The sequence below is a fragment of the Scyliorhinus canicula genome, chromosome 11, assembly GCF_902713615.1.
Source record: "Scyliorhinus canicula chromosome 11, sScyCan1.1, whole genome shotgun sequence".
Taxonomy (NCBI): domain Eukaryota; kingdom Metazoa; phylum Chordata; class Chondrichthyes; order Carcharhiniformes; family Scyliorhinidae; genus Scyliorhinus; species Scyliorhinus canicula.
The window spans coordinates 27,630,092-27,702,180 of record NC_052156.1 but is presented as its reverse complement, the minus strand read 5'-3'; the positions used below and the strand labels follow the sequence as shown (position 1 = coordinate 27,702,180).

The 72,089-nt window shown below is 46.8% G+C and overlaps 1 protein-coding gene across 1 annotated transcript; it reads right to left on the bottom strand.

The window, feature by feature from the left end:
• Window positions 1-30,607: 30,607 nt before the first annotated feature.
• LOC119973957 (5-aminolevulinate synthase, nonspecific, mitochondrial-like) lies at window positions 30,608-49,019 on the bottom strand. Its single transcript, XM_038812648.1, has 11 exons — window positions 48,888-49,019; window positions 41,730-41,944; window positions 40,572-40,772; window positions 40,013-40,159; window positions 39,666-39,888; window positions 39,085-39,269; window positions 38,192-38,371; window positions 36,427-36,591; window positions 33,047-33,315; window positions 31,684-31,846; window positions 30,608-30,923 (listed from the first exon to the last, which is right to left on the bottom strand). Exons 2-11 carry the CDS (start codon window positions 41,929-41,931, stop codon window positions 30,763-30,765), a joined length of 1,896 nt encoding a protein of 631 aa, XP_038668576.1. The 5' UTR covers window positions 41,932-41,944; window positions 48,888-49,019; the 3' UTR covers window positions 30,608-30,762.
• Between the last annotated feature and the right edge of the window lie 23,070 nt (window positions 49,020-72,089).

The window sequence follows — 72,089 nt, the reverse complement described above, 5'->3', positions numbered from 1 at the left end:
GCCATTTTAAAAATGCCGTTTTTTGGGAGGTTAGAGGCATTCGACCCGGCTATTGAGGACTGGTCCCAGTATGTGGAGACAATGTGTTACTTCTTCCGGGCAAATGATATACTGACGGACGAAAGGAGACGGCTTATCCTGCTGTCGGCGTGCGGACCCTCAGCTTTCGCCATTATATGTAGTCTGACTTATCCCGATGCGCCAGACACGAAAACTTTCCAAGAAGTAACGGAATTGGTGAAAGAGCACTACGACCCAAAACCACCCCTCATTTTGCGTAGGTACAGATTCTACACAGCGAAGCGGGAAGACAGGGAGTCAGTCACAAATTTCTTGACCCGCCTGAGAAGGCAGGTGGAAAAATGTGAGTTCGGCCCGACGCTAAATGAAATGCTTCGGGACCGGTTAGTGTGTGGTATAAACGACCTCACAATACAGAAACGCCTGTTGGCAGAAACGGAGCTAGACTGCAGGCAGGCATTACAGCTTGCACTGTCCCTAGAAAAGGCAGCAAGTGGGGCGCAGGAACTACAGGGCACGCCAATGGAGGTAGATACCTGTGAGAGGGACTACCACAACGGGTCCTGCTACCAGATAGCCGCTCTCAGGAAAAACCTGAGGGAAAAAGGAAAACCCCAGAACTGCCCCCAAGTCTGCCAGGACTAACTGGAGACAGAGGGAAGTACCGGCTGAGGCTCCCCCAACAGAGAAGGACCATTTCTGGCACCAGACAGAGTGGGGTAACAACGACAGAAACCCTAGAAGGAGGTGGCAAAAGAGGAATAGCAAGTGGGGACGCAGGGAAGTACACAACCTAGACGCCCCATCCTCCTCCGAAGGGGATCAATTATTTAATACTACAACGAAGAAAGCAGAACCCATTAGGATTACCCCACGGGTGAACGGGCGGCCGACAATAATGGAAATAGACACGGGTGCGGCTGTATCACTAATGGGAGTGGCAGCATTTAGAAAAATCAAAGATGGACTCCAGCCACTAACCCTAACAAAAACATCGACGAAACTTAAAACCTACACGGGGGAACCCCTGGAAGTTCTAGGCACGACTCATGTACCTGTGGAATATGAGAAACAATTGCTCAGATTACCGTTGACGATAGTAGAGGGCTCCGGACCGAGCTTAATTGGACAAAACTGGCTGAAAGACCTAAAATTAGATTGGATGAAAATTTTCCAGAGTGGAAGCGGGCAGTTGAGTGGAGTACTCCAAAAATACCCGGAGGTCTTCCAGGAAGGTTTGGGGGAAATCATAGGCGCCAAAGCAACTTTGCACGTGGACCCAGAAGCCCTTCCGAAATTTTGTAAGGCCAGGCCGGTACCTTTTGCATTAAGGAAGAAAGTAGATGACGAAATAGAAAGGTTACGGCGCGACGGCATTATCAGACCAGTACAGTTCTCGGAATGGGCAGCGCCGGTGGTACCAATTTTGAAGCCAGACGGCTCGATACGCCTCTGTGGAGATTTCAAACAGACAGTAAACAAATACGCACTGCTGGACAAATACCCAATCCTGAAAATAGACGACCTATATGCCAAATTGGCAGATGGGCTTTTGTTCATGAAACTAGACATGAGCCACGCCTACCTACAGTTAAAACTGGACAAGGGCTCCCAGAAGTTCACTACGATCAACACCCTGAAGGGCCTTTTTCGTTATACTAGGCTACCTTTCGAAGTGTCATCAGCCTGCGCTATATTCCAGCGTACGATGGAAAATATTCTGCAGGGACTACCGCAGGTGGCGATTTATTTGGACGATGTCTTAATCACGGGTAGGACAAACAGGGAACACTTAGGGAACCTGGAGGAAGTGCTCAGGCATTTCGCAAAGGCAGGCGTATGGCTAAAAAGGGAAAAATGTGTTTTTCTGGCCCCACAAGTGACGTACCTGGGATATAAAGTAGACGAGTCAGGCTTACACCCATTAGAAGACCAAGTAAGGGCAATAAAAGAAGCCCCAGCTCCCACCACGGTCCAGGAGTTACGATCATTTCTAGGGTTGGTAACCTATTATGTAACATTTATTGAAAATAGGGCGTCCATCCTAGAACCCCTTCACCAGCTACTAAAAAAGGGGCAAGAATGGAAATAGTCCACCCGCCAAAACCGAGCATTTAGGGACATTAAGGAACAGCTGTCATCCGAAAATGGCCTAGAGCATTATGACCCAAGGAAGGAGTTGGTGGTCACTTGTGATGTATCCCCCTACGGGGTAGGAGCCGTCTTAGCCCATAGAGGAAGGAATGGGGAAGAACGGCCAATAGCCTATGCTTCGAGGACCTTGGCGACGGCTGAGAGGAAGTACGCCCAAATGGAGAAGGAAGGACCGGCGGTGATATTCGCAGTAAAAAAATTTCACCAGTATCTGTACGGGAGAAAATTCACCATAGTGACGGACCATAAGCCGTTATTAGGGTTATTAAAAGAAGACAAGGCAATACCCCCGATTGCATCAGCTAGAATCCAAAGCTGGGCGTTGCAACTGGCGGCGTATAGATACGTTCTGGAGCACAGACCGGGAACGCGAGTAGCACATGCAGATGCTTTGAGCAGACTTCCCCTCCCGGACACTCCGCCGCAAATACCAAAAGTAGAGGAGGCAGTAATGACTCTAAATTTTTTGGACACCCTACCAATAGACGCACAACATATTCGGTTGTGGACGCAAAAAGACCCAGCTTTAGCCAAGATGAAACATTTACTGCTAACAGGGGAACTGGAAAGACCAGTGGAGCCCCCGATGCACCCACACTGGAGCAGAAGGGACCAAATAACCGTAGCAGACGGTATCCTATTATGGGGAGCCTGGGCAATCGTCCCAGCTCAGGGCCGTCAGGCAATCTTAACCGAGTTACATCACGGACACCCAGGGGTGTCTAAAATGAAGATGCTAGCTCGAAGCTACGTTTGGTGGCCAGGTTTGGACACAGACATAGCAGCCTTGGTTCATCGGTGCCAGGAGTGCCAACAGGGGCAAAGAGTGCCACCAGCAGCGCCATTACACTCGTGGGAATGGCCAGGCCGACCGTGGACCTGCCTGCATATTGACCACGCCGGCCCTTTCATGGGCTCAATGTTTTTGGTGATAGTGGACGCCCATTCCAAATGGTTGGACGTCCACCGGGTAAACACGGCAAGCACAGCATCGACAATTGAAAAGCTCAGGGCCTCGTTTGCAACACATGGACGTCCGGAGGTATTGGTGTCGGACAACGGAACGGCATTCACAAGTGGGGAATTTGGAAAATTCCTGAAGGAAAACGGAGTCCGTCACATCAAAACGGCCCCTTACCATCCAGCGACCAATGGCCTGGCAGAGAGAGCGGTCCAGACACTTAAAGCGGGACTCAAGAAGCAGCCGGCAGCGTCAATAGACACAAAGCTCTCCCGCTGGCTGTTTGATTACAGGACCACACCGCATTCCACAACGGGCATACCGCCAGCTGAACTTTTAATGGGAAGGCGGCTGCGAATGAGGCTGAGTCTCCTTTTCCCAAATTTAACGGGGAAAGTGGAGAAACAACAGGAGGCCCAACGGAGGGAGCATGATAATAGTCGGCAGCAGAGACATTTCCAGGTGGGGGCACCGGTTTGGGTCAAGAATTATGGGAATGGACCAACGTGGGTCAAAGGCACGGTAGAGTCCCAAACAGGGCCCATATCCTATGAGGTTTCAATAGGAGGTAAGGTGCTGAAGAAACACCTAGACCAAATAAGGGCAGCGGAACCACACCTGGAGGCAGGCGAAGCAGGACCGCCTCAAGCTGGGATAGCCCAGACGGAAAGGATACCCACATTCCAGCCCCGAGCAATTTCTCCAGACCCCGTCATCCAGTCATCGGAGTCGGAGATGGACACACTCGACGAGGCCGCCGCGACACCTCTCCCCAAGGAGGAGGAAGAACTTCCAAGGAGGTCATCAAGGAAAAGACGGGCACCTATAAGGTACACCCCGCCCACTTTGGAGAAAGACCCGGCGGACGACACAGAGGTGACAGACCCAGACATGAGGAGCAGGAAGAAGCTCAGAGGAATGCCAGCTGGCAGGAATTCCTCGGACCTTGGGGGGGAGGGGTGTAATGAACTCCAATTATCTTTATTGGTTGACCAATTGAAGTATGAGCTCCCTCAATGATAGCTCATTGAGGGGGCCCATATAATCACCTGTGTAGGCTTTGTGAGCCAGTCTTAAGTTGACTGGACTGCTAGCAGCACTGTTTGTTGCTGCTCCTGTAATATCATTATTGTAAATAAATATTGGTGTGGTGATGGAACTCCTGCCTCCCGTGGATTACTACAGTGGGATTCGGTAACCATGGATGACAAGGGAAATTGTAAACTTTGTCTAAAAACAGACAAAGCTCTTGAGGAGTACAATGAAAGTAGAAAGGAACTAAAACGTGGATTTAGGAGGACTAAAAGGGGCCAGAAATTGTCTTTAGCAAACATGGGCAAGGGGATTCCCAAGGCTTTTTATGCATATATTAGTTGCAAGCGAGTAGCAAGAGAGAGAACATCCACTCAAGCACAATGGAGGGAAGTTATGCATGGAACCACAAGAAGTGGGTGAAATCCTTAATGAGTACTTTGCATTGGTATTCACCAGGGAGAAAGTCATGACAGATGTTGATGTTAGGGACAGGTCTGTGAATGCTCTCGAGAAAGTCAATATATCAAAGGAGGAAATGTTGGGCTGGATTCTCCGCAGCGCCATGCCACATTTCTGTCCCGATCCTCCAGCGGGATTCTCCGTTACGCCGGCCGGTCAATGGGGTTTCCCATTGTGGGGCAGCCCCACGCCATCGGGAAACCCCCAGGCACCAGCAAAACGGAGAATCACGCCGGCGGAGAATCACGCCCGTTGAGCATCCGAAATTGCATTAAGGGAGACAAGTTCCCAGGGCTGGATGGCATCTATCCCAGGTTACTGCAGGAGGCAAGGGGAGAAATAGCTGGGGTCTTAACAGATATCATCACATCCTCTTTGGCCACAGGCAAGGTTCCAGAGGACTGGAAAATGTTTAAGAAAGGAAGCAAGGATAATCCAGCAAACTATAGGCTGGTGAGCCTGACATCAGTGGTGGGGAAGCTTTTGGAAAAGATACTGAGGGACAGGATATATGCACCTTTGGAGGAAAATGGGTTAGTTAGTGACAGGCTGCATGGTTTTCTACGAGGAAGGTCACATCTCACCAACTTGATTGAGTTTTTTGAAGAGGTGACAAAGGAAATTAATGAGGGAAGGGTTGTGAGCGTAGCTTATATGGACTTTAGACAAGGTCCCATATGGTAGTCTGGTACAAAAACTAAAATTACATGGGATTTTGGGTGGGCTGGCTAAGTGGAGACAGAACTGTCTTGGTCATAAAAAACAGAGAGTAGCAGTGGATGGGTGTTTTTCAGAATGGAGATCTGTAGCTAGTGGTGTTCTGCAGCGATCAGTACTGGGACTTCTGTTATTTGTAGTATATATAAATAATTTGGAGGAAAATGTGGTGGTCTGATTAGTAAGTTTGCAGATTAGCGGAGTTGCTGATAGTGCTGAGAATACAACAGGTACAGATAGATTGGAGTCTTGGGCGTAGAAATGGAAGATGGAGTTTAATCCGGACAAGTGCAGGGGATGCATTATGGAGGATCAAATCTAGGTATGAATTATACTGTAAATGGTACAACCCTTAGGAACATTAACATGCAGAGGGATCTGGGCATGTAGGTCCACAGTTCCCTAAAAGTGGCAACATGGGTGGCCAAGGCGATTAAGAAGGCATATGGCATGCTTCAGCAGCCAGGGCATTGAGTACAGGAGTTGGGAAATCATGCTGCAGCTGTTAGGCTGCATTTGGAGTATTGTGTGCAGTTCTAGCCACCACATTATCAGGAGGATGTGGAAGCTTTGGAGAGAGTGCAAACAAGGTTCACCAGGATATTGTCTGGTCTCGAGGGTGTTGGCTATGAGGAGATGTTGAATAAATTAGGATTGTATTCACTGGAAAGACGGAGGTTGAGGGGGGACCTGATAGGGGTCTACAAAATTTTGAGAGGCACAGAGTGGGTGGATAGTCAAAGGCTTTTTCCAAGGGTGCAGTGTCAATTACAAGGGGGCACAGGTCCAAGATGAGAGGGGGAAAGTTTAAAGGAGATGTTCGGGATAGGTTTTTAACACAGAAAGTGGTGGGTGCCTGAACACACTGCCAGAGGATCTGCTGGAAGCAGGCACATTAGCAGCAATTAAGAGGCATCTGGATGGGTCCATGAATAGGGAGGAAATAGGTGGATGTGGACCGAGTTAGGGCAGAAGGTCTTTTTTCTAGTTAGGACATCATGATCGGCACAGGCTTGAAGGGCCAAAGGGTCTGTTCCTGTGCTGTACTTTTCTTTGTTCTTTGAACGCAATATAAAATAAGTAAAATGTGGTTTAATAAATATCAGCTCAATGGTAGCACTCTCTCTCATGTGCCAAAAGCTGTAAATTCAAGTCCCACTCCACAAAATCTAAGCTGACCCTTCAGTGCAGTGCAGACAGAGTGCTGCCCTGTCAGGAGTGTCAATTTTTAGATCTATCATTAACTGAAGCCCTGTCCCCTCACTTTAACTTTGCTCTTGATCCTGTTCTCACGATAGTCCTAACTTCAAGGTTAAGGTTTAACTTGTGGCAACTGATTGCCTAGCCTTGCCGTTTCAAGCATCAAATTAGCAAACAAAAACTCGGGCAGGGTTGGGAGGATTTTTTAAAGCAGGACATGGAATTTATTGCCTGAGTGGTGGAAGCAGATTCAAAAGCAATTTCACCAAATCGGATATATACTTGAAGAACATTTTTCAGGGTTATGGGGAAAGAGAAAAGGAGTGGGAGTAATCAGCCTATGCAACTTAGTAAGCCTGGTCTTTGAAAAGAGACAGAGAAAGATGAGGATTCAACATCCTGCTCAGGCAATTATAAATGAAAACAGATAGCATGTTCTGCCCTCCAGCAACAACTGTCAGAGAATAGGTGTGTGTGATGTGTTGGCAATAAACGTATCTGTTGATAAGCAGATGTAGCGGCAGAGGAACGTGGGGCTGCTAATTCAAATCCTTGAAGGTGGCAGGGTAACTTTAGTGGGCTATTAAGAAAGTGTAAGGGATACTTGATTTTGTACGTAGGTGCATTGAATCAAAATCAAAGTAATCATACTAAATCTTTACATGTCAATTTGGCTGTAACATTGTTACACTCCCCCAATCTTCACCCCAAAGTCAGTCATGGGCAATCTACCTAACTGCAAATCCTTGGACTCTAAGGGGCAATTTAGCACGGCCAATCCACCTACCTGCACATCTTTGGACTGTGGGAGGAACACCCAGAGGAAACCCACACAGTCATGCGGAGAACACACAATTCCACACAGTCACCCAAGGCTGGAATCAAACCCTTGTCTGTGTGGGTTTCCTCCGGGTACTCCAATTTCTCTCCATAGTCCAAAAATGTGCAGGTTAGGTGGATTAGCAATGCTAAATCGCCCCTTAGAATCACAAAGATGTGAAGGTTGAGTGGAGCTATGGGGCTTGGGGGATAATTTGGGGGAGTGTGCCTCGGCAGGGTGCTCGTTCAGAGGGTCGGTGCAGGCTCAATGGGCCAAATAGCCTCCTTCTGCGCTGCAGCAATTCTATGATTCTATAACATCATGAATACTGTCTTCAATTTTGGTCACTTTGACACAAGGGGACTATCCAATGATGGAGACAGTGCGCAGAAGAATCATGAGGCTGATTGCCAATGTTCAAGGATACAGAAACGCTGGGCCAAACTTAAACTGTTTAACCTTCAAAGGAGGCAACAGAGACCTTCACGGAATCTCATGGTGTCAAAAACCATCAGATAAGATAAATCAGAACAGCCATTCAAGATGAACCTTGACAGTAGGATTAGGGAATCTAAATTCAAACTGATAACCGTAGCTTCAGGATTAATGCTAAGAGGTTCTTTTCCACACAAGGTATAAACAACAGTGGATATTGAACAGCACTGGCAAAACCCATAAAACATTTGGATGCTGTGATGTAATGATTCTCCTCATCTGCGCCCATCTTGTGATTTTTTTGAAACCATTTTGACGGGCAGCCAAAAAAAACAATCACCAACCATCAAAATTAGTAATGCCAATTAGTAATTAGTTGTGAATAATACATTTTCGAGCAGCAACGACATCCATCCTCTTCTCAGTTTCAAATGAACATATAACTTCCCGTTATTCCAAGAAAATGAGGAAGTTATGAAACCGTCCCAGCAATTGCACCATCCATCAGGCAAAACACTCTCATTGGAATGCTCTCTCTGTTAGTCATGCAAGAAACATGGCACTAAGGCAGGGCAGTTCAATTTGACTGACTCCCCGGAAGGTGGCACAGTGGACAATGTATTCTTGGAAAAGGAAAGCCAAGTTAATATGCAAATCAACCAGCAAATTCAAAGAATTAAGAGATAAGGCATGAGTTGCAAATCTCCAGAAATTGCTCACTGATATGCTTCACCATTTGCTTCACACAAGTGGCATCTCCCCCTTAGCCTTGTGTTATTTTTTAAGATCTTGTTAGATTTTTACATTAATTGTCCATTAAGCTCACGACAGAGTAAGTGCCTTCACGTTGTTGTGATAATCTCAAAGGTAGGGCGGCAAGGTGGCGCAGTGGTTAGCACTGCTGCCTATGGCACTGAGGACCCGTTTGCGATCCCGGCCCCAGGTCACTGTCCATGTGGAGTTTGCACATTCTCCCCGTGTCTCCGTGGGTCTCACCCCCGCAACCCAAAGATGTGCAGGGTAGATGGATTGGCCACACTAAATGGCCCCTTAATTGGGGAAACAAAAATTATTGGGTACTCTAGATTTTTTTAATTATCTCAAAAGGTACAAATCATGCCTCTGAGCCATGAGGTGCTGGGTACAAGTCCCACTCCAAGGCTTGCACACAAAAATCAAGGTTGGAAATCCAGTGCAGCGCTGAGGGAATGCTGCACTGCCACAGGTGTTGTTTCTCAGGTGAGACATTCAATTGAGACCCTTCCTGCTTTTTGGTGAACTCTTGAAACCATTTTGAAGAAGTCCTTGAGAGTTAAGCCAGGGACATAGCCTCAGTCAACATCATAAAAACGGATTGTCTAGTTATTATTACGTCATTTTTTTGTGGGAACTTGCTGAGCACAAATTAGCTGCTGTGTTTCCAATATTACATCAGTTACTTCGCTTCTAAAACTTCATCGGCTCACACTGACAGCAAAATGCTTTTGAGTTGATGGGTGCTGGAATATATCTAAATAATAAACAAAGTCCCTGAGATTTTTTTTTCATAGAATTTAGAGTGCAGAAGGAGGCCATTCGGCCCACCGAGTCTGCACCGGCTCTTGGAAAGAGCACCCTATCCAAGACCACACCCATAACCCAGTAACCCCACCCAACACTAAGGTCAGTTTTGGACACGATGGGCAACCAGGGGCTGGTTTAGCTCACTGAGCTAAATCGCTGGCTTTGAAAGCAGACCAAGCAGGCCAGCAGCACGGTTCGATTCACGTACCAGCCTCCCCGGACAGGCGCCGGAATATGGCGACTAGGGGCTTTTCACAGTAACTTCATTGAAGCCTACTCGTGACAATAAGCGATTTTCATTTTTCATTTCAATTTAGCAAGGCCAATCCACCTAACCTGCACATCTTTGGACTGTAGGAAGAAACCTGAGCACCGGAGGAAACCCACACACACACGGGGAGAATGTGCAAACTCCGCACAGACAGTGACCCAAGCCAGGAATCAAACCTGGGATCCTGGAGCTGTGAAGCAGTTGTGCTAACCACTATGCTACCGTGCTAACCACTATGCTACCATGAGATAGCTGGCACCAGCAAGATTTATAACAATATTCACCAGTTGCATCAAAGATGCACTATTATTGCAATGGCCCAGAATGTGCTGGCATGGATCTCACATCCTTGCCCTGTTAGTTAGGCTTTTTCGGTGCATTCTTTGGCTCAAAGATGTTTTGCCCAAAAAGTTATTGGACGTGTGAGCTGTTAATGGCACAGTGAAGCCAACAGGGCTTGGGGGTGCATCCATGGTGAACAATTGGACAAACAGTATGAGCATGATTCAATGGAAATGAAAAAGTCCCGCATCGGGCCCGTTTAGCGGGGTGTTCCCAGCGCTTGCAACACCGAGAATGACCCTGCTATCAAAGAGGACTCTGCTTCATTTTTGGGCCTCGGCAATGATCGCCCCACCAAGGCTAATTTCCTGCAGTAACAAGGTCAGTATGTCAGTGAGGAAGAGATTGGGGCCCCAGGTTTAAATATCAGGACCTCCCACTGTGGCCTCCAGACTCCCCCAATGCCCCAACGTACCAATCAGAGGGTCCTTGAGACCCCACACCCTACCTAATAAGGGCAGAGCATGACCAGGTCCAATCCCCAGCATGGGCAAGGTGCCACCTGAGCACTTCCAACCTGGCACTCTGGCAGTACCCCTGCCAGCTTGGCAGTGCCACCTGGGCACCATGGATCCATTGAGGGCAGAATCAAGATTGTGACGCCAACAAGACCTTCTTAGATCTCACGTGGTCTAAAGAGGGAAATAAATATTGGATGAAACGAGAGAGTGAAATGAAGACAGGTAAGAAAAGTATGAAAAACATTTAAGTTTGACTATTTAAAAATCTCCAACAATTTGCAATGTGAAGGTTGAGTATATTCAAGACAGAGGCTGATGGATGTTTGGCTAAGAAAATCAAAAGATAAGGGGATAGTGCAGGTTGGTGGTGTCAAGGTGAAAGGTGAACCACGACCTTGTTGAATAACAGAGCAAGATAGAAGGACCAAGTGGTCTACTTCTGATCCTATTTCATATGTTCCTGTGAATATGAATGAAACTTTACATATAGTTGCTTATTTTCTGGACAAGAAAGGTCAGTTGGTAATACTTAACAATGATCATACTGCTAAAAATGTACTTATGCTGTTAATTGCCTGACTTAGCTTTCAGTGGTGAGTTCAGTGGGCAATTAATATGCAAATGCTGCAACTTCATGGAAATTCTGGTGAGGATGAGGGCGTGGTGTCATTTTCGAGAACAGAAGAATAGTGCATATCATCAAGTAACTTGTTCACAACAGATCAATCATCCTTGTCACGAGTTGCCAGGAGCTATGGCATGCTGATGGTAAAGGCCGAGCTGCCCAAATCCCAAAAGAAAACTTGAAACAGCTGCCATAATGTTTTTGCAATTTGTGTATTATGAGGAGGTTTATTGAAGTCAGGAAGTAAATCTCAGACCAATTGTGATGATGATTTTATATTAAAGTTAAACATTTATTAAAATAAGCAAATGAAAAAAAAACTTTAAAATACCTTTACACAGTTAACAGTACTTTTTAAACATTTCCAAAATTATCTTGGCTTAAAATAAGTTCAGAACTAACCCCTCCTTCCCCATTTTGATGTCAACAGTCCTCATAGATTTCCTCATCTCTAAAATTCCAGTAGTTTTGCCACACACAGTCCTGTTGCTCTCGGGTTTCTCTGGAGGGTGCCAGAAAACTGGTTCTCACAGGTCTGGCTTTCACCACGATGATCTTTGAGATCTCACCAGCCACTGCACACACAGTCTTCAATGTTTTCTTAAAGCTATTTTTGTACTTTGATTTAACACGCTGTTGTTTCCTAAAATCATTCAGCAGCTCCCTGTTCCCAGGATTGATCAACCCCTTTTTTTACATTTTAGGCTATTATATTTTAGAAGTAATTTTACACTATTTGGCCTCATTTATTTACAATCTTCCAATTATATATATTTATTTTGAAATATGACTTCAAACCACTTATTTCTTTGCTAATGTAAATTCTTATTGATGTTCTCCTGGCACCCTCTGTTAATTACCATATCAAATCACTTGCCTTAACACTCCTTATTGATGAACGGCCTTTGCAGTCTTTCTGTCTTTCATTCACACGCTTGCTTTCCAGGATGAAAATATGACAGTGATAATGCAAAATATTAAAAATAATTTTCCTAGCTTTGTCAAGGGGAGGCAGCTCACAACGAACATCAGCGGGTGCTGAATGTGATAATGAGCCCCGCCCCTCCCCCGGGGAGAGAATACCAGAGGTGATCATCTCCCTGGACGCAGAAAAGGCCTCTGACAGAGTCGAATGGAGCTACCTCCTCGAGGTACTGGAACGGTTTGGGCTAGGAGCAGGATTCACCGCCTGGGTGAGGATCCTGTACAACAATCCCAAAGCGAGCGTCCAAACTAATACCACCAGCTCTGAGTACTTCCAGCTATAGAGAGGAACAAGCCACCCCCTGTCCCCACACTTGTTCGCGCCAGCGATCGAACCCCTGCCGATTGCCCTGCGGGATGCAAAAAGCTGGAAGGGAATCCGGAGAGGAGACCGAGAGCACAGAATCTCACTCTATGCAGATGACCTGCTCCTCTATGTCTCAAAGCCACAGGAGGGACTGAAGGCAATACTGCAAATACTGAAATAGTTTGGAACATTCTCGGGCTACAAACTTAACCTGGGCAAAAGCGAGACATTCCCAGTGAACCCAAAAGGGGGAGGGACAGAGCTGAAGGGGCTCCCGTTCAAAATGGCCCAGAACAGATTCCGTTACCTGGGGACCCAGATAGCCAGAGACTGGACACAGATCCACAAGTGGAACCTGACCAGCCTGGTGGAGGAAGTAAGAAGAGACCTTCAACGGTGGGGCTCACTTCCACTCTCTCTGTCGGGAAGAGTGCAGATGATCAAGATAAATGTACTACCGAGGTTCCTCTTTCTGTTCAGATCCATTCCGATCTTCATCCCCAAGGCCTTTTTCCAAAACATAGACAGGCTAATCATGGCGTTTGTGTGTGTGTGTGTGTGTGTGTGTGGGGGGGGGGGGGGGGGGGGGGGGGGGGGGGGACGCAGATTGGGTACAAATGGAGGAGGGATCCTGTAAAGGAACAACCCTCTGGGCCCTGGCCACAGCAGCACTCCCATCCTCCTCAACAAACGAGTCCAATGGTAGCGGCCACGCTGAGGGCATGGACCCAGTTGAGACAGCACTTTGGGATAACCAAAATGTCCCTTATGACCCCCATCAACGGCAAACACAGATTCCCCCCAACCATGCTAAATACCACCTTCAAAAGATGGAGGCGGGACGGGGGCACACTGACGGTCGGGGACTTCTACGTAGGGCGCAGACTGGTGACACTGGACGAACTGACGAGGAAGTGGAAACTAGCAAGAGGACAGGAATTGAGGCACCTCCAAATAAAGCACTTCCTCTGCAAAGAGACAGTAGGGTACCCCAGGCTCCAGAAAGCACACTACTAGAGGACCTGATAGGCACAAGCAGTGGGAAGTGGGGGCTATGTGGGAAAATATACGGACAGCTACTGGACAGTGCCTGAACACCACTGGATGGGACCAGATATAAATGGGAGGACGAACTGGGGACAGAGGTAGGATGGGGACTCTGGAGTGAAGCACTGAGCAGGGTGAACTCCACCTCCTCCTGCGCAAGGCTAAGCCTAATGCAGCTCAAAGTGGTGCACAGAGCGCACCTGACCAGAACCCGAATGAGCAGGTTCTTCCCGGAGGTGGAGGACAAATGTGAACGGTGCCAGAGGGGCCCGGCCAACCACACCCACATGTTTTGGGCTTGCCCCAAGCTTGCTAGATTCTGGACAGCGTTCTCCGAGGCAATGTCCAGGGGTGTGGGATTGAGGGTGAAGCCATGCCCAATAGTGACAATCTTCGGGGTATCGGAGCAGCCAGAGTTACACATGGGGAAGGGGGCCGACGCCCTCGCTTCCCTAATCGCACGGCGGAGAATCCTGCTCGGCTGCCGATCAGCAGCACCACCCACAGCTGCAGACTGGTTTGCTGACCTCTCAGAATTTCTCGACCTGGAGAAGAGTAAGTACGCCATCCGAGGGTCAGAGGAAGGCTTCCTGGATACTTGGGGACAGTTCGTCGGCCTGTTCCAAAACCTGTTCGGGGCCAGCAACGAGGAGTAAGTCAGAGAAAAAAAAAAGATGATGAAGAACCAAAGGACTGCGCATCCCGGTGGGGGTTGGGGGGTGGGGAGAAAAATGCGGAAACCACAGGAGATGAGGAAGGATGCTGAAACCAATGGGGGGGGGAGGAGGAAGGGGGGATATCATACACCAATCCAGAGGGCAGCAAAATGTACGTACAGTTAGTCAAATGAAGGACAAAACAAACCTCTCTGTAAAATAAAGCAAATTAGCACGGGCAAGAAAAATGTTATGTATATAAGTAACAACTGTTTATAAATATGAGAAAAGCCAATAAAAAGATTTTCAAAAAAAAAAATAATAATTTTCCTGACACAAGTAATTTGTTCATTATTAACGGCATGGGTCATTCATACACCTTTTATTTTCAGCGAACTCCGGGTCATCATGGATGACCTACATGATTTACTGCAGGAACCACCATGGTTACTTACACATACTTTTACAGCCTCTGCGACCTTACCTGTTTAGTGGGATGAGAGCAGCAACGTCATGGGAAGTCCATCGCATCCAAGCCACGTACAACTCTAACTTTGAAGCATATTACCATTCCTTTTCTGTGACCCAAATTCTTTACATAATCCTATTAGCGGACACCATCAGCACAAGGTAAGTAAGACGAGGCCAGGCCACGCTTGGTTGCACTCTCATCTCCAAACCAAAAGGCTGCGGACTCAAATCACAATGCAATCAAATGGACATGTGATGAACATATAATCTTGGCTGACACACCAGTACAGCACTGAGAGAATCCTGTACTAAGATATGCAGTTTTTTGGATGAGAAGTTAAACTGAAGTCTCTTTTGCCCTTTTGAATGGATGTAAAATATCCCCTGACGGAACTTTGAAAAAAGACCTGGGAGGTTCACCTGAGTGTCCTGCATTTTTATCCCTCAATCAATACCTGGTTACCTCACTGTTGTTTGTGCCGCTTGCTGTGCGTAAATTGGCTGCTGCATTTCCTATATCCCAAGCGTGACTATATTTCAAACTCACCTAATTGGTTTTAAAGTGGTTTGGTCCATTTTGAGGTCAACAAAAGCAATATATAAACAATGTATTGATAGAGAGGGAATCAAAAGATGCGGAGGGGGAGAAGTGGATCAGTGGTAGAGATCAGCAATAAGCTTACTGAATGGTGGAGCAGACTCGATAGATCTGTCTTGCTCCTCTTCCTTATGTTCTACCATCCACCACCACAGTCTCAGAACAACTCGAGAAGGGTAATGAATGCAGCACCATCAGTGTGAGATACACCCCAAGTACAAATGAAATCAAAGAGTGAGATAATGGCCCTAAAAGATTTGGATTGCAATGGTTCAACAAGAAGGCCCACCACCACCTTCTCAAGGGGTGGGTGATAAATGTTGGCCTAGTTGGAGACACCCTCAACCTAATAATAAATGTCCTCAGGTCATAACTCAAGCAATTAAGGTAGGATCACACTGAAGGTCCCATCAATAACCCCACTGAAGTATATGGATTTGGTATGGGTGCACCTTATTTGCAAATGACAGACAGGCAAATCTTCCCACTCACCTGCCCCTTGTGGCATGAAAATTAACACTTGAGGGGCATAGGTAGACAGGAAGAAACATTTCCCCATGGTGGAGGAATCAATGACCAGTGGGTGTAGATTTAATGGACCGGAGAGTAAAAAAATTTCAACCAGAAAGTGGTGGGAGTCTGGAATTTGCTGCCAACATTTAAGAAGTATTGAGATGTGCACCTGCCTGGCCAAGGCATACAAGGCAAAACACTGGAAAATGGATTAGAATACTTAGGTGGTTGTTTTTGACTGGCGCAGACACAGTAGGCCGAAGAGCCTTTGCTGTGTTGTAGACCTCTATGATTCAATGTCAATCACCGGGGAGTATTGTCCAACACTTCACTGCAACCTCAGCCACATACCTGAGACAATTTATTTAATAAAAATACATATTTGGCCTTTCTTCTTCGGTGGCAGAGAACAAACCACTGGGGGTCATATGGATTCTGGTTTGCTTCAGTTCACCCAATGTACCAGCCCTCAGAGGTTGGATGGATCAAGACTAGGCCAAGTAAGTGGGCCAAGCTAGGAAATCCCAGACTGTGGCTCTACACTTGCTGATGACATTTGCTTTGCAAAGTCAGGGCTGTCTTTAGCATGTTGAAAGCTTCCAGAAACAGCGAAGACGGGCAAAATTGAATCCCTGCCATTTCTTCAGAATATTCTGTGATCACCTACGACATTGGTCGTCAGAAGCAGGAGAATTTTTTCATCCATTCATACTTTCAATTAGCACACCTAAAACAGATTTTAAATCCAAACACTGATTGCAATGTTATTGATAGTACATGAAGGATCTCTTATCACCTATTCATTGAATATGATGGAATAGCGGGAGAATGAGTGAGGTGAATAGATACACATATTCTATTTTTAAAAAACCTTGTGTCAAAATTATTTTCTGTGGAAAATCATTTTAAAAAAGAATCCCTGAATGTGACCAAGAACTTCAGCACAATTCCTCTAGATCTGAGGGTGTGTTGAATGAGAGTGAAGAAGCAAAACATGCCTTTAACTTCATGTCACAGCAGGTAGAGCTGCTGGTAAAGTCATAACAAAGCCAGAAAAAAGAACATCCGAGAAACTACTAGCTACGTCAGCTAAAGCAGGCAGAGACATAGCACATTTTCCAGCTTTTAGAAATATGGGAGGTGCACCACCTTTGGAATTCTGGAAAATGTTTCCTCTCTATATCCCCAAAGTCCCTAACTGCCTCCCTGCTTAGATCAGTAACACAGCGCAGGCAGAACAAGGTCCCACTAGGATTTTGCTGTCTGCCGCATTTGCTGATCTAAGCCATGGCAACAATTTGGGATGTGAGATAAGAGTGGGAAAAAAAATGCCATGATATCCAACATAGGGTTACTTCTGGAATTCCTTCAACAATTCCTTCTGGAAATTGTAAATTTGGTTATCAGGCAAGAATTCACCATTTATTTTTCAGTAACTGCCTTTCTAGTTATTCTATCCAATTGCTCTACTATTTCACCTGCATCCTTTTATTCCCACCATTCCACTTGGTTTAATTATTTTATGAAAATACCAATTAGGAGCAGGAGTAGGCTACTTGGCCCCTCAACCCTGCTCCACCATTCAAGAAGATCATGGCTGATCAATTTGTCACCTCACCTCCACGTTCTTGCCTGTCCCAGATAACCTTTCACCCTTGTTAATCAAGAATCTATCCAGCTCTGCCTTAGAAATATTCAAAGATCCTGCTTCCACTGCCTTTTGAGTGACCCCTTGGGCGCGATTCTCCGCCCCCCACGACGGATCGGAGAATAGCGGGAGGGCCTTCCCGACATTTTTCCTCCCGACCTCCCGCTATTCCCCCCCCCCCCCCCCCCCCCCCCCCCACTGCCGCCCCACGACACGAATCGCTGCTCGCCGTTTTTTTACGGCGAGCAGCGATTCTTTCCTATCCGATGGGCCAATTTCCCAGGCCTTTACGGCCGTTTTCACGAATTTAAACACACCTGCTATCACAGTTCGTGAAAACGGCCGCAAAGTGCCGTTCTGCACAACCATGCCACCGATTGGCACGGCCACACCACGACCGTGCCAAGGGTGGCATGGGCCCGCGATCGGTGGGTACCGATCGCGGGCAGCGGGTCCGATTCCCGCGCACTCTTTGTCCCTCCGCCGCCCCGCAGGATCAGTCCGCGGGGCGGCTGAGGGGCATGACGGACCGCGCATGCGCGGGTTTGACGCATATGCGGGTTTTGACGTCATCGTGCGCGTCAGCCGCTGTGAGCCTTGGCGGCCGGGCTTAGCGAACGTTCGCTAAGCCCACACTGCCGTTCTTCCCGGGGCCGCAATGCTAGCCCCGACCAGGGGGGTGAATCGGGTCCCGGGAGGGGGCGCGGAGGCTGCCGTGAAACACGGCCGGTTTCACGGCAGCCTTTACGACTCTCCGCATTTGCGGAGAATCGCGCCCCTTATTTTTAAAGTGACCTCTAGTCCCACATTCTCTGACAAGAGGAAACATTTATTTTTTACATTCACTAATTGAAATGAGTACTGGGCCAGTGTTTATTGCCCAGCCTTGATTACCCTTGAATAGGTGGTGGTGAGACACTTTCTTGAATCATTGCAGTCCATCTGTTGTAGGTATCAACAGTGCTATTAGGAGGAAGTTCCAGATTTTGAACCAGTGACATTGAAGGAATAGTGAAATAGTTGCAAGTCAGGGGCAGGTGCTGATGTTCCCATGCATTTAATGCCCTGATCTAGTTAGTGGAGGTTGCAGGTCTGGGAGGTACTGGCAAAGGAGACGTAGCAAATTTCTGCAATTAACTTCATAAATATGTCACAGTTGGAGGGGTGACTGTTTTAAGGTGGTAGATAGGGTGACAATCACGCTGGCTGCTTTGTCTTCAGTGGTATCAAGCTTTTGAGTATTGTAGGAACTGCACTCATCGGGCAAGTGGGGAGTATTCCATCACATTCCTGGTTTCTGTGTTGTAGATGGCTAACAGGCTTTGAGGTGACAAGAGGCATGTTACATGTTGCTGAATTCCTAGCTTCTGCTTGGCTATGCTAAATTGTCCCTTATGCCTAAATATCTGCAGGTTAGGTTAATGGCTTATTGGGATCAGGTGGGGGAAGAGATGTTGGGTGGAGTGCACTTTCAGAGGGTTGGTGCAGGTTCAGCGGGCTGAATGGCCTCCTTCTGCCCTGTAAGGATGCTATGTTTCTGACTTGTTCTTGTTGCCACAGTATTTATATGGGTTGTCCAACTAGGTTTCTGGTCAATGGTAGTCTCTAGGTGGTCAAGGATTCATCAGTAGTTACCATTGCTGCCTGACGGCGCCGAGGACCAGGGTTCGATTCTGGCCCCGGGTCACTGTCCGTGTGGAATTTGCACATTCTCCCCTCGTCTGCGTGGGACTAATCCCCACAATCCAAAGATAAGCAGGCTAGGTGGACTGGCCACTCTTTTGAGGTCCACCAAAAAAATAGAAGGAAACAAACTTAGGAACAAAGCAAGAAAGGGTCACTCCTGTTAGGGGCACTGCCCGAACATAAGAAAGATCAACGGAAACTTAAAAACATCAAATAAGAGTGCAATTAAAGGGGTCAATAAAGCACCTCAACCCCTGTGGTGCCCATCGGGCACAGAGGCCTCAATGGTGCCCGTGGACACCGCATGCTCCCTTTCTAGGGACACATGGCCGTGAATATAGCTGCGGCAGAGAGGCAGACAATCTTGCCGGACGACCCCCTCGTTCGCCCACTGCCTGGACCTATAAATGGTGCACTTCGCCAGGCCCAGGAGCAGGTTCACAAGGAGGTCCTCCGCCTTCCCTGCCCCTCTCCTCACCGAGTGCCTGTAGATCAGAAGCGCGGTGCTGAAGTGCAAACAAAACTCCAGCAAAAGATTGGTTAGAAAACTAAAAAGGGAGTGCAGCCTAATACATGTAACATAGATATAGTCCATGGACTCCACAAGCCGCAAAAATGGCAGGCATGAACCGGTGTTTGTACAGCAATGTTGCATGCAACATCCTCCACCCCAGGTCCCCAAGATAGGTGGACTGGCCATGCTAAATTGCCCCTTAATTGGAAAAGAATAATTGGATATTCTAAATTTTAAAAAAGGATTCATCAGTCGTTATACCAACATCATCAGTGGTAATACCAACAACAAGAGGAGCTGGTTAGACTCTCACATTGGAGACGGTCATTCTCACAAATGTTACTTGCCATCTATTAGCCTATGCCTGAAAAGTGTCCAAGTCTTACTGCATGCAGGTACAGACTGCTTCACTCTCTATCGGATGAGTTGCAGACTGGCCAGACTAACAATCAGCAAACATCCCAATTTCTGACTTTATAATAAAGGGAATATCATTGAAGCATCTGAAGATACTTGGGTCTGAGTCAGTATCCTGACAAACTCCTGCAGCAATTTCTTGGGGCTGTGATGAGGTTAAGAATGCAAGTTATTTATCAGTGCATAGGAGAAATGAAGATCCAATTAAACAAAAATGCCACGCTAGGGTAATATTGGAGAACAGGGGTCTGAAGAAAAGTAAGTGGATAAATGCTGGAGTTGTGGTGCACAAATAGAGATTTGTTGCAATTGTTTGGCATTATCCAGCTATTTCTTTCAGAAAGTGAGTGATAGGTACAATTTCCAAGCCATTGCACCAAGAATACATATACAGACCCAAACATATTCAAGGTAACATCCAGCATTAAAATATTAGAAAGTGTCAGTGGCATTTCTTTGAAATGGCACTCCAAACACTTGGTATAGAATTCCCAAGGTTTCCTGCCAGAACCCTGTTGGAAACAATGCAAAAACATTTTAAGTGTTTCTGGAGTTTTTGCTGAATGCATGGAAAGGCATTGAGCGAGAGAGAGAGGGAGAGAGAGACCACCATTTAGACTTCTGGTTCCGGCTCAGTTGACTGGACTGTTGCTTTGCGATGCAGGCCAACAGCATGGGTTCAATCCCTGTACCGGCTGAGGTTATTCACGAAGGCCCTGCCTGCTCAACCTTACCCCTCGCCTGGTGTGGTTTTCCTCAGGTTAAATTTGCACCAGTCAGCTCTCTCCCTCAAAAGGAGGAAAGCAGCTTATGGTCACCTGGGACTATGGTGACTTTATCTGCCAGTTTATTTCCTGTTGGGAAAATCTACTGAGTCATTGTGATTATGCAGGCATTACATCGGAGACATTTTATGCCCAGCCCACATCTTACAAACAGCAAAGAGCTCCAATGGCTGGAGGAGAAATGGCTGCTAGGATACCAGAATATGCTGCCTATTGTAAACAGGCATACCGTTTACCATTCCAGCCAGCAGCAGCAGCACCAATACAGCAAGTAGTGCAGTGGAGTATCACCCTGGTTTTTGCAGCAAGTCAGGAGACAAGTGCAGATATGAAAACATGCCACTAAATGAGCCAAGCTAAAACATGAAGAAACATATTACTAGATTTTTGTTTGACACTGGAGATTTTCTCAATGTTTTTTGGAAAATCTCCTCAGGATGAGACTTTGCTGCCTTTAGATTGCAAAGTGGTAGCTCCTATCTTGGATTATGAAGGGCAAATTTGTGCTCAAACTTTAGCGTCTACCTTATGCATTAGAATATGTTTCCTTCAGCTTTAAAATGTCCAAAGCAGGTGCACTCACACTGCACCTTTTCAGGCCCACTTGGAGGACCAAACTCTGAGGCAGTATAGTTTTGAGAGAAAAATGTGGAATGGAAGTATGAACTCAACAAGTGAGCAAAGAATGTGGATGAAGACACCTCGTACTCTAAAGCAATGCCCTGAGAGCACGTAGATATAGTCATTAAAAACTGGCAAACAGCACTGTGGTTTCATAACTAAGCAGCATATTTTGGCTAAGATCAAGTGTAGTATCTGTTCTGCCTTTTGGCTCAGATTTGGTATGTCTCTCTTGTGGGGACCATGAATTGGATTCAATTTGAATCGGAATTGTTTTTTTGGAGCAGGCAAGGAGCTGGGTTAGGGCTTCACCCCTGACCATGCTCTGAGCCCTGGCTTTGTAACTCAGAAAAAGTAAAAGAGCCACATCAGTTGAGTAAATAAAGCCACATACTGTGACCCACAACCTCCCCCCCCCCCCCCCCCCCCCCTTATAAAAGCCATTGCCAGCTGATTTCTATTAGGGCACACAGGGAGAGGGGGGAGAAAAATGAGAGGGAGACGTTGGTGGAAGAAATGGTAAGGGTGGACAGGAGGTACGCGGAAGTCCCGGAAGAAGGGCTTTTGAGGAAGCGTCGTAGTCTCCAAGCAGAGTTTGACATACTGACCACCCGGAAAGCGGAGGCACAGTGGAGGAGGGCGCAGGGGGCGGTATATGAGTACGGGGAGAAGGCAAATCGGATCCTGGCCCACCAGCTCCGGAAGCGGGAGGCGGCGAGGGAGATAGGGGGAGTTAAAGACAGAGGAGGGAGTCTGGTGCGGAGTGCAAGGGGCATTAATGGGGTGTTCAGGACCTTTTATGAGGAGTTGTACCGGTCAGTGCCCCCTGGGGAGGAGGGTGGGATGGACCGCTTCTTGGACAAGCTTGAGTTCCCGAGAGTGGGGGAGGAGCGGGCGGAGGGTCTGGGAGCCCCAATCGAGTTGGAGGAGCTGATCAAGGCGATGGGGAGTATGCAGTCAGGGAAGGCATTGGGGCCTGACGGGTTCCCGGTGAATTTTACAAGAAGTTTTCAGACCTGTTGGGCCGGCTGTTATTGCGGACCCTGAATGAGGCAAGGGAGGGGGGGGGCTTGCCCCCGACAATGTCCAGAGCATTAATTTCTTTGATCTTGAAGCGGGATAAGGACCCCCTCCAGTGTGGATCTTACAGGCCGATCTCGCTCCTCAATGTGGACGCGAAGCTGCTGGTCAAGATACTGGCCAGGAGGGTGGAGGATGTGGTCCCGCAGGTCATTCACGAGGACCAAATGAGTTTTGTGAAGGGGAGGCAGCTGAATGTCAATGTGCGGCGGCTTCTCAATGTCATAATGATGTTGGCGGTGGACGGGGAGGGGGAGGTAGTAGCATCGATGGATGCGGAGGAAGCTTTTAACAGGGTGGAGTGGTGCTACCTGTGGGAGGTGTTGAGGAGGTTTGGGTTTGGTGAGGGATTCATTAGGTGGGTGAGGCTGTTGTATAATGCTCCGGTGGCGAGCATGGTGACGAATGGGAGGAGGTCGGAGGACTTTCGGTTGTCCCGGGGGACGAGGCAGGGGTGCCCCTTGTCTCCCCTGCTCTTCGCGTTGGCGATCGAACCCCTGGCCATGGCACTGAGGGAATCGAGGAACTGAAGGGGGATTGTGCCCGGGGGGGGGGGGGGGGGGGGGGAGGAGCACCGGCTGTTGCTGTACGTGGACGATTTACTGCTGCATATTGCAGATCCGGCGGGGGGGATGCCAGAGGTGATGAGGATCCTGGGGGAGTTCGGAGACTTCTCTGGCTATAAGCTCAATGTGGGGAAGAGTGAGTTGTTTGTGGTGCATATGGGGGACCAGGAGAAAGAGATAGGGGAGCTCCCGCTGAAAAGGGCAGAGAGGAGCTTCAGATATTTGGGAGCCCAGATAGCCAGGAGCTGGGGGGCCCTGCATCGGTTAAATTTCACAAGGCTGGTGGAGCAGATGGAGGAGGAGTTCAGGAGGTGGGATGTGTTGCCACTCTCCCTAGCGGGCAGGGTCCAGTCGGTTAAGATGACGGTGCTCCCGAGGTTTTTGTTTCTCTTCCAGTGTTTCCCCATTATGATTCCAAAGGCTTTCTTTAGGAGGGTTAACAGGAGCATTACGGGGTTTGTGTGGGCGCAGAAGACCCCGAGGGTGAGGAGGGTATTCTTGGAGCGAGGCAGGGAGGTGGGTGCATTGGCGCTGCCCAACCTGTGTGGGTATTACTGGGCTGTGAACATGGCAATGATTCGTAGGTGGATGATGGAGGGGGAGGGAGCCGCATGGAAGAGGATGTAGGCGGCGACCTGTGTGGGCACGAGTTTAGAGGCGCTGGTGACGGCCCCGTTGCCGCTCCCCCCGGCAAGGTACTCTCCGAGTCCGGTAGTGGTGGCTACCCTCAAAATCTGGGGTCAGTGGAGCAGGCATATGGGGGGGGGGGGGGGGGGGGGGGGGAGTGAAGGCCTCGGTTTGGTCCCCGATATGGGGGAACCACCGGTTTGTACCAGGGAGGATAGATGGAGAGTTTTTGAGTTGGCACAGGGCAGGTATCAGGCGGATGGGGGACCTCTTCCTAGATGGGAAGTTTGCGACCTTAGAGGAGTTGGAGGGGAAGTGGGGTCTACCCCCAGGGAATTCCTTTAGGTACATGCAGATTAGGGAGTTTGTTAGGCAGCAGGTAGCGGAGTTTCCGCTATTGCCGGCAGGACAGGGTGCTCTCGGGGACGTGGGTCGGTGAGGGTAGGATCTCTGCAATTTATCAGGTGATGCAGGAGGGGGAGAAGGCCTCGGTGGAGGAGCTGAAAGCGAAGTGGGAGGAGGAGTTGGGGGAGGAGATTGACGAGGGGACGTGGGCGGACGCCCTGGAGAGGGTGAATTCCTCCTCTTCTTGCGCACGGCTTAGTCTAATCCAGCTAAAGGTGCTGCATAGGGCACATATGATTGGGACCAGGCTGAGCCGGTTCTTTGGGGGTGAGGACAGGTGTGGCAGGTGTTCGGGGAGCCCAGCGAATCACACCCACATGTTCTGGGCGTGTCTAGCATTGGAGGGTTTCTGGAAGGGGGTGGCGGGGACCTTGTCCAGGGTGGTTGGCTTCAGGGTGGAACCGGGCTGGGGGCGCGCTATTTGTGGGGTAGCTTCGGAGCCGGGAGTGCAGGAGGCGAGAGAGGCCGGTATTCTGGCCTTTGCGTCCCTAGTAGCCCGGCGAAGGATCCTTTTGCAGTGGAGGGACGCGAAGCCCCAGAGCCCGGAATCCTGGATTAACGACATGGCCGGGTTCATTAATCTGGAGAGGGTCAAGTTTGCCCTGAGGGGGTCGGTGCAAGGGTTCTTCCGGCGGTGGCAGCCTTTTCTTGATTTCCTGGCAGAGCATTAGAGGGTGGTCAACTTCAGCAGAAACGCGGGGGGGTGGGGGGGGGGGGGGCTATGGGTTCGTTATGGGGGCTTGTTCTTATGGTTCTATGTTTTTTACTCTTTCTTGTTGTTAATTTATTGTTTTTATATGGGGGGGGGGGGGTTATTGTTTTTCTTTTTTTGTTGTTGGATAAAATTTGTTGTTGGAAAATTTGAATAAAAATTATTTTAAAAAAAAATAAAAGCCATTGTCTGGATACATGGGATGGGAAATTGCAAGTGGAAGAAAGGTTTAGTACAATAGAACTGCTGCCACTGGAACAGAGGATATCAGATTTGTTGGTTTTGATACAGGTGATTGCCTCTCTTTGGGGAGGCAAGACAAGGAACCATTAATTCAATTATGTACTTAAAAGCAAGGTGGTATGGTATATTGCCTCTCTGGTGCAAGGGTCAAAGATGTCTCGGAGAGGCTGCAGGGCATTCTGGGGGGGGGGGGGGGTGCGGGGAGGGTGAGCAGCCAGCTGTCGTCATGCACATAGGCACCAACGATATAGGTAAAATACGGGACAAGGTCCTACAAGCTGAATTCAGGGAGTTAGGAGTTAAACTAAAAAGTATGACCTCAAAAGGTAGTGATCTCAGGATTGCTACCTGTGCCACGAGCTAGTCAGAGTAGGAATGTCAGGATAGATAGGATGAATGCGTGGCTCAAGAGATGGTGCAAGAGGGAGGGATTCAAATTCGTGGGGCATTGGAACCATTTCTGGGGGAGGTGGGACCAGTACAAACTGGACGTTCTGCACCTGGGCAGGACTGGAACCGATGTCCGAGGAGGGAGTTTGCTCGAGCTGTTGGGGAGGGTTTAAACTAATGTAGCAGGGAGATGGGAACCAATGGAGGAAGTCGGAAGGTAGTAAAACAGGGACAGAAACAAAAGTCAGTAAGGGGGAAAGTGTAAGGCAGAGAAGCCATAGTCAAAAATCAAAAAGGGCGACAGTACAAGGTACCGTATCTGAGGGGAGCTCAGTGAATAGGCCCAGTAATACTAAAAGGAATAAAACAGGAAGTAAAAACGTAAATGGTAAGCGATGCGGCAGGTTGTTACATGAAGATATTGGTTCAACGACAAGGAAAATTAGGAGAAAAGTTATCAGGAAATATAACTTAGGAGAGGTTACTGATCGAGGTGTTAGGATTCAAAACAGATGTATAAAAGCCAACATAAGTGTACTTTACCTGAATGCTCGTAGTATTCGGAATAAGGTAAATGAGTTGATGGCGCAAATCATCGTGAATGACTATGATTTAGTGGCCATTACTGAAACATGGTTAAAGGATGGTCAAGACTGGGAGTTAAATATCTGAGGGTACCAAACTATTCAGAAGGACAGAGTGGATGGTAAGGGAGGTGGTGGAGCTCTGTTATTTAAGGATGACATCCGGGCAATAGTAAGGGATGACATCGGTGCTATGGATGATAAGGTTGAATCCATTTGGGTGGAAATCAGGAATAGGAAGGCGAAAAAGTCACTGATAGGAGTAGTCTATATGCCACCAAATAGTAACATTATGGTGGGGCAGGCAATAAACAAATAAACTGATGCATGTAGAAGTGGCACAGCAGTTATTATGGGGGATTTTAATCTACGTCGATTGGTTTAACCGGGTCGGTCAAGGCAGCCTTGAGGAGTTTATAGAATGTATCCGCGATAGAACAGTATGTAATGGAACCTACGAGGGAACAAGCGGTACTAGATCTGGTCCTGTGTAATGAGACAGGATTGATTAATGATCTCATAGTTAGGGATCCTCTCGGAAGGAGCGATCACAATATGGTGAAATTTAAAATACAGATGGAGTGTGAGAAGGTAAAATCAAACACTAGTGTTTTGTGCTTAAACAAAGGAGATTACAATGGGATGAGAGAAGAGCTAGCTAAGGTAGACTGGGAGCAAAGACTTTATGGTGAAATAGTTGAGGAACAGTGGAGAACCTTCCAAGCGATTTTTCACAGTGCTCAGCAAAGGTTTATACCAACAAAAAGGAAGGACGGTAGATTGAGGGAAAATCGACCATGGATATCTAAGGAAACGAGGGAGAGTATCAAATTGAAGGAAAAAGCATACAAAGTGGCAAAGATTAGTGGGAGACGAGAGGACTGGGAAATCTTTAGGGGGAAACAGAAAGCTACTAAAAAAGCTATAAAGAGTAAGATAGATTATAAGAGTAAACGTGCTCAGAATATAAAAACAGATAGTAAAAGTTTCTACAAATATATAAAACCAAAAAAGTGGCTACGGTAAATATTGGTCCTTTAGAGGATGAGAAGGGAGACTTAATAATGGGAGATGAGGAAATGGCTGAGGAACTGAACAAATTTTTTGGGTCAGTCTTCACAGTGGAAGACACAAATAACATGCCAGTGACTGATAGAAATGAGGCTATGACAGGTGAGGACCTTGAGATGATTGCTATCACTAAGGAGGCAGTGATGGGCAAGCTAATGGGGCTAAAAGTAGTCAAGTCTCCTGGCCCTGATGGAATGCATCCCAGAGTGCTAAAAGAGATGGCTAGGGAAATTGCAAATGCACTAGTGATAATTTACCTAAATTCACTAGACTCTGGGGTAGTCCCGGCAGGTTGGAAATTGGTAAACGTGACACCACTGTTTAAAAAAGGAGGTAGGGAGAAAGCGGGTAATTATAGGCCAGTGAGCTTAACTTCGGTAGTAGGGAAGATGCTGGAATCGATCATCAAGGAAGAAATAGTGAGGCATCTGGATGGAAATTGTCCCATTGGGCAGACGTAGCACGAGTTCATAAAGGGCAGGTCGTGCCTAACTAATTTAGTGGAATTTTTTGAGGACATTACCAGTGCGGTAGATAATGGGGAGCCAATGGATGTGGTATATCTGGATTTCCAGAAAGCCTTTGACAAGGTGCCACACAAAATGTTGCTGCATAAGATAAAGATGCATGGCATTAAGTGTAAAGTAGTGGATAGTGGATTGGTTAATTAATAGAAAGCAAAGAGTGGGGATTAATGGGTGTTTCTCTGGTTGGCAATCAGTAGCTAGTGGTGTCCCTCAGGGATCAGTGTTGGGCCCACAATTGTTCACAATTTACATAGATGATTTGGAGTTGGGGACCAAGGGCAATGTGTCCAAATTTGCAGACGACACCAAGGTGAGTGGTAAAGCAAAAAGTGCAGAGGATACCGGAAGTCTGCAGAGGGATTTGGATAGGTTAAGTGAATGGGCTAGGGTCTGGCAGATGGAATACAATGTTGACAAATGTGAGGTTATCCACAGCAAAAGGGATTATTTAAATGATAAAATATTAAAACATGCTGCTGGGTGTGCTAGTGCATGAGTCACAAAAAATTGGTTTACATGTGCAACAGGTGATTAAGGCAAATGGAGTTATGTCCTTCATTGCGAGAGGGATGGAGTTTAAGACGAGGGAGGTTATGCTGCAATTGTATAAGGTGTTAGTGAGGCCACACCTGGAGTATTGTGTTCAGTTTTGGTCTCCTTACCCGAGCAAGGACGTACTGGCGCTGGAGGGTGTGCAGAGGAGATTCACTAGGTTAATCCCAGATCTGAAGGGTTGGATTACGAGGAGAGGTTGAGTAGACTAGGACTGTACTCGTTGGAATTTAGAAGGATGAGGGGGGGGATCTTATAGAAACATATAAAATTATGAAGGGAATAGATGGGATAGATGTGGGCAGGTTGTTTCCACTGGCGGGTGAAAGCTGAACTAGGGGGCATAGCCTCAAAATAAGGGGAAGTAGATTGAGGACGGAGTTTAGGAGGAACCTCTTCACCCAAAGGGTTGTGAATCTATCGAATTCCTTGCCCAGTGAAGCAGTTGAGGCTCCTTCATTAAATGTTAAATGATAGTTTTTTGAGGAATAAAGGGATTAAGGGTTATGGTGTTCGGGCCAGAAAGTGGAGCTGAGTCCACAAAAGATCAGCCACGATCTCATTGAATGGCGGAGCAGGCTCAAGGGGCCAGCTGGCCTACTCCTGCTCCTAGTTCTTATGATCTTATGATCAAGGCGAGAGTAATTCCAGGTTGATGAAAAATTGGACGGGGCAGTTCTCTTTGAGGACGCCCAGAGGCATAGACTTAGGTTGAGGGTGGATTCAAGGGGCAATTCCTTCACCCAGGCACAGATGGGGGTTGGAAATTCACTGTCTGATAAGATGGAAGAGGCAGATACACTCAATGTTTTTTTTAAAAATTGGATGCTCACTTTGTGTGCTGTGACCCACATGACTACAGACCAAGGGGATTTAGCCAAGTGTCCTCCTTTTCCCTGCAAATAACCCAATACCCACATTTGACAAGGACAAAAATGAAATATGTCTAAACATTCCTCAATCCCTTTGCCAAATTGCACTTTTCTTGCGTATAATTTTGGCACCAGTTTGGCACTAGTGTTGACTAGTTTAGACCAATCTTTGGTTGGCCAAATGACCCAATTCTGTCCTGCAAAATTCTGTACCCTGGTATTCAGGCAGTTTGATATCAAATTAAAATTATTGCAGTGCATATTGGATGGAAGTCTTGGTTTTCGATCATCACAAATTGGGGTTGATCCCAACAACACCACTGTTGTGAATTATAGATCATACAGCTTTTTCCAACAGTGCAGTGTTCAGGCTCAAAGCTGTTTTAGACTGTATACGGAATTATTTCAGTAATTGGCAATCGTAATTTTACTGATGTGTCAATGTTGTACTGGTGGATTACATAGAATACTGCACCAGAAGCTGAATGAGCCCACTCTACTATTTCATGCAACCTTGTCAACACATCTTTCTCCTTCACACACCTTTCTCCTTTAGACACAAGGGTAAGCTAGCCAAATACTTTTTTTTTTCTTCTTCATTTGTGGGATACAGGTAGTGCTGGCTAGGCCAGCATATATTGCCCATCCAAGTGTCCTTCATGAACTGCCCATCCCCAAGTGTCCTTCTTGAACTGCTACAGTCCATGTAGTGTAGGTGACATCCACAGCACTGCTAGGGAGGGAGTTCCAGGATTTTGACCCAGCAACAGTGAAAGGGATGGTAATATATTTCAGTGAGGATGGGGAGTGGCTTGGAGGAGAACTTCCAAATGGTGGTGTTTCTATATGTCTGCCACTCTAGATGGCAGCAGTCGTGGATTTGTAATATGTTGTCTGGACCCTTGGTGAGTTCCTGCAATTCATCTTGATCGCTGGAATAAAGAACCTGTCGTATGAGGAACATTTGAGGACTCTGGGTCCTACTCGTTGGAGTTTAGAAGGATGAGAGGGGATCTTATTGAAACATACAAGATACTGCAAGGCCTGGATAGAGTGGACGTGGAGAGGATGTTTCCACTTGTAGGAAAAACTAGAGAACCAGAGCACACCATCTCAGATTAAAAGAGACGATCCTTTAAAACAGGAGGAATTTCTTCAGCCAGAGGGTGGTGAATCTGTGGAACTCTTTGCCACAGAAGGCTGTGGAGGCCAATTCACTGAGTGCCTTTATGACAGAGATAGACAGGTTCTTAATGATTAATAAGGGGATCAGGGGTTATGGGGAGAAGGCAGGAGAATGGGGATGAGAAAATATCAGCCATGATTGAATGGCGGAGCAGACTCGATGGGCCAAGTGGCCTAATTCTGCTCCAATGTCTTATCTTATAGATGGTATTTGCTGAACTATTCCATATAATTGGAAAAGCCACATTCTAATTATGATTTAAAAAGTTATTCTAAAATGTTTACTAGATTTAAAAGAGACCCATCTGAATGGACCAGAGTTTGAAACCTCCCCACCCTATACATGTAATCTAATACACCACTTCTGTATTTCAAAAAGTCTCCATTAAGTCACCGTTCACATTTCTGGTGTTTTTCATTTTCATGAACAAAATTAAATACATTTCAAAATACAAAATTATTCAAAATTTGAAAGCCACAAATATAGTTTTGCTATTTTTTTTATTAAGTTTTCTTGTCTATGGAAATATTCTTATATAATTAAATTATATATGTAGTTAAGTTCTGTAAAAACATATTACATTATATGGTTTAAACTTTAAATTCTAATAGAAAGACAGTCCAGAATCAGAGTGGTTTAGCCATTCACAGATATCAGGTTGCTCATTCCACTGAAGTAGGATTTTTCACTCTCACACATAATCTCAAAATGTAGAGGTCTCCTGCAGAAGTTACATTCAGCAGAGGAATGGGACTTCAACTCCAATCCAACATTCTTCCAGGTTACCAGTAGTTTTTCTGTTCAGAAAATATGAAACATGACTTAGTCCATTTGTGCCATTTGATAGTACCAAGATTAGTAATTAATTATAAAAACTGCTGTAAATACATGTAGTGAAGGTACAAGAGATTGGTGGGGTGGCAGAGGAAGAGATGGGGAATGCAGGTGAAACATTCAGTGAAAAACAGCTTCTTCCCCACTGTCACCAGACTCCTAAATGACCCTCTTACTGACTGACCTCATTAACACTACACCCTGTATGCTTCAACCGATGCCAATGCTTATGTAGTTATATTGTATATCTTGTGTTGCCCTATGTATTCTCATGTATTTTCTTGAATGTTGTTTAATTCCCTTTTCTTCCATGTACTGAATGATCTGTTGAGCTGCTTGCAGAAAAACACTTTTCACTGTACCTCGGTACACGTGACAATAAACAAATCCAATCCAATATTTGGGAAAATATGTACAATCATTTGATTTTAGACTCGGATGGGCAACCAATTCAGTGGGGAACAAAACATGTCCAAGCCCATGCCACCCAACCCTCAAGAAATGTGGAATCATGCAGGTTTAGCTAGGTCTGTACATACAAGCTACATGACAAAACATACCATCCAACTGAGCCAGTCCATCAAGTGAACTGCTAGTCCCAGAAATTAAACTGCTGGTGACACTTCAACCACTGCCTTTAACACCATCTCACTCAAATAATTTTAAATCCAGCTTGCTATCTTCTCTATATTTCTTTAGATCTCGGACATGGGGTCTACTTACCAACAAAATTATTCATCATCTCAGGGGTGTGATGTGGGGTTGGAGCAATACGCAAGAGCTCCTCACCACGTGCAACAGTGGGGTAGTTGATAGCTTGGACGTAAATGTTGTATTTACTGAGCAGTTCATCACAGATTTCAGTGTTTTTAGCTGCATTTGCAACCTGAAGACAGGATAAATACACACAAAATCAAAGAATGTCTTACTAGAACCTTTGAAACATCAACTACTTTTCAATTTGCATTAGTAAAAGACAAATAAAACATAGAACAGTACAGCACAGAACAGGCCCTTCGGCCCTCAATGTACCTCGGTACACGTGACAATAAACAAATCCAATCCAATATTTGGGAAAATATGTACAATTATTTGATTTTAGACTAGGATGGCCTCATGGCCCTCCATGATCACCCTACTCAAACCCACGTATCCACCCTATACCCGTAACCCAACAACTCCCCCCTTAACCTTACTTTTATTAGGACACTACGGGCAATTTAGCATGGCCAATCCACCTAACCCACACATCTTTGGACTGTGGGAGGAAACCGGAGCACCCGGAGGAAACCCACGCACACAGGGGGAGGACATGCAGACTCCACACAGACAGTGACCCAGTCGGGAATCGAACCTGGGACCCTGGAGCTGTGAAGCATTTATGCTAACCACCATGCTACCCTGCTGCCCCGAATGTGACAATCGTCTTTGTCATCTTTTATTGCCTACTCCACTTCAGATTTTCTCGCTTCAATTCACTCTTCAAATGGGGTTGAAGTTACTGGCCTTAAACTGCTACCTCACAGCACCAAGGACCCAATTTCGATTCCGACCTTGGATGGAGTTGGGACATGAAATAAAAAATGAAAATCGCTTATTGTCACGAGTAGGCTTCAATGAAGTTACTGTGAAAAGCCCCTAGTTGCCACATTCCGGCGCCTGTCCGGGGAGGTTGGTACGGGAATCAAACCGTGTTGCTGGCCTGCTTTAAAAGCCAGCGATTTAGCGGTGAGCTAAACCAGCCCCTATTATCCCTTGTCTATGTGGATTTCCTCTGGGTGTTCTGGTTTCTTCCGACAGTCCAAAGATAGGCTGGTTAGGTGGATAGGTCATGCTAAATTGCCCCTTATTGTCCAAAACCTAGATGGGATTATGTGGCTAGGGCAGATGAATGGTCCCAGGTAGGATGCTCTTTGAGGGTCGGTGTAGACTCAATGGGCCAAATGGCCTCCTTCTGCAACCCAGTCATTTTGCAACATTTTTTACCAATGAGACACAGGAATTAATTTAGGAAGTAGTAGGGAGAGAGAAGAACACAAAGAAAAACTAAGGCACTGGTATGTAGATTTTTAAAATCGATACCTACTCTGATTGGGATGATGTGACTGGGACAATGAACCACAGGGAAACCAGTATCCATAAGTAACTGGCGCATGTGTTTTACATTGCGTTGATGTCTGCGACGCAGTGCACGACCTTCTTCACTTTTCAGGAATTGGACAGACTGCAAAGCACCAGACAGTAACATAGGTGGCAGTGAGGTAGTGAAAATGAAGCCAGCAGCATATGACCGTACAGTGTCTATAAGGGACGCAGTACTGGCTATGTACCCTCCAACACAACCAAACGCTTTTCCTGCAACAAAAAACAGAAAAATTATTTTCCATGCTTCATTCGACTACAAGTGAAGCACTTCAGCAACTGATGCCAAAACACGAAAGATGCTCTTTAGTAAAATAATCTTCAAAAGACACCCCTTTACTGCAAGGTTCATACTTGCATTGCCTGCCCAATTAAACTGTTTGGCAAGATAATAGCTCATTTTTAGACTTCTACTTTTGATCTTTTCTCTAAATTCTGTTGTAACCATTTATCTCTGTAACCACGGATCTAACATTCTGCATAGCTGGCTCCACAACGAATGATGTCAATAAGTGGCACTATTGTTTGAAGGGAGAAGGCTTCAGGCAGATTCAGTAGTAAGAGCTTGGTTTACACGTCTCAAGCTAACATTTTTCCAGGTCATTGGCAAATGACAGCAACTCAGAAATAAATCTGCTTCAACTACAAGGTCAAACTGACATGACTACTGGTAATACATTGTCAGAACAGTACATGAGGTTCGAGATAATCATGCATCGAGATTAGTACCAGTAACCCAGCTGTTTTATTCACAGTCCGAGTAAAGTCAATATAGCCCCAGATGATCATTGGCCACTTTCCCCTTTGAGGGAGAGTTGACTCGTGGGGATTTAACTGGAGGATCATCACTCCTAGGTGAGGGGCAAGGTTGAGAAGGCCGAGCCTTTGTTAATAACCTCAGCTGTTATAGGAATTGAACCTGCATTGTTGGCCTTGCTCTGCTTCACAAAGTAGCTGTCCAGCTAACTGAGCTAAACCAGCCACATTCACGGTCAGTCAGCTCTCCCCTTCAAAAGGGGCAAGCAGCCTACCATCTAGGACTATGGTAACATAAAGAATAAAGAATCAACCATGAAAAATTCAAACTGGTACACATGAAAAATAAAAATCAGCAGTATTTATGCAGACAATCTTCCATTTTGCAACATTCTATATTTCTTTTTGGGGTGGAGTGGAAGAGTCATAGTGGGTGGGCTGACTTCAAGGTGTTCTTGTTTCTAGAACATGCAAAAACTTCATGTGAATGAGCATTATCCAAGTTTACTTTTCTAAAAATCCCACTTTACATCTTTCAGACCAGTTATGTTTTCAAAAATTTTTTAAAAAAACAAAACCCCAGTGAGCACACAGGTAGGTATTGGTGTGCATAACAGAGTAAAAATCCTTTAGCTGCTAGGAGATTCAGACACTAGCCATTCAGACAACCTAATTATTTTTTGCACACGTTCAATGTAATATTCTCCATTCAGTTTTGGTATTAATTTTACAATCTGCTTTTTAAAAACAGTCAATAAATCCAATTGGGGCACAGCTTTATTCAATGGTTTGCAATCCAAAAGATTGCAAGAGGGTTTGAGTATTGGAGCAAAGAAATCTTGCTTGCAGTTCTGTAAAGCCTTGGTAAGTATACCTGGAGTATTCTTTTGCACAGTTTTGGTCTCCTTGTCCAGGGAATTATATACTTACCATAAGAGTGAGCGCAACAACGTACCAAACTGATGGGATTGCCCTATGAGGAGAGATTAAAGAGACTGGGCCTACATTCCCTAGAATTAAGATGGAGAGGTGATCAATTGAAGCATACAAATTTCTTACAAAGCTCAACAGGATAAATGCAGGAGGGCTTTTCCCTTGGTTGGGGGAGGGGAGGCAAGATCGAGGACCAGGATAGACAGTCTCAGACCTCGGCCACTTAGGACTAAAAGGAGGAGTTTCTTCACTCATGGTTGAGAATCTTTTAGAATTCTGTACCTCAGGAGAACTGTGGAGGCCCAGTCAAAGACAGAGATTGGTAGATTAAGAGATCAAGGAATGAGGGTGGGAAAATAGTGTTGAGGTAAAAGATCAGCCATGAGCTAGTTGAGTGGCAGAGCAGAGTCTCGGGGTGAAATGGCCGAATGGTGGAGCAGGCTAGAGGGGTGAAACGGCTGACTCCTGCTCCTCTTTCCTATATTCCATCTGACATTTTTAACAGATCACTTTTCCATCACTGGCCTTGGTAAACTCTGTTATCTATGGATTGCAACCAGCTGTCAAGACAACTGCAAGAGGAATCAGTGGCTTATGTTCTTCCCCATCACTGACCAAGTGAATCCTGGAAAAATTACTTTTGAATTGCAGTCAGCTGCTAAAGAACAGCGCTGCACATAGGATAAATAAAGCTTCAAGCTGATCTCATACTATTATTTTGTTATTGTAAACTACAGGTGGATCAGACCTTTGATACTGCTCAAGGGGAATAAATGGGCAACAGTTTTGAGTATCTTCGCAAACATATTTTATCTGGAGCTTTAGAAGCGTCCTATATGTCAAATGAATTGAATTATTATATTAGATTTTGTGGATGGATTTGAAAATAAGAACCTTAGTTATTTTTTAAGCAAACCTTTCACTTTGGAAAAAGAAAGCATGAAATGTGATTTTCTAGTTTGTTTGGGGGGGGGGGGGGGGGGGGGGGGGGCTTTTTTTCTGCTTTCCCTTACCATAAAATTGCAACATCCTGTAAGAGCGCTTTTGATTACAATGCGTTCAAAGCTGCTACGCAATGAATTGTGAGTAGCTGCCAAGTTAGAGTCCCTGTCCCATTGATTTGTGAGAACACAGTAACAGCTTTAGTGCAAAACCATCTTCCAATGCTGGACTGAGTGGTTTGTGAAAAGTTAAATTGACATACTATCCATCTACCCTGCACATCTTTGGGTTGTGGGGGTGAGACCCACACAGACGTGAGGAGAATATGCAAACTCCACACAAGACAGTGACCCGGGGCCAGGATCGAACCCGGATCCTCGTGCAGTGAGGCAGCAGTGCTAATCACTGGGCCATCGTGCCCCAAAATGGATTTTAAACACTACTGCAAGTTTTGTTTGTGATTTACAGCACAGAAAAAAAAGTAACCCCAAACTTGTAACTCATCTGTAACACAAAAGGACTTACAGCAGTTACTGGAAGCAAAGACGGATACCAAGAACGAAAACAAATAACCCAAAAATTAGTTATAATGGACACCCACTGTAGAGAAAATCCACAACCTTCAGATCAAAAAGACTTCAATTCTAACCTTGGTGTTCACATGCTCTATTATATTCAGTTAATTTTACTTACCCAACGTTCCAGATATTATATCCATTTTGTGCATGACTCCATCTCGATCACCTATTCCTCCACCCCTCGAACCATAAAGGCCAACAGCATGGACTTCATCGACGAAGGTTATTGCACCATATTCATGTGCTACATCACACATTTCCTCCAAAGGACAGACTGCACCTAAGGATAGCATATTTAATGGTCTGTTACCCAAGCTGGGAAAGCATTTAAAACATGTACATTTTTGAAAGACCTTTAAATATCAAAAAGTACAAATTGAAATCTTGAGGTTTGGGGCTGTAACCGATGAATTGAATTTCATTTAAAAATGGTGTGGTCTAGATGATCATTCTCAAGTGTTTTACAAATGCATTTTAAATTTCAAACAAACGTGGAATTGGATTCGACAGTTTCTCCACAAGTTCTCAATTGTTACACCTTGGTGTTAACAGCCAACTGCCCACAATTTTGGAAACACTTCCTCTTAAATTATACTGGCAAAACTAGCATTCTATTCCGTCCCCACCCTAATTCAAGCTTCTTCTACATTCCTGCATTAAAATTGGCACTTGACATCACCCTTCTCTTTACGGAATTCATTTACTCCCATCCATTCTTCTTTCAGTACCAATTCATAATAATAATAATACTTTTGTCACAAGTAGGCTTACATTAACACTGCAATTAAATTATTACAAAAAGCCACTCATTCCGGCACCTGCTTGGGTACAGAGGGAGAATTCAGAATGTCCAAGTCTGTCTTTCGGGACTTTTTAAAAAAAAATCACTAGCAGAAGATTTTCTTCTCCTTCAGCAGTGCTTCACAAGTGAAAGGGTTCCCACCTTTACACTGTGGATAGGAATTTTGATAAGCACTGACCTTCAGCAAACTTGAGGCAAGGACTCTTTCCACTAACTGCTGCAATGTGAAACAGCCCAAGGAGAGGGGCCATGTTGGCTTTTTAAAAACAGTTTTAGTTTCAAGCTGTAGATGATGACTGTACTCTTAAAAACAAATCTGAACTTCATGGAACAGATTAATGCAGACCAATCAGAAATGCATTATTGCAACCAGAATGCCATCTGTTGGTCTAGGAAAAGTTCTTTTGACAAAAATTAGATCAATTGTTCATGTTAGAAACAAATAAAGTTTGTTACATGTTGTGTTTTTAACGAGAGCTTACAATTATTGACATGTTGTACCAACACTGGCCCCATATGAACCCTTACGCACCGAAAAATCAAGTTACCCATAAACCAGCGTTTCCTGAACTATGGGTTGTGACCCCCAAACAGGTCACAAAATGATTTGTGGTCGTGAGCTTCATAGCAGCAATGGTTGCTGTGCAGCCTGGTCTGAATACCACTAGCTTCTAGGTCCCTGCAAAGCCCTTCACCCCTCCCCCACCCTATTGTGGGATGGCCTAGACATATCTTAAAGGTCTGATTGCCACTGCTGCAGCTTAAACCTGTCCCACCAGACATCTGAAGCCAGTTACACCCACCCTTCAGTATCTGAAGACCTCTACAACCGCCCCATTCAGCAACTCAAACTCAGCTTCTAGGGTCACATGAAAAGACACACTGGGGAAAACGTTTGAGAAACACTGCCTTAAACCAACTCACATTACATACATTGTTAGGAAATAAACAATGCTGCTAGATCAGCTTGGCAAATTTTCCAATTTGCTTTGATTAATATGCTGCTGTAAATTCACAAGCGACAGTAGTTCCCCATCCTTTAAAACTATTAAATTTTAAGTCCGCCTGCAGTGCATACCATCCATTGAATGGACCGTCTCAAAAGCTACAATCTTTGGAGTAGCTGGGTCTGATTTCTTCAACAGATCCCGTAGATGATGAACATCATTGTGACGAAATATATACTTGGGGACGCCGCTATTCCGTATCCCTTGAATCATGGAGGCATGGTTCCCAGCATCAGAGTAGATTTCACATCCTAAATCACAATAACAAAGGTAAACTTTCAGGATATGAATATAATACTTGGGAGACCAGTGTATCAATGCAAAGACTGCAGATGCTGTCAATTAAGTGAATTTTAATATAGGTGGATAGTGGAAAGACTGCACCAGTCATTTTAACAGGGTAGATTGCATGGACCAAGGGGGTTTAACATGGGAGATAACAATGGTGAGAAACTCAGAGGTTGGACCATGAAAATCTTAAGGGATTCAGTAATATTTGGCAGGTGGAGCAAGTGTAGTGTGGTAGGGAGACTTTGCTAAGGAGTCAGGGTCAGAACTGTGAATTTGGACTCCCCAGTGGTCATTAGAGGAGGCAGTACATACCTGTACTGTACAAATCAGAAGGTCACAGGTGTGGTGCAGAATGAGCAGAGCGGAGCCAGAATTTGTAAGGACACTACATTTAGTGTCACACATCCCTTGGATAATGAGGGAGAAATTTAATCAGGTCCTTCTTTGATTAATATCCAATTTGAGACTTTATGGATAGTAGGACGGTGGATTGCAACTGCTTATGGCTTCAACTCGCATGAAGAATTAAGGGCGTTAGAGAGAGGCACCTCCAGTTTTTTTTTTTAGAAAGAAACAAAAAAATCAACACCTTCAGGTGAGGGCTAAGGTAAATACTGCCTAAAAATAGGCCATTGAGGTATAATAGATGGCAAATTTAAATAGCAACTCATACCTGGGAGCATTTTGGCCAATGTAAAGAGGGTAGAATCATTGGCCACAAAGCATGATGAGAATAGTAGTGCTGCATCTTTGCCATGGAGATCAGCTAATTCGTGCTCTAAATCAACATGATACTTGCTGGTTCCAGAAATATTCCTTGTCCCGCCGGCTCCAGCACCATGACATCGAAGGGTATCCCTAGAAAAAAAGTGGTAATAATGGCAAAAGCTGTTATGCATGCAATTAAAGATGTATTTAAACATCCTCAATTTGATGTCCTGATTACCACAATTTTGCACTGATATCTAATGTTGCCTACATATATCATAGCAGGGTCCCACATTAAACTCTTCACACACCAACCTGAATACAAATAGGGGGGATAAAAGATGGTCACTTATTTAAAAACAATGCTGCACTTCTGATGGGACTATATCCAAAGAAATGTTAAATGCAACGTTCATGGAATGGCTCAAACTCATTAAAAACAATTTCCAAGAGTGAAACCAGTACTGTAAATCCCTCCGGAGGATTCTGAAGTCTTATGGGACATGTTGCGGCATACTTCCAGGGTAGCTCAATTCAGAAACTCACATGATAGACCCCACAACTCTTGAGTGGCGACTCATTCCGAGGTAATCATTGCTGCACCAAACAGAAACCTCCTTCTTGACACTGACAGAATTGGAGTAGTCATCTGCCATGGGAAAAACATCAGCACGACGATTCACAGTTTTGAAGACACGATAAGTATGATCCTTCTTCTTTTCATCAATCTTCTTTTCAAAAAATCCATCGTATTTGAAAGCTGAAACAGCTGCACAAGTACAGAATAAAGTTTTAAAGCTTAGAAATAAATCCAAGTAATAAGAACGCGTCTGTTCAAAATAAAAGTTTTGTAAGATTGGCATTCTTGCAGCTTTATTTTGCTGTCGACTCACATGTTGGCATGTTGTCCTGAATGAGATGAGAAATTGAAGACTTTTGCTTTCCCACACTATTCAGACTCTTCAGCAGACCAGTTTCCTTTTGTACACCTGCCTTTCTGATGTTGGCAATAGCCGGATTAACAGAAGTCACAGCTAATTCTGTAGAGGATAATCAGTACATTAGGTATACAGTCACAGCCCATGTCGTCATAATCAGCAAAACAAAATCAATAGAATTGCTACTTTAACAAAAGTGTACAAAAGTCAATTCGGTAGCCTTGGGCACTTATTCTAAAAATAACTAACATCCAAGCTGTCAGGTTGCGCAAGATTCAATTATAAAGTGACTAGGTCATGCACAGCAGTAAGAGACTAACTGCTTATTTAAATATGGTCATTTTCAGTATAGAAATTGGCTGCCACTGTGCCAACAAAGGTTGTAAAGCACTTGCTACATCCTGCTGATACAATGGTATTGTACAAATTCAAGTTTGCTCTTTGACAGCAGTCTTCAAAGTTAAAGTACACCAAAATGAAACTGATTTTTTTTTTAAAATCTAGATCATCCTACCTTTTCTCACAGCATGCATCTGTTGCACATCCTCCGAAAGCTCCACACTGGCTTTTCGGACAACAGTACTCTTGCCATGGCTCATCTCACCAGCAAGAAATGGGCATTTGGAAGCAACTGCCTGTCCAGCATTAGGTACTGGGTGTCCGGGGGGAAGCTGGGGAGCTGGAACACTTGGAGCGGAAGCCAAGTTAGTAGGTTCTGCAGTACATGAAGAAAAGTATGCTTAAAGAAAAGTTTGAAATTAAATCACGAGAAACTATTTAGCATAACTAAAAAGGAAAAAAATCCAGTGCTTGTAAATGGTTTTAAAAAAAAATGTAATGTCTATATTTTAAATAATGCAAACAAAATTTGTGCCGATCATAGAGAATCAGATTTAAAAAACAGTCCAAATTGAGGCAGTTTCCCCCTCATCTGCTACCCAAACAAACTCAGTAAAAAAGATCACCACCTCTTTGTCAAAAAAAAAGATTATGGGCCCAATCGAATGGCCTCGCCATGCCCAACCCGGTGATGCAACAAGGCAATTAAATATAGATATGCCTCTCGCGAGATTTACAATGCTCTGGATGCCCTACGAGATCTTGAGACATCATGATCTGGATCTTGCCCACCCAGGTGGCACTGCCAGGTCAGCTTGTGATGGGGATCATGCCCAGGGGTGAAGTTGGGTGAGGGGGGCAGCATTTAAAAATGGGACCCAGATCTCTTCACCGACAAGCTGAAGGCAAGTGTGGCCTTGGTGGGGCGTTCTTCGCAGAGGTCCCCAAAAAAGCAAAGTTCCCTTTGAGAGCAGGATCATTTTCAGCATGGCAGGCTCCAAGAAACCCCACTATCCGTGCCCAAATGCCCCCCCCCCCCAAAACCCCGACCCCCTCCCCAGTTAGTTTACACCCTATACTTCAATTCAGTCAAGCTATTACAAGGGAAGGAGCCTGCGATCTCAACTTCTAAAATCAATGGATTGCAGGTTAAGCTCTACAGCAAATGGTTTCAGAATCAATTTTGCCAATTTAATCTATTGATAAGCCTCACAGGGTATTTTAATGGTTTAAAATCACAAGCAGGAATGACTGTATTCTAACTGTCTTATTCCCTTCAAACATTTTGCATGTACATAAAAACAGTTCCCCAAAATTATAAGCAACTCCTTACTCTCATTCACTGGCGTGGTTTCTTTGGTCTGTTGACAGTGAGCAGCAGAGGTGGCTACAGTACGTGTTACAGGCTTGGCTCCTGCCCTCATCATCATAATGGGGCAGTGTTGTGCATAATAGATCAGTGACTTGCCAGCCTTCTGAAGAAAAGTCTGGGATACACGAGAAAGGAATGGGCAGCGACGAACAACCGCCTCCATTGCAGCTCTTAATCTATAGGGAAAGAAAGTGGTTTAATGTGAAGACTTTGTTGTTCCAAGTACATTCAGTGATTGCAACACCTTGGACTTTTATCAACAACCAAGAAGATTACACTTCAGAAAACAATCGAAGCACGCACAAGATTTATGGTAATGACTCACAAATTTAATCAGGGATGTTAGAATTACAGGAAAGGGGGACCGACTGAAGGGAAGAAGTAAAATAGGTTGCGCTGGACTAAAAAAAAGCCAACTCAACAGCCTGAATCCAGATACAGAAACAGGTTTGACTGGTTGGGGCTGGGAGAGGGAGTCTTACTTTTCAACCGTTGTGAGGAATGAGAGCAAACTTAACAGAAGAAAATAAATGGAATAGAAAAAACAAAATTCAGCACTATTTCAACTGCAGGGCAAAGGAATAATCAATACAAACTGGCAAAGGATAAATTTGGGACTTAAATTAGCAAGCACGTCACACAAAATGTTTAATAGGTCAGTCTTACTCAGGTCAGATAAGAGACTCATCAACTTGCACTTCCAGCATATTATGGCATAAAGTATTTGCATATTGAAGCACACAGGAGAATGACTAAGCAGCAAACACCAGTAAGTGCAATGAAAATAAAGTGACAACTAGCTTTTAATCTGTATTAAAAAGACATACAATCAACTTCCCCCCCAAAAAAGTCTTCAAACTGATGCTATATTTTGGAAAATAATCTAGTAGTGATTTTCCTTTGGCTTGTTATTAAACCCAAGTGGCATTCCATCTTGACAATTTTCACCTCCAGGTTCTTGTTGGACATTGGGCCGGATTTTAAATTTGAGCTACAGATTGCAGTTTTTAAATAGAAGCAATCAGAAAAAATTTAGCCATTCATTGCAATATTTATAATCCAAATTGAACGTAAAATCTCAACTGACCAGCACTCAAACACATACCCACCTGAATGAAGAGTTCCCCCATTGGTAATTCAGATACTGAACAGCAAACGCACACCTCAAAAAGCTCATATTTATTAGACTCTCGCAAACACAGGAGAAAACATTTAGCTTCAAGCTCGGGTGTGCAAGATACCATCTAAAATTTCCACAGTTGCGAGCCTCGAAATAAGACTGCAGAATTAGACAGCTGGTTCGGACATCCTCATCATCTCTTTGTGCACTGAGACAATAAGACAAGAGGTTTCACAAAGGTTTCTATTATGTTCAAAGAGATAGACTGCTAGAAATAACTCCGCAGTCTCCAAGCCTTAGGTGGAGAACATTTACTGGCATATTACACAATTTAAATACACGTACATAAAAATAAAATGACAAGGCAACAGGTTCGATCCTACACCATGAGCTCCTCATGTCAGTTGTGCAACTTGGTAAATTCCCTGCATCCTCTTGCACCTCCCTAGCAACTTGCTCAAAAGATTAATTCAAAGATTAATTAAAACGGCAGTGTGGGAGCACATAATCCACCTGCTGCCTGCAACCAAGCCACACCAGGAGATAGAAAAGAAAACAAAAATGCAGCGGAGAAATTTGATAGCCTAAGAACTATGACAAAAATAGTTTCTCAGAATAAATCTCAAATAGGTCAATTATATAAAAATACAGGTCAGTACAACTTCGTTATATTCGATCTCAGTAATGGCAACTAGACAACGTGGATGAGCTAAAGCTTCTATTACAAACCAGGTATAGATTGATTAATACAGTCACCCAGGTACAAATTGATTAATACAGTTGCTTTTTGGATGAGCAAGTTGTTCCTAATCTATGCAATGCTGCTATTAAACCCACCATGTCTCAAAATGGCTCACATTTAACAATTCCTTTCCAAATGGCTCACGTTTAACAATTCCTTTCCAAAAGGAATGCCACTTAGCACAAGTAATATTAGATCAGAACTACTAAAAATGGGTAAAGAAAGCCATTTGGGGTTCGGTCCCAGCCCCAAGTCACTGTCCGTGTGGAGTTTCCACATTCTCCCAGTGTCTGTGTGGGTCTCGCCCCCCAACCCAAAAATGTGCAGCATAGGTAGATTGGCCACACTAAACTGCCCACTCTAAAATTTAGGGGGAAAAAAAAAAAATTTACTAATCCAAGCACTAAATTAATTGGACAGATTATACAAACTGAGTTTGCATTGCTTGAATATAGAAGATTGTACATTAATAAGGGGATCAAGGGTTATGGAAAGAAGGCGGAGAATGGGGATGAGAAAAATATCAGCCATGATTGAATGGTGGAGCAGACTTCATGGGCCAAGTGGTCTAATTCTGCTGCTATGTCTTATGGTCTCATTGTGGCTTTTAAAAACATTTAAGGATTTGAAAAGATAGATTTGAGGAAACTATTTTCTGTGGTGAGGGGGGAAATAGAAAATGAAAAAGTCCGGAGTCTTTAAAATTAGAGCCAGCCCATTTAGATACAAACATCAGAAGCACTATTTCCAAAGTGGTAAAATGTAGATCTCATTCCTCCTTCGCTTTCCTTCCCTGGAGTTGGATTTTTTTTTCCCTTGCCCTTCAGCTCAAAAATAAATATTGCATTAATAGCTTGAAAATAAATATTGCATTAATTTCAGAGACCTGTAAGTGGATTTGTGAGGGCGAGGTCGAAATGGGAAAATCTGAGTCCTTGGTGAACAACTAAAATGTACAGTTTACCTTATTTGAGGATGGAGAGAAAGGGTGGACCATAGTGAGAGAACAAAAATCGATGTTTAAATACCTCTTCGCACAATTAATAACTGTGGAGGCTCACTCCTGCAATTTCAATCGTATCAATTTTGGGCACCCAGGGTGAAGTGGCATTGAATAAAAATATAGTCATTAAAAAAAGTCCTTATATCATAGAAGTACCAGCCCCTTTTATCTAGTGAGCTCCACTTATGTCAACTTTCAAGAAAATTACTGGATTTAGAAGACTGACAGAGGGATCTCATTTGTGAGGCCAACGGTTAAGTAGTGCATAGTCCAGGATTTTGTGGCGATTCACAACTTGTGTATCACTTCCTCAGCACATATTGCTGGATTTTACTTTAAGTATCAGAAATTATGCCAACCAATAACAGCCAGCAAGTATGGCCCAGCATTAAAAAAAGTTGACGAGTAATGTGGACAATGGTGTTGTAAAAAGTTATTTTAAAAAACAATGCAATCTAACTGATTGCATTGATCAAATTTTATATTCCAACAGGTGGAAAGACTCAGTAGAATCTTGTGACAAGGAAATAAAGTGGCAAGCCTAATTATATCAATATCAGAATAATTATTACAGGAGGAACAGAATTATGTACACTTCCTCCAATTAATTTCTACAATGCAGTTCAAGAGGCCATTTGGCCCATCAAGTCTGCACCAACCCTCTGAAAGAGCATCGTACCTAGGCTCACTCCTCCACCCTATCCACGCTAACACCACCTAACCTGCACATTTTTTGGACTGTTAGGAGGAAACCCATGTAGACACAGGGAGAACATGCAAATGCCACAGTTACCCAAGGTTGGAATTTAACCTAGATCCCTGGCGCTCAGACTAACCACTGCCTTATTGGAGGACCTTGCGCAGCCTGGCTATTTAACCCCTTCCTACTGCACTGCAACCTTTATTTCCAGGGGCACTGATTTGCGTATTTAATGAAAATCAAATTTAATGTTATTAGGTGACATTCCAAGATTTTTACTGGGCGTAGAGATAAAACCCACAAGACGTTCCAATTAATGTCTTTCTCCCTCTTCCCCCCCCCCCCCCAAAAAAACTTAAATTTGATGCTTCATTTCCTATAGAAAAGTAAATCAGAGTGAACAATCACTTTCACAAGTTTCTTTTAAACAGTGAAATGTTGGTTTCACAACTACAGTATGCTTTAGAAGCTAGTTTAAATAAATATACATACATGTTAAGTGAGATAACACAAGGCCTGGACTGTTATTATGGATAGGAGTTTGAGAACAAGCAGCTGAGCCTCATCTCAAAGCTTGCCAAAATAATGTAGCATAACACTATTTGATGTAGCCAACAATCACACACATTGTCCTTTTGTGAGTTTGTCTGTGCACTCATCTGGTTTCCCTTGTACTGCTTAGCACTGTTAATCATGGTACAAGCTGTAGAGCATGCTGTATTTATCCAAGCAACAAATATACCTTCACCTCTTAATATGAAATATTAAACTTAATTAGGTTTCTCAAAAGGAACTCCCTATTTTAACAAGACATAGAAAAACAGCCAAAGTCTAAACCTGGTCGCTCAATTTCCTCATAGAACCCCTAGGGTCCAGGAAACCCATGATTTTAAGAGGATCCAATGGAAGAACTAAAGTCACCACATTTTAAAATATTGCTGCCAATTAATGCAAGATTGTCAGTTTTAAACGACAAGATGTTACAATCACTACGGTCAAACAAGTCTTCTAGATACTGTTTGCCAAACCTTATTACTGAAAAAATTAAACAAAAGCTCATTCGCCAAGAAAAATATGAAAAAATGTTATCTCCAAAGCTATCCCTCAAGTTTCCAAAACGCTAACAGGAGCAAAAACAAGCTCAATTTTTTGCAGCCAATGTGCTTTAGAAGACAGCAATAAACACGAGGCGATCTGCTCTCAGGAACTCAATCCCTGAAAGGACTTCCAAAAAGTGATATCCTACTATTGTTTAGCAAATATATCAATTGCCCATTCTTCTATATGCATACACACTGCTCACATGTTACAACAGGTGAGCTTTCAACACTATACCAAGCAAACGTTTGAAAAAAAGACTTCCAGCAGAATGTCTCAAATAAGCATGCTGTTGCCAGATATCGTGCAAATATGAAGGAGGAAATAGTAACTTGTCTCTATTTCGATATATTGTGCAATAACATCCAAGTTGGAATATGCACAAAGAACATAAACCTCAGACATATCTTTTCAGCACTGCTTAAGTAACAAAGCAGTAAGAGTATATGCAAACTTACAAATGCACCGATAATTGAAGATTTTTTCAATCCTTTATCTTTCACACAGCATGGAGTACTGCCTGGGTCACATCGCAAGGGCAATTAGGGACAGGCAATAAATGCCAGCTGAGCCAATTTTTATTACATTACATTGACAATATTTATGATGCAGAACGACTATCACTCATGGCTGTCAGGAAAGCTAATCAGTGGCAATAGAGTAATTTAAATGGTGTTACTAAAAGAGAAACATACTACTTGTACCAACCATGCAACTGAACAATGTTAAATCCATTTAAAAGTATTTGAGACACTGGACAGATTGAAATATCTGTGACATTAAGACTTAAAAACCTACACGTGACAAAACATAATTTCACAACTGGATCAGTGAATGCTCCACAAGCGGCAACAAACATTCTTCACTCTGAAATTCAGAGTACCTGTCAAATTTTCCCTCAATCACAAACACACAATCAGCATATTTTGACAAACCTAACTATAGTAGTTGACAAAGCATGGAAAAAAGTTTGGCAAATATTTTTTCATTAATAACACTGGCACCCGATTTATAACACAAAGCAGACTGGAATAGTAACTGCAGAAGAAATGAAATGAAATGAAAATCACTATTGTCACGAGTAGGCTTCAATGAAGTTACTGTGAAAAGCCCTTAGTCGCCACATTCCAGCACCTGCCCGGGGAGGCTGGTACGGGAAGAGATCAGGAAAGATTGGAAAACACTAGCAGGTCAGTCAGCTTCTGAGGACTGGAACCAAGTTAATATTCCAGGCTGATAATAATAATCTTTATTGTCACAAGTAGGCTTACATTAACACCACAAGGAAGTTACTGGGCAAAGCCCCTAGTCGCCACATTCCAGCACCTGTTCAGGTACACAGAGGGAGAATTCAAAATGTTCATTTTACCTAACAGCACATCTTTCGGGATTTGAGGGGAAAACTGGAGCACCCAGAGGAAACCCACACAGACACAGGGGAAAAGTCTACAGTGACCCAAGTCAGGAATCAAACCTGGGATCCTGGCACTGTCAAGCAAGTGCTAACCACTGTGCTACCATTGCTCTCTCCACACATTGTCTGTCTGACCAGCTGAGCGTTCCTAGATTATCCACCCCCCCCAACAACTGATCACTTCTGTATGCAGCTTAGAAGATGGGCGCTTTATTATTTATTTTCAAAATACATTTAGATCTGCAGCATTATTCTCTTGTTACATAGATCAACTGCCATGATCCCGATGGAAACAGTGGGCAGCACAGTGGCACAGCAGTTAGCACAGGATGTCCAAGGAACCAGGTTCAATCCCGACCCACCATCTGCCTGGAGTTTGCACATTCTCCCAGTGTCTGCATGGGTCTCACCCCCACAACCCAAAGACTTGCAGGGCAGGTGGATTGGCCACACTAAATTTGGGGGGGGGGGGGGGGGGGGGGGAGAGAAGAGAGTAAGAGAATTGGGTATTCTAAATCTATATTTAAAAACATTTAAAATGACGATCCCAATGTACAGTAAGAAGTCTTACACCACCAGGTTAAAGTCCCATACGTGTGGAGGAGAAGAGTAAAAGAAAAGAAGATGGTCATTAACCTATGACATTCTCATTCAGGAATGTTTCCAGTTTAAACATACAAGAGGAACAGAGAGAGAGACGCCGCTGGTGCTGCACAATCCAGGCATCTCCATATGATCTCAAACCACAACCAAACCCTGGTTGGGACACAAGGGAGATGTCAGCAGGCGGCCGGGGGTTTAAACTGAAAATAAAGAGACCCCCCCCCCCCCCCACCCCCACCCCCACCCCAGGGAAGCAGCCACCCCGCTTCTTGCTGCAAGAAGCAGCCCCCCCGACCACAGCTGATGTCACCGAGGAACCGGGCCCAACCCCAGCCGCCACTCAAAGTCAGGAATAAAAACGTTATTCCGAAAAAGACGATGGATAATAAACCGGGGAGAGACGGGGGGGGGGGGGGGGGAAGAACCGGCTTCTTCTTACCGGCTGTTAATGCTACAGGTGACTGGGCCGGGCCGCACGGTAAGCTGAGCTGGGCTGGGCTGGAAATCCACTCCCTGTGTTGTCCTACACTGAGGACGAACTGGACGGAAGTTGCTCCGGAGCCGCTGCTAAGAACCTCCAGCGGCCACCCAAACGCCGCGAGACTTCACCAGGAAGCCCCGCCCTTTCCCTCCCCGGCCCCGCCCCGCATTGGAGCCCCGCCCTCCTGACGTAACCCTCTCCCACCCAGGCCCCCTGTGCTCGCAGCCTCTGGAGTTCAGGCGCCCTCAGGTGTCTGCTCCCCTGTAACAACCTGCCTGGCTGCCCCAGCGGAAAGTGCTCTTGTTGAACATAGAAACCTTTTCTTGCATTTTTGTAAATAAGCCCCACAGTTAATAAAATAACTCACCCGCAAAAATAAAACCCGTGCCCCCCCCCCAAAAAAAAACTTCTAACACTTTTAATCATCTCATCCCTCTTGGCTACTTGCACCCACTCCTCCTGGTCTTTGCAAGATCTCAAGTGTACCAGGGTACCACTCCCTGCTCACACACCAGGGCTATGCAGCTGCCCGGGACAAGATCACAGAGCAAAGGTCCATCAGTGAACTAAAACAAATGTTCTGTTCCGTGATCCTTGTGAACACACATTAGATGGGTTATTTATTATGTAACGTCAATAAGTGAAGTAATGCGCCTGTGACATCGCAGCCCTGACCCCAGCTGCTAATTCAAGTCAACAGTCCCTTTTGCAACTCAGTAACACCATCTTAATATTTATAAACTGCAACAAGAGGAATGAAGTATGTATGGAAAGAGATAAACCAAAAACAACTTTGTTTAAACACTTAAAGCTGTGTGTTGGACTTTGCCAAATTCACCAGGGTCAGTAGGTGAAGGGGCGGTCGGGCGGAGGTGATCTCCATTCATGATCGTCATCCAGTTACTGGAAGCGTACACACATGGAAGCTGACGCAAGAGGGAGTCGAGAAGCAAATCCTGATGCAATGGCAATGAACTAGTGATCTGTGGAGTTGCAACACCAATGATATGCAAAGTGCTTTGGGACAGCCCGAGATTGTGAAAGGGGCTATAAATATGCAAATCCCCCCCCCCCCCCCCCCTCCAATTTACTGGTGTCTAGCCTCCTTGTATTTGTGCCCAGGGGTAGTTTCTCACTCTTTGTCCTCTGCTAATAAACACGTCCCTAAAATAACCACACCTCCTATTTCCCCATGGTAAAATATTATTCAGTGCTAGCGAATGAATATGACAATCACCAGTTATGTCCACCACTCAACTTCACTCACGGGTACATCATCCAGTAGAATTGGCATTACATTTCGAGGGTTCTTTTCTACCCTTGGCTCACAAAGTTTTGACTTTTCAATAATCACTGTCGCATTTCTAAATTCCATCTTATCAACTTCCTCGTTCCTCATTCGTATAGTGCTCAATTCCCCGACGGGGAGATTGAATCTTTAAGGGGCTGGTTTAGCTCACTGAGCTAAATCGCTGGCTTTTCAAGCAGGCCAGCAGCACGGTTTGATTCCTGTACCAGCCTCCCCGGACAGGCGGCAGAATGTGGCGACTAGGGGCTTTTCACAGTAACTTCATTGAAGCCTACTCGTGACAATAAGTCATTTAATTTCATTTTTCAACTTCCTAAAACAGAGAATGTTTTCACAAGTCTCAGTATCCAAATAAGACATGGCAATGAACATAAAAACCCATGAACACAAATTCAACAAGGTTAAAAAATATATATATATCCTGGGAACATCACATCAGGCGTCATTCTACAATTTGAATATGAGCAAAATTTAAGCAAGCAGACAATTGAGCAAGAGAATGCCATATATTTCCAATAACAATTCTATTTGCTTCTTCAAAAAGAAAGTAAACCAACCTAACTAAATGCTGACCAATTTCTCCAATTACACAACTTCCCTCTTTCCAGCCTCCCGGGAGCTGAAGATAGGAAATATCTATCCACCCTGAAAGAATCTATTCTATTCTCCCCTTGTCACATTCTCCCTGTGTCTCCGTCGGTCTCACCCCCACAACCCAAAGAAGTGCATTGGCCACACTAAATTGCCCCTTAATTGGAAAACAAATAATTGGGTTCTCTGAATTTATGAAAAAAAAAGTGTTTATTCTATTCAACTCCTCATACCTATTTAAAATTTGCTCTAATTATAGGACCCAACATATTCAAAGTTTACTGGAAACTTGCAACTAGCCTCTTCCATAACTGAGTCAAACGGCAGACTATTTCATTCTGGTAAAAAGGACCATGGCAGGGCAGGATGGAACCTCATGCCATATCTAGTTTAGCTCCATTAGCTGGACAGCTGGTTCATGATGCAGAGCAAGACCAACAGCACAGGTTCAACTCCCATACCAGCTGAGGTTATTCATGAAGGCTCTGCTTTCTCATCTTTACCCCTTGCCTGAGGTGTGGTGATCCACAGGTTTAATCACCCATAGTCAGCTCTCCCTCTCAAAGGGGAAAGCAACCTATGACCATCTGAATCACAGAATTATTATTTGTTTTAATTTAGAGTGCCCAAATACTTTTTTTCCAATTAAGGGGCAATTTAGCGTGGCTAATGCACGTTTCTGCACATCTTTGGGTTGTGGGGTTGAGACCCACGCAGACACGGGTAGAATGTGCAAACTGCACACAGTGAGTCAGGGCCGGGATCGAAACCGAGTCCTCAGCACCATAGGCAGCAGTGCTAACCATTGTGCCACTGTGCCCCCTTAAATCACAGAATAATACAATGCAGAAGAGACCCTTAGGTCCATCGCAGCTGCATCGACCCATGAAAAACACCTGACCTGTGAATCTAATTCCATTTGCCAGCACTTGGTCCATAGCCTTGAATGCTATGACGTGCCAAGGGCTCATCCAGGTACTTTTTAAAGGATGTGAGACAACCCACCTTTACCACCCTGGGACTAATGTGGGACTATGGTGACTTTACTTATTTTAGTGCAATTAATTAGATAGTTCGGGGGTGCTTCCTGATGTTTTGTGCAGTGGGACGGTCTGAATGACGCGCTGTCATATATGCAGATTCCTCTCGGAAGTCCAGAGAGGCCCAGACCACTTCCAGCATTTGAGGCCCCTAGCCATAATGAAAAATATGAAGACACATTAAAACAAAATAGGACACCAACAAAAAGCGAGACATCATTTAATATGTTTTATTTAACAAATGCTTATTTCTGCATATTTACACTGCTGCGGAGGATATTGCCCCAGTCTTTCTGCATAGCCTGCACTGCATCAATCACATGGCACTCAATCCAGTGGGTTATTGGTAAAACTGGAAGAATGAAAAAGAAACATGCTGGAGGTCTTATGGCCCAGTGGTAGTACCCCTACCTCCGCACTAGAACCTGTGGGTTCGAGTTCTTGTTAACCACGGAAGAAGCGATCATAGCATGGTTCAATGGGCCAATGAACCAGTTCTGGAATTCTTCCATCATTTCCCCATTTATTCACCAAAAGGGGAACGACCAGTTCAAGTGTGAAGGTACACTTAAAAAAAATACATGAAACCCAATAGTTCTCAATCCCACCGTCTCTATTTGTAAAGGAAAGGTTAAGGCACAATAGGAGGGAGAGGGTGAAGATCAGAATGGGCCAGCTTGACCTGGGCAGCCTGACAGGTGTAGAGGAGTGGGCATCCCAGCTGGCAGGCGAGGGAGATGACCATTCCTGCAGGGATGGAAGGGTTGGCAGCAGCATTCATCCATAAAGAATCATGCATGTCATGTTGAAACCAAAAGGTCCCCCGTTCTTCCATGTTGGAGGCAGTTCATACAGTCACTCACTCTCTTCCTCTCTCTTACAGCTGCCAACACGAAGAGGGTAAGGCAGGAGGAAGAAGCCCTATCCAACAGTCACAAAAACCCACAGAGGGCAGATGATATTGGGGAGAAGAAAGAGAGCGCACCAGTGGAGGGATCACAGCAGTCACCTGCCCCCTGCAACAGTACAGAGACACACACCTCCGTGGGTACTGGATGTTAGTCAGAAAGGGCCTCATATTCTGATGGTCACTGCACAGACTCATGCCCACAGCAGGATGAGGCAAGGTCAGCCAAGCTGGTACTCAGAGAGATGATGGGGAAGAGGCATCTGTGACGGCCAAGTTGGATGATGAGTCTCAGGGACCAGGCCTGCGCAAGATGTTGGTGAGGTAGCAAAGGATGGGGAACATCAGGTAGTCAGGTGGAGGTCCTCAGAGGTGACAAGTCAGGCTAAGGAATCCATCCGCCTGCTCCCAAATGGAATGGTTCTAAGCTGGGCACCATGGTGGTCTCCACGGGGACAGTGGAGGATACCATGGAGTATCTGGTCTAGCATATCCTGCCAGAGATGCACGTCGACCTGTAGCTACGGGTGGACTTTCACAATGTATACACAAGGAGAAATGGGGCATGTTGTCCTCCCTCCAGGTGCCCCTTCCCCTCAAGCAATCAGGCAGGGCCCTCAGGTCCCCAAAGGGAGGAGGAGGAGCAGCAGGTGGGCACCCCGGGACTTCATTCAGCACAGCTGAAGGTGCCCTGCATTTGAGCTTGACCCCTTCAGCTTCATCCTCTGTGACCACTGCCATTCCACAGTAGGACATCTAAAATAAGCTAGGGTCCTCCAGGATCAGGTACGTCTCCAGAGGATGCCTGCCACGTTCATTCAAGACAACAGGGCAAACATCACAGAGGCCTCCTCCCTGACCAGATCCCACTTCCCCCTTTAACCATCACTATTCATTCCCTTCATCCAGTCCATGTATGGGCCCCCACCGGACTCATTTATTGATACTACAGACCCTCTCTCTGAACCCTTTTCCCTTCTTCATCCCCATGCCCTTGCACACCTGCATCACCCCATCTCTGCCCCCAACACGGTCCTTCCCACCTCAACCATTCGACAACCGCTGCAGCTTTCCCCTGCCGCCCCCAACCTCCCCACACCACCTCTTGGAATTCACACCAACTCTACCGCTTCCTTCCTCCCCATCACATCTAATTATACCCCCAACCTCTTCTTTCCTCCCCTCCCCATCTAATTACATTCCACCCTGATCTTTCCGCCCCTTCCCATCTAATTGCCCTGACCTCTTCTATCCTCCCCTCCCCAAGTAACTCTCCCCACCCCCATCCCAGCAGCAAAGAGCGTTGCCTCTCAATAGTAACCTCCTGCGGCTGTCCACCTGCAGCTTGAAGATCCATGTGTTAGTTGCTCCACTCACCCACTGCTGCAAGTGATTGTCCAGGGTCCACAGTTGCAGGAGACCTCCGTCCTGATCTCCAGACCCTGCCCCAGCCCCCTTGTTAGGTAATTCCCAACATCTTCATGCCACCTTGGCTCAGATGTGACATCCTGCTGGAGGCGCAGACAATTAGGAGTGGGGAGGGGCGGGGGAAGAAAGAAAACGATTCCGGTTGGGCCTTCAGGATGCAAAATAGTTTCACGCGGGCCTCTGCTTGGGATGGTAACCCACTAGATTGGCCGATAGTGCCAGTTCCCATAATCATTGTACACCAGCAGTAAACTGGATTTTCAGCTCCCACTGCCCACCGTCCCACCACCACCATCAAATCCATCATCGGGGGTGAGGGGATAGGAGGCAGTGCTGGATATTTCCACCCAAAGTGTGCATGCAAGTCTTATTTAACACACCATGCCCAACGACCAAGAAGATTAATAAGCTGTAGTCTGCAATAAAAAGAGGTTTGCGGCTGCACAGATTAAAATCTTCATGTACAGTAACCAATTTTAAAGTAATACTTATCAAAAGCAAAACAAGGCAGAACTACTTGACATTATTCAGAAATAGCCCTTGTGAAAAGAGCACTGAGAGTTATGGGAACAGAACCCATCAATTAACCGTATACAAAATGTATTTGAAAGGATTGCCTTCCAGTACAGCTATGTCATATTCATTTTAATGCATTTCTATATGTATCTATCCATTGATCTAGTTGATCTAGTCAATAACCACCCTAAGTCAGATTCACTATTGATATTACAAGAAATGACCTGAGAGTGCATATTGAATATTTCAATTTATTTAATTGAATTGCTGATCTCTCTGGGCATCTTCACTACTTTTGTAGCACTATATTCTGTGTGCTTCACCCGATGTCTAAATCTATGTATTTACATTGTGGGGCAGCACGGTGGTGTAGTGGTTAGCACTGCTGCTTCATGGTGCCGAGGTCCCAGGTTCGATCCTGGCTCTGGGTTACTGTTCGTGTGGAGTTCGCACATTCTCCCCGTGTTTGTGTAGGTTTTACCCCCACAACCCAAAGATGTGCAGGGTGGGTGGATTGGCCACGCTAAATTGCCCCTTAATTGGAAAAAATGAATTGGGTACTCTAAAATTTAAAAATAAAATGTAGTTACATTGTGTATTTATTGGATGTCCTATATTTTTCATGTATGGACCAATCTGCCTGGACTGTACGCAGAGCAATACTTTTCATTGTACCTCGGTACAGGTGATAATAAACCTAAATCTGAATCTAACTACATTCAGATAACAATTACCAGGTGAAGTCTTTGCCCATCAAATTAGGAGTCATACAGCTAAACAGGTATTTTGAGCAAAGTAACTAACTACCTGTGTACAAATAAGAGCTGAACTCCAGAGGTGAGGTGCCTTGACACCAAGACAGTATTCAATCAAATTATGGCGTCAAGGAGGACTCGCAAAACTGGAGTGAATGGGAATCAGGGGAAAACTCTCCACTGCTTGGAGTCATACTGAGCAAGGAGGAATTTCGTTGTTGGAGATCAGTCATCTCAGTCCCTGGACATCACTGCAGGAGTTCCCCAGGTTAGTATCTGAGGCCCAATCATTTTCAGCTGCTTCATCAATTACCTTCCTTCCAACACAAGGTCAGATGTGAGGATGTTCGCTGATGAATTCACAGTGTTCAACATCATTCACCACTCCTCATACACTGAAGCAGTCCACGTACAAATGCAGCAAGAACTGAACAGCATCCAGGCTTGGGCTGACAAGTGGCAGGTAATGACCATCTTGAATGAGAGGGAATCTAATCATTGCCCCTTGACACTCAATGGCATTACCAGCATTGAATTCCCCACGACCAACATCAAGGGGGTTACCATTGACCAGAAACTGAACAGGACCAGCCATATAAATATGATGGCCACATGAGCATGTCAGAAACTAGGAATCCTGTGGCAGGTAACTCACTTCCTACCTCCCCAAAGCCTGTCCATCACCTACAAGGCACAAGTCAGGAGTGTGATGGAATGCTCTCCACTTGCCTGGATGAATGCAGCTTCAACAATATTCAAGAAGCTCAACACCTTCTAGGACAAAGCAGATCACTTCATTGGCACCCATTCCACAAAATTCACTCCCTCCAACACCGACGCACAGTAGCAGCAGTGTGTACAAAGAACAAAAAACAAAGAAAAGTACAGCATAGGAACTGGCCCTACGGCCCTCCAAACCTGCGCCGACCATGCTGCCCTCTAAACTAAAATCTTCTACACTTCTGGGGTTCCATAACTTGAAGCTGTTTTCGTTAGAGAGAAGAAGGTTAAGAGGGGACTTAATTGAGGCATACAAGATGATCAGAGGATTAGATAGGGTGGACATCGAGAGCCTTTTTCCTCAGATGGCGATGTCCAGCACAAGGGGACATAGCTTTAAATTGAGGGGAGATAGATATAGGACAGATGTCAGAGGTAGGTTCTTTACTCAGAGAGTAGTCAGGGCGTGGAATGCCCTGCCTGCAACAGTAGTGGACTCGCCAACACTAAACGCATTCAAATGGTCATTGGATAGGCATATGGACGATAAGGGAATAGTGTAGAGGGACTTTAGAAGGGTTTCACAGGACGGTGCAACATCGTGGGCCGAAGGGCCTGTACTGCGCTGTAATGTTCTATGTTCTATATTCATGTATTTGTCAAGACGCCTCTTAAACGTCACTATCGTCCCTGCTTCCACCACCTCCTCCGGCAGCCAGTTCCAGGCCCCCACTACCCTCTGTATCTCCTCTAAACCTTGCCCCTCGCACCTTAAACCTATACCCCCTAGTAATTGACCCCTCTACCCTGGGAAAAAGTCTCTGACTATCCACTCTGTCTATGCCCCTCATAATTTTATCGACCTCTATCAGGTCGCCCCTCAACCTCCTTCGTTCCAGTGAGAACAAACCAAGTTTATTCAACCTCTCCTCATAGCTAATGCCCTCCATACCAGGCAACATCCTGGTAAATCTCTTCTGCATCCTCTCTAAAGCCTCCACATCCTTCTGGTAGTGTGGCGACCAGAATTGAATACTATACTCCAAGTGTGGCCTAACTAAGGTTCTATACAGCTGCAACATGACTTGCCAATTTTTATACTCAATGCCCTGGCCAATGAAGGCAAGCATGTCATATGCCTTCTTGACTACCTTCTTCACCTGTGTTGCCCCTTTCAGTGACCTGTGGGTCTGTACACCTAGATCTCTCTGACTGTCAATACTCTTGAGGGTTTTACCATTCACTGTATGTTCATCTGCTATCACTCTGCCCAAGTCTCCAAACAATCTAAATCCTGCTGCATCCTCTGACAGTCCTCATCGCTTTCTGCAATTCTACCAACCTTTGTGTCATCCGCAAACTTACTGATCAGACCAGTTACATTTTCCTCCAAATCATTTATATATACTACGAGCAGCAAAGGTCCCAGCAAGGAACCCTGCGAAAAACCACTAGTCACAGCTTTCTAATCAGAAAAGCACCCTTCCATTGCTACTCTCTGCCTTCTATGACCTAGCAACTTCTGTATCCATCTTGCCAGCTCACCTCTGATCCTATGTGACTTCACCATCTACATGTTCCATTGCAGAGAACTCACCAAGGCTCCTCAGGCAGCACCTTCCAAGTCCACGACCTCTACTATTACAATCATGGACGAGATCCCAATAGTTGCTCGGACACCAAACAGATACCCCAATATTTAATTTAATTTATAAGACTGTGAGGAATGGATACTACACTCCAAAAATAATTTCATGCGCAAATAGGGATATGGGGTGGATTCCCGATTCTGTACCGGGTCGGACAATCACCGGGATGGCGGGGGTGGAATCGCGTGACACCGCTCCAATGCGGGCCGAGTTCGACCAAGTCCTGCTGGCGTTGTTTGCGTGTAGTCCAACCCGGCGGTACATGGTGTTCTAGCTGCGGGGGCCGTCCTGGTGGGGGGGAAGGGGGATTCCGACTCCGGAGGGGGTTCTCCACGGTGGCCAGGCCCGTGATCGATTGCTACCGATTGGCGGGCAGGCTAATTCCGGGGGGGCGGCCTATGTTCCTCCACGCCGGGCCCCTCTAAAGTGCCGCCATGTTGCCTGCATGTTGGCGGCGATCCACGGGTGCCCGATAATCAGCGCCGGAGAATTGACGACCCGCGTCGGGGCGGCATGCCGCGATTCCCGTCCCCCCCCCACCCCACCAGGATTTCTCCGACCCGGTGTGGCATCGGAGAATCCCGGCCAATAGCTTCCAATTAATAGTTTATCAATGTTTACAATTACAATGAAATGGTAACCCTTAACTGCTATCTTTATCCCCACTCAAAACATACCCATCTCAGGTCAAAATCCACTTTTAAATACAGTTAGTAGACTCAGGAATATTTGCTGTAAACAGATGTTTGGATAAACCAATTTGAGAAAGAGAGATCCTTCGGGTCTAACTGCACATTCTTGCCTGTCTCAAACTACTGTTTAAATTGCCAGCCTGAGATACTGCTCCTATCCTGTACACAGGCAAATCTTTAGCTCACTGCCTTGAGAACAGCTGTTTGTCTAGCCTGGCTCCAGTCAAATCTTTTACTGAACTGTTCTTCCCAGAAATTTCTCATCTGTCCACAGACAGATCTAAACTCACTGCATTGAGAGCAGTAGCTTCTCCGGTCACATCCCAATCTAAAACTGAATTTCTTAAACTGTTACCTCAACACCTGGCTGTTTCAGCTCCTGGCTCCTGCGATTAACTACATCATCTTAATAAAACTGAATATCTATTCTCTAGGGAACCCTCTTAGTATAATCAAAGGTCCAATAGCCCGACTTCAGGAAACAAAATCCACGGCTGGAATGAATAATGATCTTACTTTTATGATGCTTTAATTGCACCTCTGTCTCCCAAAAGGGTCTGCTGCCTTTCAAACCAGGATTTGTAAAGACATGATTGCAGCAGTCACACACTAACCCAGGCTTTTAACCCTTACTGCACTAAATGCATTTAATACAATACATCTAAAATGCCAACATTAATCACACTACCATCTAGAACAAGGGAAATACATAAAAAGCACTTATTATTTCATCAGAGATAGCCATGCTCAACTCAGAGGGCCCAAAGTGTACCAGTGATAGCCAGATGCATTGTTTCCAATGTTATCCAGAGTGGTCAAGGCCATGGATGCGAGGCAGGCAACCATAGCAACCACCCCTACAGGCCATATACAATTTGGAGTAATAAATGGAGGATGCATTCTTGCCACTGGGGAGTTAGGAAAATTGTGGATTCAATTCCCTCCCACTGAGATTTGAGAATGTAATCAAGGCTGCAGTTCAGTTTAGTACTGAGCTGCACTGCTGGAGGTTCCCATCTTTTGGAAGGAAGGTTAAACCAAAGACTTATCTGTCCTCTTGAATGGATGTAAAGGATTCTATTTGAAAATGAGCGCAGGGTAAAACTCAACAGTACCTCTTTGGCTGAGGAACACTTTGGGATTTTATAAAAGGTGTTATAAAATGCAGACTCTTTATAAAAAATTGGATACAGTATAAGAAAACAAGAGTCTGAATGGTTCACTACCTGATCTTAAATCAGAGCACCAACTGCAACAATAGCGGTACCATTTGCTGAAGCAAATCAAAGCCGGGAGTCAGACCCAAGTCAGAGTAAAGTGGATGTTAGGGGAGGGGGCTTAAACAGAACTGAAGTGGTAGATTTTAAAGACGTTTTCAATTATTGTTGGGAATAGAAAAGGTGACAAGGTTAAAGGGAAGGAATTCTAGGGCTTGAAAACAAGATGGTGCAGTGGAGGAAGGCATAAAGACCATAAGACCATAAGACATAGGAGTGGAAGTAAGGCCATTCGGCCCATCGAGTCCACTCCGCCATTCAATCATGGCTGATGGGCATTTCAACTCCACCTACCAGCATTCTCCCCGTAGCCCTTAATTCCTCGCGACATCAAGAATTTATCTATCTCTGCCTTGAAGCCATTTAGCGTCCCGGCCTCCACTGCACTCCACGGCAATGAATTTCACAGGCCCACCACTCTCTGGCTGAAGAAATGTCTCCGCATTTCTGTTCTGAATTTACCCCCTCTAATTCTAAGGCTGTGCCCACGGGTCCTCGTCTCCTCGCCTAACGGAAACAGTTTCTTTGCGTCCACCCTTTCTAAGCCATGTATTATCTTGTAAGTTTCTATTAGATCTCCCCTTAACCTTCTAAACTCCAATGAATACAATCCCAGGATCCTCAGCCGTTCCTCATATGTTAGACCCGCCATTCCAGGGATCATCCGTGTGAATCTCCGCTAGACACGCTCCAGTGCCAGTATGTCCTTCCTGAGATGTGGGGCCCAAAACTGGACACAGTACTCCAAATGGGGCCTAACCAGAGCCTTATAAAGGCTCAGTAGCACATCGCTGCTTTTATATTCCAACCCTCTTGAGATAAATGACAACATTGCATTCGCTTTCTTAATCACGGATTCAACCTGCATGTTTACCTTTAGGGAATCCTCGACTAGCACTCCCAGATCCCTTTGTACTTTGGCATTATGAATTTTCTCACCGTTTAGAAAGTAGTCTATGCTTGGATTCTTTTTTCCAAAGTGCAAGACCTCACATTTTCTCACGTTTAATTGCATCAGCCATTTCCTGCACCACTCTCCCAAACTGTCTAGATCCTTCTGCAGCCTCCCCACTTCCTCAGCACTACCTGCCTGACCACCTAACTTCGTATCATCAGCAAACTTCGCTAGAATGCCCCCAGTCCCTTCATCCAGATCATTAATATATATGGTGAACAGCTGCGGCCCCAACACTGAACCCTGTGGGACACCGCTGGTCACCGGCTGCCATTCCGAAAAAGAACCTTTTATCCCAACTCTCTGCCTTCTGTCAGACAGCCAATCCTCAACCCATGCCAGTAGCTCACCTCGAACACCATGGGCCCTCACCTTACTCAGCAGCCTCCTGTGTGGCACCTTATCAAAGGCCTTTTGTAAATCCAGATAGACCACATCCACTGGGTTTCCCTGGTCTAACCTACTTGTCACCTCCTCAAAGAATTCTAACAGGTTCGTCAGGCACGACCTCCCCTTACTAAATCCATGTTTAGTTGGAATGTAAATTCCCCAATCTGATTCTGCCAAGCTGGCATTTTCCCTGCACTGTGGTTCGGGCCTGGGAGTACCCTGCATGGGTGCACGGTTTGCGGGCGGGGCCTACGAACCCCCTTATTGGTGAGTTGGGGCTTTAAGGTGGTTCAGTATCACACGGGGAGGTTGAGAGAACTGGACGTCATTTTTTTCCTTCTGCACTGAGGAATTCTGGTGAGTGGAGCTCCTCAGTACAGAAAATGGCACTCAGTAAGAAAACTAATGATAATTCAAGTGATTTCCTGAGAGCTGTGGCACACCTGGGGCGAAATTCTCCGACCCCACGCAGGGTCCGAGAATCGGCCGGCGGCGGCATTATTCCCACTCCCGCCGGGTTTTTAAATCTCCGACCGGCCAAAAACCGGCGTTGTGCAAATCCCGCCGGCAGCCTCTGAGAACAGCTGGCGCCGGCGGGATTTCATTATATTTTTACTTTCACCAAATCTCCGGCCCAAATGGGCCGAGGTCCCGCCGACATGGCCACGGGTCACGTCGGCGAAAAACACAGTACCTTTAAAACGGCGTCAACCATTGATGATGGTTGACGCCGTTCAGTTACCAATATCGAGTGCGGGGGGAGGAGGAGAGTACCGGCGTTTGTGGGGTGGTGGGGTGGGAGAGAGAGAGTCCCGGCGTTGAGGGGGGGGTGGGTAGAGGTGGTGGTGAGGGGGGTAGGGGTGGTGGTGAGGGGGGTAGGGGTGGTGGTGAGGGGGGTAGGGGTGGTGGGGAGGGGGGTAGGGGTGGTGGGGAGGCGGGTAGGGGTGGTGGGGGTGAGTAGGGGTGGTGGGGGTGGGTAGGGGTAGGGGTGGTGGGGGTGGGTAGGGGTGGTGGGGGTGGGTAGGGGTGGGGGGGTAGGGGTGGGGGGTAGGGGTGGGGGGTAGGGATAGGGGTGGGGGGTAGGGATGGGGGGTTGGGGCAGGCGGCGCCCCCCTGCCCCCACCCCACCACCCCTACCCCCCTCCAATGACCCTACCCCCCTCACCACCCCTACCCCCCTCACCACCCCTACCTCCCTCACCACCACCCCTACCCCCCTCCAACACCGCCCCCTCTCTCTCAACGCCGGTACCCCCCCCTCTCTCTCAACGCCGGTACCCCCCCTCCCTCTCAACGCCGGTACACACCCCCCCCTCAACGCCGGTACCCACACCCCCCTCCCCCTCCCTCTGAAGGCCAGTACCCACACCCCCCTCCCTCTGAAGGCCGGTACCCACACCCCCCTCCCTCTGAAGGCAGGTACCCACAGCCCTCTCCCTCTGAAGGCCGGTACCCACACCCCCCTCCCCCTCCCTCTGAAGGCCGGTACCCACACCCCCCTCCCTCTGAAGGCCGGTACCCACACCCCCCTCCCCCTCCCTCTGAAGGCCGGTACCCACACCCCCCTCCCTCTGAAGGCCGGTCCCCACACCCCCCTCCCCCTCCCTCTGAAGGCCGGTACCCACACCCCCCTCCCCCTCCCTCTGAAGGCCGGTACCCACACCCCCCTCCCTCTGAAGGCCGGTACACACACCCCCCCCTCCCTCTGAATCCGGTACACACACACCCCCCTCTGAAACCGGTACACGCACCGCCCCCCTCTCCTCCTCTCCCCCCTCTCTCTCCTCCTCTCCCCCCTCTCTCTCCTCCTCTCCCCCTCTCTCCTCCTCTCCCCCCTCTCCTCCCCCCTCCTCCTCTCCTCCCCCCTCTCCCCCTCTCTCCTCCTCTCCCCCCTCCTCCCCCTCTCCTCCTCTCCCCTCCTCTCCACCCCTCTCTCCTCCTCTCCCCCCTCTCCTCCTCTCCCCCCTCTCTCCTCCTCTCTCTCCTCCTCTCCCCCTCTCTCCCCCTCTCCCCCTCCCCCTCTCCTCCTCTCCTCCTCTCCCCCCTCTCCCCCCTCCCCCTCTCCTCCCCCTCTCCTCCTCTCCCCCTCTCCTCCTCTCCCCCCTCTCTCCTCCTCTCTCTCCTCCTCTCCCCCCTCTCTCCCCCTCTCCCCCCTCCCCCTCTCCTCCCCCTCTCCTCCTCTCCTCCTTCCCCCCTCTCCTCCGTCCCCCTCTCCCCCTCCCCCCTCTCCCCCCCTCTCCCCCCTCTCCCCCCTCTCCCCCCTCTCCTCCTCTCCCCACGCCGGTACCCGTCCTCTCTCTCTCAACGCGCCACTTCTGCAGCGCATTAAAATGACGCGTATCGCGTCGGTCCGATGCTGGCCCCTCCGGGAACGGAGATTAGCGGCCTAAAAGAAGGCCCTGACGCCGGAGTCATCTGCACCGCTTTTGCTCGCCGGAAATCGGCGTCACGGCGGTCCGCGGAGAATTTCGCCCCTGATATGGTCCCAGGGTATGTCAAGGAAGCCTCAAGTTGAAATGAAAATCGCTTCTTGTCATGAGTAGGCTTCAATGAAGTTACTGTGAAAAGCCCCTAGTCACCACATTCCGACACCTGTTCGGAGAGGCCGGTATGGGAATTGAACCCGCGCTGCTGGCCTGCCTTCGTCTGCTGATCCAGAAAGAAAAGAAACTTTTTGATGAAAATAAAAATAGATCAGGGAGTGACCGGTTGGGATTTTCAGGCTGAAAGAATAAGGGCAGAATTTTCCGACCCTCCGCCGGGTCGGACAATCGGCGCGGCGCCTCGTGAATCACGCCACGCTGCCCCAACACAATTCTCCGCAGTACGGACAATAGGTGTCATTGGCGCTGGCGTGGTTGGCATGGCGCCAATCGGGGTATGCGCCAACTCTCCGGCCCATGCCGGCGTGGGCCGGCACGCCGATTCTCCGGCTCGGATGGGCCGATTGACCGTCATCAAAAAGCCAAGTCCCGCCAGCGCCGTCCTAACATCCTCTGAGCCGGCGGGACCTCGGCGTTGAAGGGTCGGGGGGGGCAGCCTGTGGAGAGGCAGGGGGCTCCGGCCCTGGGGGGAGCCTCTGTCATGGCCTGGCCCGCGATCGGGCCCACCGATCGGCGGGCCATCCTCTCTGCCCCCCCAGCCTCCTTTCCTCCGCGCTGGCTCCAGTAGCCCTTGGCGTCAGGGCCGACGCGGGGAAGAAGGCCACTGCGCATGTGCTAGTTGGCGCCAGCCCAACTGCCCATGCGCGGACCCCGCGGCGCCTGGTTCATCCCGGGATCTAGAATGGGGTCCCGAAACGGGCGCCAACGCCGGAGTTAAACACTCCCGTTTTTACTCCGGCGTCGGCACTTAGCCGCCCATTGGGAGAATCCCGGCCAAATATTTACGAAACACAGGGCCTGCACTTAATTTGAGTGGCAATCCGAAATCGACTCAGGCCGGGTGAGATCTGTGTAGGGCAGTGTATTGCTGAGGCCTTCAGTCCAGGGCTACAGAGTTATAGATAAGGAAGCACCCTTTTTACGACATTGGCGGCCGTAAAGCTGGTAAGAGGTAGGTTTAAACGTCCAGCCATTTTCAATTTGGAAGTTAAGTGGGTAGAATTGGGGGCTTGGGGAGGAGGGGGCTTGTGTTGGGGAGGGTCTGGTGATTGAGGGGTTTGGCCGATTGGGTGATCAGTTGGGGGGGGGGGTTCCTGTGATCATGGTGGGGTCAGTTGGGGGGTTGGGTGGTCGGGGGGTGGTATGGTGTCAGGTTGTCAGTGGATGGCAGTGATCAGATGGTTGGAGAGGTCTGTCGAGTGGTCAGTGGGGTGTAGGCAGTGGTGCGGGCGGTGAATTGGGGGATCGGAGAGTATGAGTTGGTCGGGGTGACCTGGTGGTTGGGGAGGATTGGTTCAGGGTTGGGTGGTCAGCAGAGGATTTCGGTTGAGGGTGTGGAGGGGATTGGTCCATGAGGTTGTTCAGTGGTCAGTAGTGGTGGGGGGGGGGGGGGGGGGGGATGAGCTGTCGATTGAGTGTTTGGTTGGTCGGGGGTATGGGGTCGGGTAGATAATGCTGCGGGGGGTTGATTGGAGGGATCGGTGAGGGATGTTGTTGGGTGGCCAATGGGAGATGGGGTGAGGAGGGGAGGATAGGGTGGTTGGGGGATCAGTTGGGAGGAAGGGGGATGGGTGCTCGGGGGTTGGTTAGTAGTGGGGCCAGTCAGTGGGGCTGGGTTCAGGTGGCTGAGGGCTCCCCTGGAATGGGGAGGGGGGTCAGTACAATAGTTGCCCAGGAGTTAGAAGTTGTTTCAATTCTTCTGGCCTTTCCTTGGTAACTGTTCTTGTAAGACAGTCAGAACCATCCAATATTTGCGAATGAAGCTGTACGTTTGTTTGCTTCCAATTTCAGGACAATTGCCCAACAAGTTAGAACTTCCCAGGTAATCCTTATCTTGTGATTTCCTGGGGGATTCCCCCAATGCACCTTTGGTATTCCGCTTGGTCACAATGCCTTGGAGCTCATAAATTACAGGCCATAGTGTTAAGTTAGTAGTACTTAACTTTGTTTAAGTAAAAGTTTGTGTCCAAAATATGAAACCTTAAGGTGTAATTATTTCAATTAATAACTGGGAGATTTAATTTCTTTCTAAAAGTTAATGGTCTCCCGTGAGGCCATTGCAAAGTGTAGTTGGACCTTTCCAGTGACATACTCAGTTTTTGTTACTGAAAACCTCACGTCCTTCCCAGCCTCTCTCATTTGAACCAACCACACTCTCTCCACCAAAATCTCCAGGCCTTCTTCCCTCTAGTGAAAACCTGCTGGAATCAGGTGCTGCCCATTATTCACTCCTTTGCAAGGGAAATACTTGAAGCCCTTTAGTAAAACATGATAACTGTAGAACTCGAGCAGGAGAGACAACAGGAACACACGGTAGGGTAAAAATGAATGACTACGGTGTACACAAGATCATAAAAATTATTACCATACCTCAAGAAAGCTTCTTTAAAATGCTTTGTTCCCGATTTCAGTTTCTTCTTAATTGTTTGTTCACCAGAGGCCCTGGGGCTCTGGATACAACTCACACCAGCACTGCTTTGCCCTGCTGTAGACTCTCCTGTGAAGCTCTCTCCAGCAGATTCAATTGTGAGGTGTGGCCTGTTTGTGTCTCTGGCCCTCTCTTCCTTATTACAAAATAAACCATCTACAGCTTTTCACACAGTCCTGTTAGTTGCTTGCTGACAGATACAAAATGGAGTCATCTCTCCTCCATGATTTTGCACCCAAATCATGGATGTACAGGGCACATGGCATCAGTATATGTGCCAGATGCGTGACCTTCTCTCTGCTACTCCCTCTGGCCGAATTACTTCATCGTTCATATTTAAAGGCCTGTCCCGGCCGGCATTCTTTTTGTTACTTAGAAATTTTATTTCCAATACATGATTTTCCGAAGTTTAGGACATTTTACTACTGAAAATGAAAACAATTGCAGCTGAACATGTGCACTGTTGCATTTACACACAACCTTTGTTTTCAATATATTCCCATTTCTTCAGAAAGGTAAAGAAGTATAGAAAAAAGTAGAATCTTGATTTTACTGTACGAACTATGACTTTAGACGAGATGAAGTAACTTGTCAAACACTCACAATGTCACAATATTTCTTACTGGTTCCACTGAATTGCACTATCCAAATATCCAGGTCATCTCCGTCTCCATTCTCACTAACACTTCCTGGTTTCCAGAGAGTGGTGACACATAGTGATTACTGTATAGGTTTCTTCCAGCCGTATTGATGGCCTCGTTTTATCGGTATTCCTCACCGACAACCTGGCTTGGCTTCCCTCTCACTGCCCAGTAGCTGTGTCCACCCCAGTCACAGGCTGCTGACCACTTCCCGACCAGTACTTCACGGCAAGGGAGTGCAAGCGGACGTTGTGCTGGCCGTTGAACAGCTTGACCATGAAGCTGCAGGTCGCATACTGCCAATCGGTGGTGAGGGACGAGCCAAGCAGCGTGCAGAAGACGAGCACCAGAGCGGAGCTCCAAGCTGGGGCCACCATCGTCAGCATTGCGCGCAAATGTGGATATCTGTCAGCCCCTGTCCCCACCCTCCGTGCGCGCACAGTGACCAGCACACAGGCCAGTCTTGTGCCGTCCTGCCCCCTCAAGCATCACAACCAATCGGGGACTTCCTGCCGTCGGCATCCTTCAAAGCCGATCGCGGCCATTGGGGACTTCTTCCCACGATTGGGAATGCCACAACCGATTGTTCTGCGACCCTCCTGACAGCCACCCGCGACCCACCCACAGGTCGCCACCCTGAGTTTGAAAAATCCTGCTCTAAGGACCAAGGGGTCACTCTCCTTGACTTCCCAGGTCAGGGTTTTTATACCCTTGTTAAGGGGAAACCCCAACGCTAGTTACCTGGGGTGTTTATACCCAACTGTGTAAGGGTGAAGTCGAATGGAACACAGTCCTTGGTTGGCTCCCCCAAGGGGGTCATAACAATAACCTTTTCCTCGCTATGTAAAACAACACAGCCTCAAAGTAAGATAAACAGAACTACAAACAATTTTCTCATATTAGAACAAACAATGGATACATAGAAGTGATCACTTGGCAGTAGAACATAGAACGTAGAAAAATACAGCACCTATCCAATAGCCACTTGAAGGTTCCTCATGTGTGTCCGACTCAACTACTACCACAGGCAGTGCATTCCATGCCCCCACTACTCTCTGGGTAAAGAACCTACCTAGTCAACAGGTAACAATTTATGATGAAATTTAGACTCTCAATTACAGTATAGCTTAATTATTTCCAGATGCCATTTACATATAATACAATGAGGTTTTCATGAGGTCTCTGCCAACTGTTCTGCAACAATTAGTATAGACTAAAAAAATGTGATGACGTTGGGCTAAGACAGTTGATTTTTGTAAACTGCAGAACGTAATGAAAACAGTGTGAAGCTATCAGCATGGTGCCAAGCGTGTGGTGTGCAGGCCCTGAATCATATTTTGAAACAAAGTGCACATATTTTTCAGGGTTGTTGAGAAGTCTGTAAAGCTTTGAAGGTTGAACAATTTTGTACAGGAAGGGTATTTGGTTGAAAACTGGTCCCAAAGTTCACATATCAAAATTGGCAAAATTGGTTCGAATTATTGATAGGGAACAGAGCGCAATTAAACAGTTTGAGATGTTGATTGTTCAAGTTAAACAGTTTGAGATGTTGATTGTTCAAGTTAAACAGTTTGAGATGTTGATTGTTCAAGTTAAACAGTTTGAGATGTTGATTTTCAAGTTTCTTGTGGGTACAGGATGGAATATGTAATCCATGGTCAGACTGCTCAATTATTTAGGAACAACAGAATATTAATTTAGTGTTGTATTTCCTCTAGTACATAGAACAGTACAGCACAGAACAGGCCCTTCGGCCCTCAATGTTGTGCCGAGCCATGATCACCCCACTCAAACCACGTATCCACCCTATACCCGTAACCCAACAAACCCCCCTTAACCTTACTTTTATTAGGACACTACGGGCAATTTAGCATGGCCAATCCACCTAACCCGCACATCTTTGGACTGTGGGAGGAAACTGGAGCACCCGGAGGAAACCCACACACACAGGGGGAGGACGTGCAGACTCCACACAGACAGTGACCCAGCCGGGAATCGAACCGGGGACCCTGGAGCTGTGAAGCATTTATGCTAACCACCATGCTACCCTGCTGCCAAAAATGTGCATTTTTGCACATCTAATGCAAATTTCAAAAGTACAAGAAAACTGGAGGAATATAGAAACACACAGCTGGTAAATCAGCATCTGTGGAAAGAACAAAGGGGTGGATTCTCCGTTTGAGAGACTAGTGTTGATGCAGAGACTGAATGGTGGGTGTTCCCCGGTCCCAATGGGGGTGCCAGTCACAAAGCCATTCAGGGCATGCTGGGCCAGCACTCCCACAACATCGAACTAGTGCAATTCCAACTTAACCCAGTGTGGAATTCGCTGGGTTCGGGATTGGCACTGGAGAGCTTGGCATATAAGCATTCCCCCCCCCCCCACACTCACCTCATTCCAACCAAGAAGATGGCCCCCCCGCAGAGCTGCACCACGCTTCCCGTTCGCAGAGCTCGAGACATTGCTGGACACTGTGGAGGAGAGGTGGGACAGCCGATTCCCGGGATGAGAAGGAGGCTGCCACCCGCCAAGGTCAATCGGCCCTGGGCGGAGGCGGCAGAGGTAGTGAGCCCCGTGGGCCCCACTGCGATGACCGGCCAGCAGTGCTGAGAGACGCTGCATGTCCTCATCAGGGCGGCCCGTGTGAGTCACCACCGTGCCCCTGGCATCACCCTCATCCCATGCACCCACACCCTTCACCACTCCCACCCCCGTCCCACAAACTGCAAACATCACCCCCCTCAGAGGGTGATCGAGCCCCAGCAACCGGCCGCCATGGCCGGGTGCTCTGCATGCAGAGACTACCCCAGCACCCCCTGTGTAGCCCACGTCAGAGTGACTCACACTGTACAGTATCTGTACCCCCAGGAGAAGATGGCCCACAACCGCCAGGTGCGGGGGAGGACCGGAGGCGTCCGCTGGACCAGTGGGCCGTCAATGTCGTGGAGCAGAGGGCGATGAACCTGATTGGTGGAGTGGGAGAGTGGGTTGTCGCCCAGGCGGAGGTCGGCATGGGACAACCAAGTGAGCCCCCAATGAATTGCGATGTCCCTGTGGCATGTGACTCACCCCTCTCTCCCACACCATGCCTACCCACAATCTCACCATGCATCTTGTCTTGTGTCTTGCAGGATCACCTTCCGACGAGGCAGAGCCATCGGGGATCGTTCGCCTCCAGCCACAACCCCACAACTCACCTGCCAACGAGGCCAGACCGTCCAGGGTCCCTCGTCGCCAACCGCAATCCTGCAACACCAGTACGGGAACAACACCAAATTTTCGTCACTGCTGTCACCAGCACCCTCTACCATCTCAGAGATACTCACTTCGGTTGGGCACTTTAATGAAGAGGCTCCTGGGACACTATCTGCTGCGCACTTCACACATGCAGCGGTACATCAGGTGGAGATAGGAACCCCTGAGGGGCGGACTGTCGGAGGGTGGCCCAACCCCAAGGACTAGCTGCCGTCCAGACAGGTCTCGGGTTTCTGGAAAGGGTGGTCCCATCAATACTGGAGAGACAGGTGCAGAGCCAGAGACTACTGGAGGGGGTGTCAGCAAGCTTCCTGCCCTTCAAGAGGCCGTCGGAGGAGTTCAACTGCCTGCAGGAGCAGAAGGCGGTGCCAACAATGCATGCTACCCAGGCCAACACTGAATGTGTGGCATCCACAGTGGTAACCACAGGTCAGGATGTCCAAGGCCTGGGGCACACTGTGCGGGCGATGGTTGAGGCCCAGGACAGGGCAGCAATGTCACCGGCAGCCGTGTACCAGGGCCACATGGACATTGCTGCGGTGCTCCAGAGCATGGCCCAGTCACAATGGGCCATGGCTGCGGGAAGCGAGAGCATTGACCGTGCACTGGCTGACCTCGGATGTCACAGAGGAAAGTCGCACGGGTCTCGAGGGACGTGGTACAGTCCATGTGCGCTATGGCCATGAGGACCCCAGGACTGGCAGCGCCAGATGACGGCGGAGCCCTTGGAGTTCAGTCCGGTCGCACTACCGTCCCAAGGAGTAGCCCAGGGGCCATCGGACACCCCGAAAGAAGAGGAGGTGATGGTGCCCGTACCGGTAACTCCCACAGGAGAGGTGCTCTAATGCGCAGCGCCTCTGAATCCCTGAATCTCCGAATTAGAACATTAGACACCAGTTAAGCTGGCACCGGGGCAGCACACAGGATAGTGTTATTGGACATTGCACCGTGACAATTAAACACCTATTCATCATTGTTTCCCAACTGCCAAGGTCCTCTATCTGAAGGATGGCGTGGGCTGGGTGCAGAGGGTATGCTGGGTGGGATGGGCGGGGGGGGGGGGGGGGGAATGGGTGTGAGAGGCTGGTAGTGTGGGGGTGTTTGACGGCCCCCAGGATAATCCGATGACCCCCCCCCCCCCCCGGATCACCCTGGGAGGCAGCAGGGAATGAGGCGAGAGATGTGGGGCCGCAATGTGGCAGGGCCTAGCCGGTGATTGACCCATCACCGCTCACCACCCCCATAATTACCACTCTCCCTACCCAGAATCCCCACCCCACCCGAGCCTCCCCTGAACGTCTGTGGGCCCTTGCGATGGAATGGCCAGCATACATGCAGGGACCACCCGGGCCGACAGTGGAATGTGATACCGAGGTTTTCAGATGGTACGGACCACTCGAGCTCACTGCATAGCGGGTCGTCATCATCCTCCATCCCATGGACCAGACCCACTTAGACTGCCAATTCAGGGCCAACACCCCGTGGTGAAGCTGTTGGGGAGCTCGGGGTCGGGGGGTGGGGGGCGTGGTGGTGCTGGGTTGGGGGGATGTAATTCAGGAAGGTGGGACAAGGGAGGGTTGGATTGCAATCAGGGCCATTGTAGTGCGGTGGGACAGGGTGGCTCGGCTGCCGGAGGTCAGGTCTCCTAGTCGGCAAACCTGGGGGTTATGAGTTCTCCTGTGCACAGCGGCCCTGGCACACACATTGTGTGGCCTCCTGTGTCTGCCCAGGCCCCATGCTCTGCCCATCCTGGCCATCCTCCTCATCCTCTTCATTGGAGGAGTTGTGGTGTTGCTCCTCCCCCTCCTCCAGCATGTCTCCCCTCTGCAGTGCGATGTTGTGCAGGACACAGCAGGCCAGCACAATGTAGGAGACCCTCCTATGAGTATAATGGCCCAACCAGAGCAGTTCAGGCAATGGAATGGCATCTTTAGAACACCGTTGCACTGCTCAATGATGCTCCTGGTCGCTGCATGGCCCTTGTTATAACAGCTCTCTGCATC

What these genes read in the sequence shown, in the direction of transcription:
- LOC119973957 (XM_038812648.1), bottom strand. Translation starts at nt 41,931, where the DNA reads ATGGAGGCGGTTGTTCGTCGCTGCCCATTCCTTTCTCGTGTATCCCAG. An exon ending in ATTGGCCAAAATGCTCCCAG is followed by an intron (nt 38,372 to 39,084) that starts GTATGAGTTGCT and finishes ATTGTGATTTAG; the next exon opens with GATGTGAAATCTACTCTGAT. An exon ending in TATAATATCTGGAACGTTGG is followed by an intron (nt 33,316 to 36,426) that starts GTAAGTAAAATT and finishes TTTTTGTTGCAG; the next exon opens with GAAAAGCGTTTGGTTGTGTT.